General features: G+C 57.8%; 1 protein-coding gene across 3 annotated transcripts; it reads right to left on the bottom strand.

Annotated features, from left to right (window-relative positions):
- Nucleotides 1-1,090: 1,090 nt before the first annotated feature.
- FAM222A (family with sequence similarity 222 member A) lies at nt 1,091-33,691 on the bottom strand. Of its 3 annotated transcripts, none has more exons than XM_056326467.1 (3): nt 29,665-32,649; nt 16,100-16,230; nt 1,091-3,735 (listed from the first exon to the last, which is right to left on the bottom strand). In XM_056326467.1, exons 2-3 carry the CDS (start codon nt 16,179-16,181, stop codon nt 2,522-2,524), a joined length of 1,296 nt encoding a protein of 431 aa, XP_056182442.1. In that variant the 5' UTR covers nt 16,182-16,230; nt 29,665-32,649; the 3' UTR covers nt 1,091-2,521. The 3 variants fall into 3 exon arrangements, with proteins under 3 accessions (XP_056182442.1, XP_056182440.1, XP_056182441.1); XM_056326466.1 differs by lacking the exon at nt 29,665-32,649 and adding an exon at nt 33,268-33,691 and having other exon boundaries at nt 1,092-3,735; XM_056326465.1 differs by lacking the exon at nt 29,665-32,649 and having other exon boundaries at nt 16,100-19,435.
- Between the last annotated feature and the right edge of the window lie 27,257 nt (nt 33,692-60,948).

The raw sequence follows: 60,948 nt of genomic DNA, 5'->3' as shown, positions 1-60,948 counted from the left end.
TCCTGTCCCCATCCCTATCCCTGTCTTTATACCCATCCCCATCTCTGTCCCCATCCCCATCCCCATCCCCATCCCTATTCCTGTCCTTGTCCCCTTCCCCGTCCCTGTCCCCATCCCCATCCCCATCCCTGTTCCTGTCCTCATCCCCATCCCCATCCCTATTCCCATCCCCATCCCTATTCCTGTCCTCGTCCACTTCCCTGTCCCTGTCCCCATCCCCATCCTTGTTCCTGCCCTCGTCTCCATCCCCATCTCTGTCCCTGATCCTATCCCTGTTCCCACCCTTGTCCTCATCCCTGCTCCCGACCCCATCCCCATTCCTGTCCTTGTCCCCATCCCCATCATCCCCATCCGCATCCCTGTTCCTGTCCTCTTCCCCATCCCCATCCCCATCCCTGCCCCATCCCCATCCCCAGCAGGGCTGGGGGGAGCAGCTAAAGCAGCCCCCTGCCTGTGTCCTTGCAGCCTTGCTGGGGGTCACAAGCAGCCATGGGCAGGGGTGTGAGCGGGCAGCCAAGCCCCCACTGCCCTCAGCCCCCTCCCCGGCTGGGATAATGGCATGCCATATGTCACCACCGTGGGACACGGAGGCTGGGGAGCTATTTGGGATTTAATACTATTATCCTAATGCAACCGGCTCATTGTTTGGGTTGGGAAGCTGCTGCCAGTGCAGAGCAGGGTGGTGGTCTGGGTTAGGGGACAGCAGTTCCCCCCCACCCAAGCCAGAACAGGGCCACTGGAGAGCCCCCATCCTGCCCCAGCACCAGGAGCCCTCCTGCTGGGAGGAAACTTGGTGGCAAACTTGCCACCGGTAATGGATGGCAGGGGAGATGCCAGCACCGCACCGCTGGCGGCAGCAGGTCCTGGGATGGGACTGGTACCCAGCTCCCAGCGCCCATCACCCGGGCCTTGGGGTGAGCATCCTGTGGGTGCACGCGGGGCCGCAGCCCTAATCCCCAGGGATTTGGCCCACGTGCGCCCACCTTGCCTGGCCGCCCTTTGGGTGCGAGGCAGAGCCTGGCGCCTGGGCCGGATTAATGGCTCAGTGTCATTAGCAGGTTATTTATAGGTGCTCCTCCGTGCCCTAAAAATCTGCCAGACAAAGGTGGGGAGCTGGGGGGGGTTCCGGCTCTGGCGAAGGAGGGGAGCCACAGCGAAGCAAAGAGACTGCAGAGCACACGTCCAGCGATATCCTGGTTTTACTCTGGGAAAAACACCATCCGGACACAGGGCTTGCGGGTTTTGTGTGTGGTTTTTTTTTTTTTTTTTCCATTTGTTTTCTCTCATTTTTAAAACAATATAGTGCAGCCAGCACTTCTCACAGTAGAATATAATGGTCAATTTTAGTATAAAAAAAAAACATTCTCAGAGATTTGTAAATGCACTTAGTGCTTGAACAGGCCTTTCAGGGATACAGTACCTCTTTTCCGAGCACAATCACCTTGGGTTTCGTAGGGGTATTTTTCTTTTTTTTAACTTTTAAACATCAAAACACTTCGTATTTTGCGGTGCGGAGCCTTTTTTAAATGAATAAATCTATTAAACACATAATTACACATAGTGAATAACGGACCATAATGAGTATTTTGGAACTGGTTTTCTTTTCTTTTTTTAAAAAAAAAACAAAAAAAAAAGAAGAGAGAAAAAAGGAGGTATGTGAGTGCCCCTGGTACCACGGTCGCCTCTAACCCAGAACCAAGGTAGAACTGACAGTATGGGGGAAAATAAAAGAACCTGGAAGTGTGAGACCTGGGGGGGTTCCCGGGGGTGCTGTGGGGTGGGAGAGGGGCCGGGGGTCCCGATGGGTGCCCGGCACAGGGGCACCGAACCTCCCAGTTGAGTGGGAATAGGAGCTGGTGGCCAACGCGGGGCCGGGAGAGAGGAGGAGGAGGAGGAAGAGGGGCAGGAGGAGACTCTGTAGCAGCCAACACGCAGATGTACAGCCTAGTCAACTAAAAAAAAAAAAAAAAAAAAAAAAAAAATCTGTTCAAGTTTTCAAGTGTTTTTCTTAAATAGCCTCCAGACTGTCCCCAATTATTAGCTTTAATCAAAGCAGTGCAAGTTACGGACTTCAGCTACAGGTCAGGCACGAGCTCCCTGCGGCCGCCGCGCGCCGGCCGGCTGCCGGGCTGGGACCAATTGCCAGAGACGCTCCGGCCAGCCGCGGCACCGGGCTCTGCCCGCACGGGTCCGGCCAGGCACGCGGAGCCGAGCCTCCTCTCCCTGGATAGCAGCAACTCGTAGCAATTCCCTGTTCACATTCGTGGAGATAAAATGATTTCTGAGCTCTATAGACAAGCGGTCCTTCGTCCTCGGCTTCCAGTGGGTTGCGGGTGTATCCAGTCTGGGGACCCCGGTGAAATGCCAGTGTCCCGGGAGCCCTTTCGGCAGCAGACCCCGTGTCCCCCCTCCCCGTCCCCCCGCCCTTGCTGCCACGGTCCGGTACCCGCACGGTGCCGGAGGGGAGCACGGCTCGCGCCAAAGTCCTCGCCCTGGGTTTGGGAAAAGCAGCATCGGTTCCTTATCTGTAGACGGGCAAGCGGATGTGGGCGTGCTGGTGGTCCAAGAGCCTTGGCACAGACACGGTCTCGTAGCCCTTGCCCAGCATCTGCTCCTTGATGCAAGGCGGGTGGATGTCGTTGATGAGATACTCCAGGGACTGGAGGCTGCTGCTGAGGATGGAGGTATTGCAGAGCGTCTTGCTGGGCAGCCCCTCGGTGGGGGGCACCCCCAGCTCGCGGGGCCCGGCCCCCAGCTCCGGCGGGTTGTAACAGTCGCTGTTGGGGGTCACAAGGATGCTGTTCCAAGGGGGGGCGAAGTACTGCCCCACTGAGAAGTTGCCGTGCATGCAGTTCAAGGGGGACGAGCTCACCTTCTCGGCCGCGCCACCCAGGGCGTAGGGGCGCGAGGCGCCCGCACACGTCTCGGGGGACTTGCTGAGGGCCCCCCCGCCGCCACTGCCCCCGCTGTACATTCGCAGGTGCTGCTGCTGCTTCTGCTGCCAGACCAGGTAGTCCATGCCCTCGGGGTAGATGCCCGCCTTGGGTCCCAGGGCCACAGCTGGGTTGGAGCCCAGCGCCAGCTCAGCACCCTTGCGGCACTCTGGCAGGACGGCGCTGGCGTACGCGGTGGCACCAGCGAAGGCGCCGTGCTTGGCCGGGCTGGGGTTGGTGGCCACCACGGCCGGGCAGCCCGGCTGGGCGCCCTGCGCCTGGCACTGCTGATTGATCTGGTAGATGATACTCTGGATGGAGGGCAGGTTGGACGGCGGCAGGGCCAGGCTCCTGCCCGCCAGCGGCAGCACGGAGGCCGCCACCGTCACATTGGGGGGTACGGGGCCCTCCAGCTGCTTCTGGCCACCGTGGTAGCTCAGCTGCCCGGCACAGGAGGGACCTTGAGCTAAAGTGCTTGACGCGGGGTAGGGAGCGACACCGACCTGGGCGGGCGAGAGCTTAGTCCGCTTCCCCTCCGAGTTCTTCACCACGCTTTTACCGGAGGCTTTGACAATGGCCAGGAGGCCCTGGTAGCCGCCGGCGTGCAGGGGATAGGGGCTGTAGCGCTGCCCTGTGGTGTCGTAGCCATTGACCGTCCGGTTAAGGTGCTTGTGCTGGGGGACCCTGATGTTGGTGGGGAAGATCTTGATGGTCAGTGGGCTGTTGGCCACCTTCTGTGCGTAGGCGTCCAGCTCGGCGGGGCTGGGGTAGCGCGGGGAATGCATGGGTGCCACCGTCTCGCCTGTGGGAGCAAAGCATAGGGTGAAGCCAGTGCTGCTGGAGGAGGGGGACCCATTGCCACAGCAACCCATCACCCCAGCACCCATCGCTCCAGCATCCATTGCCCCAGCATTCATCTCCCCAGCATCCATCGCCCCCCCACCCCAGCTCCCACCTGCTCCCGGCAGAAAGCAGGTCATGGCACCAACCTGCCCCCTCCCGCTGCCAGAGTCACTTGTAAGTGGCCTAAAATAAACTCGGTGTGGAGAATGGAAATGTCACTTTACCCAACGGGGGAATCTTTCTCCAAGATTGGATTTAAACTACATTATACAAGCAATTTCATGGGTGCTTTGCGCTGCTACGAGAACCTCACCAAAAATGGAAAAGCATTGCATTTACCAGCCATAAATCAGCAGTTCCTATAATGAGCACAAAAATGTCACTTTTATGCAATTTTACAGATGAACAAAACTGGTGAAATTAACTGTGGTAACCTACTGGAGTCAGCAAAAGCCACTGCAGGAAAAAAAATTATATATGTATATATTTTTGTTCCTTTCAAACTCTTTCCTGAGCAAGTTTCTGTCATTCTGGTGTGAAAACTCATTTGTCGTACCCATTATACTTTCATTTGGAGTTTATCTTGAGTATCCAATGAGCCACCAACTGTGAAAATGATTAAATCTACAAAATCTATCTAATAGATGGAATAAATTAGGTGTTTAAAATCTCCACACACACAGAGGCACATGCATGCACACAGTGGCACAGGGGGGATGATGTTTGCTCTGGAGCCGGTCCCAAAACTCCCTGCCCTGCCGGGGGATGTCTGCAGCACCCCAGGAATGCCAGACCCAGTGCCTGCCCGGAGCCAGGTTTTGCAAGGGAGAGATGGTCAAATAGGGGGGGTTGGGGGCTGGCAGCCCCCCACCAAGGAGCCCCAGCCCTCCCAGGGACCCTTCCCCTGCTGCCAGCTGTCCCCCGTTGGGGACACTGGAGAGTACTTTGCTCTGGATGCCACTGGGACCAGTGATTCCTGATACCACTGTATGCTGGGTGGCAAAGTCACCACGGAAGAGTTGTGCCATCGGGTGCATTCAGCACATCTAAAGAAGTTGTTACATTGGTCTGCAAAGCCTGTCTCAGTCCTGCTCCTGGTGATGCTCTGGCACGGCGCCCGCGGCTGCCTGCACGCGTGGGGATGCCCTGACAAACTGTTCAACCCAGGATTCAGGGGGAGGTTGGGGCACTGGCAGCTGCAGGACTCCACGTCCCGCCCCCCCGGGCAGCAGTGTGGTGTTTGGGGAGATGCAGGAGGGAGGCTGTGGCCGCTCTCCATCCTCTGAGCGGTGCAGCAGTAATTTAACAGGCAGAACGGCAGAGCGTTCACCAGCCATTCCTCCCATTAAGCTAATGTTATGGGCTTTTTACAGGTGTCTTAAATAGACATTGTTATTAACGAGTATATTAAGCCAATTAAAACCAGGGCCTTTGAGTAGGATTTAATGTAGCTGCCGGGAGACAGGAGGCATGGCAGCAGCAGCTCCCTACGGCAGGACACGTGCAGGCGCGTGGTGCCCCTGGCTGTGCTGCCAGCCCCAGCAGGCACATCCCGGCCATCGACCATCCAACCTCCGTAAAGCTCCCGAGCCTGGGTGGCACCTGCGGAGCAGCCAGCGAGCTGCACGGGTGCACACTGGGTGCTGCTGGGCACAGGCACCCCCTGAGCCAGCGGGCACAGGGGGCTGCGAGTGGGACCCCTCCTGCCCGGCGGCATGGCACACCATCCAGCACCACGAGCCATGCACATCTGCATTCCCCTTCATGCCGGCACCGCTGTCCTTGGAGGTGGCAGCATCGTGAATACTCAATTAACATGACACTAATTAGCTGGTGACACTTGCAGAATCCCTAATGAGCCCATTCTACAGAAACACTCCTTCCTAAGCAAAAATATTACAGAAAAAAAAGGGGTCATTGCTGGAGGGAGGAAGGCGGCATTGCCCACGGGCACCGCGGCTCCCCAGCCTGAGTCACCAAAGCCCTGTCCCCAAGCACTGATGCTGAGGGTGGCACTTTTGGGATGACCCCGTGCACGGGCAGAGCCGCCTGCCCGGCTGGGCTGAGCTTGGCCAAGAGCATCCCACCCACCAGGCCTGGTGCCGACACGACACGTGCCCGGGGAGCGCCGTGGCCGACCACGAGCCAGCTGGGGGCAGGGGGGGGCAGGAGCTGCCTTTGTCACCTCTTTGCGCCAGCTGGGTTAGATGTGACAAGCCACCAGTTCCGTGTGTTGTCACATCTCAGGGTGACGCACCAAACCCCCGCCAGGAAAATTACAGAGCGACCGATCTGTATCCCGTCGGCTCCCGGCACGCTGGTGGCTGCGTGGCTCCGCCGCTCCCCCTCTCCGCAGTAATTACTGCTTTCTAACGGGCTGTAATTACTGCGAGATGCAAACTCTCCTGAACCGCCGCCGCCGTCACCCGTCAGGCGCAGGCAGCCCTGACACCAGTCCTTTGCTGCCAGGTTCGCCCCCCTCCTCTTAAACTTGAACTATCCAAGCTGTCGGGCCAGGGCTGGGGGAGATGTGCCACGGACACCCCAGCACACGGGTGGCTCAGCCGGGCTTGCCACCTCGAGCAGCCCCGGCTCTCATCACCCCTAAACCAAATCCAGCTGCCGGCAGCGTGACAGCCCAGGCACAGGCACCCATCAACAGCCGCTTCTCCCAGAAGATGATTCTCTGGCTCCCGGCTCCCTCCCTCACTGGCATTCCCACGGGATGCGGCCGGCACAGCCCCAGCTCTAAGCTCCCCCTCCCTCCCTGACCTGCTCTATTTTTCCAGCCTGCACTCAATAACAGCTAAATAATTGAATCTGCTCAGCAGCCAAAGATTTGGTTTGAATTTTATTGGAATTTTAAATTGTTTTGTTTCTTCAGTATTTTATTACTGTAAATGGAAAATGCATCGCCCGCAGTAATAATCCGATGGCTTTTTATATTACTCCGAGCTTCTGCTCAAAGCATTATTGGAAAGCCAGGCAGAAACGAGAAGCCATTAGAATGGCAGCACAGGCTTATAAGATTACGCCTCCAGCTAAACAACTTTTTACTTTAGCAAATTGGCCACCAAACCCGGTTCGAGACACAGATGTAAATCCCAGACCCCACTGCTGGCGTGATCCGGAATAAATATCTGTTTATGGGTTGGGGAGCTCCAGCCCTGCTGTGCTTGGAGCAGCCAGGTCTGTGCAAAATGTCTGATGGGGGTGGGGGCTGCTGGGCGAGGGGCAGGTGGGAAACAGAGGTGCCCTGAGAAACCTCCACAAAAGCCCCCCGTGGCATACACACCTGCTGCCAGCATCCCTTGCATCCCCCACATCCTTGCATCCCCTGCATCCCCACATCTGCCGCATCCCCACATCTGCTGCATCCCTACAGCCCCCGCATCTCCACATCCCCACATCTGCTGCATCCCCTGCATTCCTGCAACCCCCACATCCCCTGCATCCCTTAATTTCCCGCATCCGCCACATCCCTGCATCCGCTGCATCCCCCACATGCCCACATCCCCTGCATCCTCCGTACCCCTGCATCCCCGCATCCACTGCATTCCCCACACCTACTTCATCCCTGGCATCCCTCAGGACCCCTGTGCCGTGCCTGGCTGCAGCCACAGCCCACAAGGGCTGGGAAAGAAGGAAAAATGGGGAGAAAGGAGGGGAGGGAAGCTAACCGGAGCCATCCTTACAGCAGGAGAGATCAGGGCTAACTGGAGACCGCCGATCCGGGGCTTGTGGCCAGCACGAACCCACAACAGTCCCCAATTACCCTCAGCTCGGGCTCCTCTGGGACACAATGGGCGCCGGCAAAGCCCAGCTGCCGGGCCCCTAATTAACCCTGATTTTAACTGTACACTTTTAAAGGCACTAAAGCGGTTACAAAGTGGAGAACAAGGCAGGGTTAATAGCGCAGACCTAAATTGCAGGCCCGCGGGGCCTGGGCCCCATAGAAATAATAGACCTGTCTGGGCTGCTCAGCTGTCAGTCAGGCGAACAATTCGGCACCCGAGGAGCTCACAAGAGCGGCAGCATCGGGGCTCTGGCAATCAGTGTCTGCTCGGTTAAAGCAGTTGTGGGATCAAAGTGGAGCCAGGAAAGATCCTCAGCACCAGAAGCGATGCTCAGTGCTGGGATGGCCATCATCAGGAAGGATGCCTGATAATGGGAAGGATGCTTGACACTGGGAAGGGTGTTCTGGGCCACGAAGGATGCTCTGGACCAGGAAGGATGCTGGGCACCAGGAAGGACGCTTGGCACCTGGAAGGATATTCGTGACCAGGAAGGATGCTCGGTACTAGGAAAGATGCTGGGCACCAGGAAGGATGCTCATACCAGGAAAGATGTTTGGTACTAGGAAGGATGCTCAGTACTGGGAAGGATGCTGGGTACTAGGAAGGATGCTCAGTACCAGGAAGGATATTCATGACCAAGAAGGATGCTTAGTACTACAAAAGATGCTGGGCACCAGGAAGGATGCTCAGTACCAGCAAGGATATTCATGACCAGGAAGGATGTTCGGTACTAGGAAGGATGCTCATCACTGGGAAGGATGCTGGGCACCAGGAAGGATCCTCGGTATCAGGAAGGATATTCCTGACCAGAAAGGATGTTTGGTACTAGGAAGGACGCTCATCACTGGGAAGGATGCTGGGCACCAGGAAAGATCCTCGGTATCAGGAAGGATATTCCTGATCAGGAAGGATGCTTAGTACTAGGAAAGATGCTCAGTACTGGGAAGGATGCTTGGTAGCAGGAAGGATGCTCCAGACCAGGAAGGATGCTCAGCACCAGGAAGGATGCTGCTCCCACAGCCCAGCTGCCTGGGGTGTCCCCTGGCCTGGTGTTGTCAGCAGTGTCCCTGGCAGGGCCCCCTCTTCCTGGAGGCGGGTGAGCACATGCACTGGCAATTTATAGCTTTAATTTTCAGGCCAGACACTGCAGGAGACACTGTGCTCCCCGGGGCAGTTGCCCTGCTCTGGAAGGGGATGGCAAGCAGGACATTGGGGTGCCAGTGGTCAGGGAGTACAACCTGGGGATCAGTGCCAGCAGCACCACAACCCTGAGCAAGGTCTCAACTGGGACAAGCAGAGCGGGGATGTGGTGGCAACACGTAGCACCTCACTGGTTAACAGCCAGCATGAAAGACATGCCCTGCCTCCCTCCCTCCCTGCCCTCCATTCCTTTGCTTCTCTTGGAGATAAGATGGGACAAACCTTATTTTTACACATCGAAAGCACTAAAATATTTTGCAACAAATGAAAGAAGTAATCTCGGCAGTAAATCTTTATAGAGCTGCTGAAGGTGAAGCTGCGGCGAGAAGCTACCTGGTGCCTCGCTCTCCCGCCATCCAAAAGAAAAACGCTTTTTGCCCGCTTTTTGCCCCCTTTTCAGACCAGAGCAGAGCTGCTGCCGCTGGGGCTGCCACGCCACATTCCCGGGCAAACCGTGGGCACATCCCTGCTGCTCAGCCTCAGCCAGCTGTAGGGCACCCCAACCTCGGGGGTAACACCATCCCGGGGAGGGCGAGATGGCAAGAGCTGCCCAGTGGGACCAGCCTGGCGCTGGGGATCCGGCTGGGCTGTGCCGGGATCCCTGGAGCGGCAGGCTGCTTCCTGCTGCCAGTACAGCCAAGCCAACGCCAGCTCCTCCTGCCTGTGCTGCAGCGTGCCGGGCAGGGTGTCCTGCGCCTGGGCACGGGCACGGCTGGGCACCGCGGCTGGGCTCAGGTGTGCCCAGGGGGGTTGCCAGGGATGCTCGGCAGGCTGCAGTAGCCAGCACATTCACCCTGGGAAAGGCCATTTCCCGGGGGTCACCCTGCCCTGCCCCGAGCATCCTGCCCTCCCTCCTCATCCTCACCCTCCATCCCCATCCTGCCTTGCCCCTCTTAAAGGAAAGTGCTGGTGTTGCCAGCACTGAGCTCCCGTTCAGCTCCTGCTCTGCCTCCTCAAGCCTGTGGGGCAAAAGGGCAGCAATTAGGCAGGAGTTTTAATTTACGCAGGGGCAGGAGGGGCTGGGAAGGGGAGCGATGCTGAGCGCCGGGCAGAGGCAGGAGGAGACACCGGGGACCTGAGCAGCCGCTCAGTGATTTGCGTGCCAATGGCTCTTATTAAACAATAATAATGCCACAGCCTCCAAATGAATTAAACTCTGCAAGAGCTGAGCGCTTATCCCCTGGCTTTGGGACCAGGTTCCCTCTTCCCCTCGCAGCAAGGAGATCCCAGTGTCTTTGAAGCTTCAAGAAGTGTCAAAAATCCCCTTTTTCTCTGCCTGCAATACTGGGAGCAGATTTTGGAAGAGCTAAAGCCTAAATATTTGCAAAACACTTGGAGGAAACCTCAATATTTGGAAAACACTTGGAAGAAACCTCAATATTTAGAAAACATTTGGAAGAAAACAAACAAAATCTGGTATATTTCATGAATCAATGAAGTCCTTGAAGTATGGGTCCCAGCCCCAGGTGGCAAAGCTGGCTGGGCAGGAACCGGCTGCCCCGGTCCCCCAGGCAGCAGCTCCAGGCAGGACCCCCCTGCCCACCCCGTGGGGCCAGAGGGCAGCGCCTGCCTGCATGGCACAGCCGGGGCCAGGCAGCAGGGTGCTGCAGCCGGTGACACCCTGCTGAGAGCAGGAAAAACCTCAGGGGGTCCTAGGTGGAGCTGGGGGGGTCACTGGGGGATGCTGTCCCAAGCATCACCCAGACCCAGGGTGACCCATGGGCAGGCTCGGGGATGTGTGGCCCCCAGCCCTGGGGAGAGCAGTCACGGGTCCCACACATCCCCTGAGCTGGTTTTGGGGTGCAGGTGGGGAGAGGGGGGGGCTGGTGCTGCCCCCCCCGGCGCCACTCGCTCTGCGCCAGGCAGGTTGGGCTGCTGTCACATTGCACCGGCTTTCCCACCCTGTGAAGTGCGGTGGTTTCTATGGTGACGGTGTCCCCAGGATGGGTGGCGCAGAGGCCACGGCATCTCGGTGGATACAGCGGGGGACCCATGCACCAGCGCGGTCCCCAGCCCCCCATAAGCACAGCCCTGGCAGGGACAGTGCCCCCCATGACCAGCACCCTCAGCATCACCGCGGCTGCCCCCCAAAAGGTGGCTGCAGAGCCCCCCATTGCAGGACCAGTGGAGCCAGGACAAAAGCATCCTCCAGCAGAGCATCCCTGGCATGAGGACCCGACAGTCGAACGCGCCCCGGCTTCGGGGGCTTAAATTAAAACCAACTACAGAAATAATAGCGGGAGAAATCCATCTGAATAACCGTAGGTGGCAAACCCCGCGCGGCAGCCGCACAGGAGCCGTAATCTGCAAAGACAACAAAATTCATGACAAAGCACAAAGGGAAGCGCCGGGCTTCACCGTCCCCAGATATTCATCCGTTAACACGTTCCCTTTTTAGGCTGACATGTCATTTCAGACGGGCCTTTTTTCCTCCCCTTTCTTCTCCCCCTCAATGGCGCGCGGCTCTGCCGAGGCGGCTGCTGAATTGGATCACCTCAGGGCGAGCACTTTATTATCTGCAGTCAAAGCGTCACCACAAATACCCGTCTACACACACACGTGTCACTTCCCATTTGTCTCCTCCACGAGGTATTAGCGCCGTGCGCCGCCGTGTACCGTGCCACCGTGTCCACCAGTGCAGCAAAGGCAAACGGCGCCAGGCGGGAGGTGCGTGGGGAGGGCGGCATTGAGGCCAGGAGGATGCCATCGTGCCACCCCACTGCTGCCCCGATGCCACCCGGATGTCACCCCCATGCCAACCCCAATGCCACCTTGATACCATACCAATGTCATCCCAGCGCGACCCAAACATTGTCCCAATGCCATCCTGACACTAGCCCTGTGCCACTCCAATACTGCCCCCATGCCACCCTTATGACACCCAGATGCCACCCCAACACCATCACAATGCTGCCCCAATGCCACTTATATGCCACCCAACACTGCCCCAGCACAGTCATTACGCCACCCCAACGCCACCCTGAAGCCACCCCAATGCAATCCCCACGCCATCACGACGCCATCCTGAGCCTGTCCCAGTGCCATTCCAGTGCCACCCCAATGCGGCCCCAATGTCATCCCAGTGCCACCCCAACGGCACCCAATACTGCCCAAGCACAGCCCTGATGCCACCCCGATGTCACTCCACCACGCAACCGCTGAGGGGACCCCAGGACTGGGAGGGACCCCACCGCAGCCAGCAGCCCTGCAGATCACCCCAGCCCCTCTGCAAATTAGTATCTGAATCATTTTAAGGCACAGGCTTTGCACGCTGAGCGCCACTGCCAGCACCCATGGCAACCCGTCCCTGCTGAGGGGAGCAGGGTGGGCACCCCCGGCGCAGGCATCCCCAGGTCTGCAGCCCCGCCAGTGCCCGGGAAGCTGCTCCATGGCTGATGGACCGGTGCGGCTCTGGAAAGTTTGGAAACAAACCAAAACCCCCTCTTGTGCTGGGGCACGACCAGCGAAGACCACCCAAAGACCAGGGCTCTGAGCAGCCCCCCCGCCCATCCATCCCCACCATGCACATGACCGATGGAAAAGTGTTTTTGCAGCATTTCCTGGCAGGGAAAGTGCAAGTCAACAGCACATTTTGGGCATGGCAGTTAATTGAACTCCTTTTTATGGCACTTATATAAATACACAGACCCATCATTAACCGATCCCTTCCAGAAACTGAAAATGAAAGAATTAATCTTATTTCACTCATGTGTAACCCCTCATGAAATTAAAATGATATTTTATGGGTGTGTACAAAAGCAGCGCCTTGCTGCAGCTACTTTAATGAAAATGCCCTTGGAATAAGTAGAATTGGGTAACGAGAAGCCATTAAACAGGGCTTTATCCCATATGCAATTAAACAGTTTTATCACTGATGAGAGTCCCCATGGGTGAGCGGGGAGAGGTGTGGGTGACCCTGAAGCCAGATCTCTGGCACTCTGCTGCTCTCTAAGCCCCAGCCACCACCTCTCATTAGTGTTTTAATAACCCAGCCGGAGCCCTGGGAGGGCTGATGCCACCCCCCTAAGAGCCATTTCTTACAGCGTCCCCACGGGTCCGAGGTGCGAGGTCCCATGGGATGCCCGGCAGGAGGCCAGACGGATGCGCACGGTGAGAGGCGGCGGCTGATGCTTGCATGGTGAAAGCACAGAGGGAGCGCAGGGAGCCCCCCATAACACCCAGCTCCACACGGATCCCACCCTCTTACCAGAGCACGCATCCTGCACCTCCAGCTGCACACCCAGCCCCAGGCTGCCGGCAGAGCAGTGCCAGCTGAAGGAGGGCACACAGAAAGTAACATTTAATTAAATATAAGCCACTGCTACATTATTGCAGAGAGCAAGAGCAGCATAGAGTTTGGCCAAGCCGAGAGTGGTATTATTTGATTTATAATTTAAATAAAGCTCAGGATTCCTGTAATGCGCACAGAATAAAATCAAAAGGGACCAGGCTGCTGGAGTTAATTGGACGTGATATTTTCCTGAGGATGCTGCTTCTCCACAGGCTCCTGCTCCTCGGCTGGAGACGGGCAGACACAGGCAGGACTGGCAGGGCTCTGGGCACCCTCCTGCTGCCTCCTGCATCCTCCTCGAGGATGCAACGCTGTCATGCCAGGCTAGTGCTCGCGGTACAGCCCTGGGATTACTGGCAAGGGAAACTGGCTGCTGCCATGAGCTGCTGACAGCGAGCACCGCAGCAAAGTCACCTACAGCATTTTACAGGATGGATTTTGTGGGATGCACCGAGCCTGCTGGGATGCAGCTGCACCAGCATGTGGGGCACCAAGATGAGGGGGACAGTAATTAGCAGGAGAGCCAAGGGGTAGAACCAGGGGGCGAAGGCGCCGGGGCCGGCAGCTCCCAGCACGGGCAAGAAAATTAGTCAGCTCACCTTTTACGTGAAATTAATACAAAAATTAATCAGCGGCGTGGGCAGGATAATAGGATTTCACAGTGGTGCCGGGCCAGACAGCCAATGTGCCGAGAGCCAGACTCATTTAATATCGACAGAAACAATGCCAGAGGACAGAAATAAGACCCATAAAGATAATTACTGAGATACTCAGGAGCAAATTAAGTAATCAGAGGCACTTCTAAATTGTGCCTCATTTTAAGAGAACACTATCTTTGTCGATTACCTACACAGGCGTTTAGGAGGTGGCAGGAGGCTCGGCCCCGCGCATCAGCTCGCCGGCCCCTCTGCACCGTGCTTACCGCAGGTGCCATAAATAAAGAAGAGCAAATCGTATTCCAAACCAGATGCGTGGCCCTGGATGTCACCTGCAATTTAATTTGCACTAGCAGGAGGCAGAGAGGAACGAGACGTGCTGGATTTGCCCATAATGAGCGGAAACATACGGGCAGCTAAACTTTGATTAAGGTGACCTGGTTGGTGGCGGCTGGTGGCGAGCACGGGGGTCTGGCTGGGCAGCTCGGCCACCAGCACGCACCGCCCCAGGTGGGGGACAAGCCTCAGAGATCTCAGGCGAGCGTGGTCCTGCCTGGAGGGATGGGGTGCTCTCAGCCAAAACCCCTGGTACTCTGGTCCCCCGTACCTGCCGGGGTCTGGCTTGGGGTCAGACCTCTGCAAACTGCCCTCCTCCCACCGGCACAGCTCCGGGACCCTCTGGTACCCCAGGGCTGGGACCTCCCAGGGTGCAGGTGGCTGCATCCAAGAGCAGCTCTCCCCACTGATGGGTGCCTTGCCCTGTGGCAAAACCATGTACAGGGCTCCTGCTCCCTGAATCTCCTTATTTAGCATTGTCTGTGGTGGGGCAGGAAAGGCTGGGAAGCACCAACCCTGGGAAGCACCAGACCCTGGCAGGAGGATGCTCAGGGACCCCATCCCCAGGGTGCTGCTCCTCAGCATCCCCATGAGCAGAGTCTCAGGTTTCTGGCTCCGAGCCGCAACCGAGGAATGCTGCGGGGATGGGCAGACATATCCTGACCTCAGCATCACACCAGGCTTGACAGAGATGCCCAGTGCCAAACGCCTCCGGTCTCCAGAAACCCCTGCCAGGCTCAGCCTGCCCACGGGTCTCAGACCGTGTGGGCCTGGCTGAGCTAATTAACCCGTGGCAATGAGGCACACCGGGAGCCGGCCCCTGCTCCCCTCGCGCCAGCCCTGCGCCGCTGCACACTGCTCAGGCATGACGGATTAGGAATAATTTTACAAGAGCAACATCCGTTTTCCTTCCAGAGACTAATAAGAAGGAGACCCGAGCGGCACCGCGAGCTCCGATGCAGCACAAGCACACGGGGGTCCATGCATACCCCCACCAGCACCTTTGCAGACTCACCAAGACCCCGAGAGCTGACACCCTGATGGATGCTTGGGGGCAAAGATCTCAGGAAGCACCGATCCCACCTGCCCTTGCGATCGCAGATGCACACACAAGTGCTTCCCTGCCTGCAACACTGGGATGCACGGGCGCCCATCACCCTGCCTCTGGCTTGGGTGCCCTGCTCCCTGCAGCCGTGCCATGCTGGAGCTTGGGGAGCTTCAGCTGAAAAATAACCCTCCTGGCTGGCAGTGAGCATCGCTGGAGCAATGCCGGGGGTCCCCAGGGTGGCCAAGCATCACCCAAACCCCGTGCCTGGCTCCCTCGGCTGTGTCGGGGTGCCCAGGTAGAGGGAAAAAAACATCTCTGGGAAAATACAGATCATTAAACAAATGCCCGGGGGCTGTCACAGACTAACAAGCAGAGCTTTAGCAGCTGATTTGTCTTCAGTCGGCAATGTTTAAAAATCCAACTGAGACCAGCAGAAAAATATCCACTCCCCTCTTTAAAACACACATTCATCACTTGAGAATCTTAATGCGTCTTTCCCAGCCGGGGAGGTCAAACACGCCTGCCTAAAGCAGGCTCATTAAATATACATTTAATCACGGTTTGGATTGAGAGACAAAGGCTGGGAGAGACAGGTGCTTTACTGGAGTGACCTTTTGGATCCCATTTTAATGTAACTAGTTTACAGCTTATCTGAAAGGCCAGCTCCTGGGGAAGGCGAGCTGCTGCAAAACGGAGAAAGTAATTAGGGGGGGAAGGGCCGGGGAGGTTTGTGGGGCGCGGAGCAGGCGACAGCAGCATCCTCTGCCGCCACTGAGCTTCCCAGACAGCTCTGCAACATTTTCTGAAGTTCGACTTATCAACCAGAGCAACCCAATTTAATTTGCTTATCTTGTCTCCTTCCTCCCCCTCCCCTCCCTGCTTCTCCTGCTCTTTTTAATTATCGGTTAAATAAATGTCTTTTTCAATAAGGGAAGCAGCATCAAAGCAGGCACACCAACCCCCACCCACCAACCCCCCCGCCCCCGGGCACTTACACTTGCGCGGCTCCAGCGCCTTGTTGGGGCAGGCGAGGTGCTGGGCTGGGGGGTTCTGGGTCCTCTGCAGGCAGGCCAGCATGGTCTGGGTCTCCCGGCGGGCAGTGCCGCCCCCACCGCTGGCCCGTGTCCTGCCGAGAGAAGAGACACGCTGGTCAGGCAAGGAGACCTGCCCGCACCGCTGCCCACCACCCTTCTGCCCACCCAGCCGCTCTCCAGGCAGAGGTGCTGGAGGCAGGAGCTCCCGGCGCCGACCACGGGCACGCACGCTGCTCAGAGCTTTTTGCTCCTTTGGTGATAAATAAATAACTCTGAAAGCCTTAAATATGAATGGATATAAAATAAATATGAAGGTCTCCGTGGGTGATTTGCACTCCTTGCAAAGCTTTCCATCCTTCCCGCCAGGAATGGGGCAAAACCAGGGCATCCCCCCGGCACCGCGCTCCTGGCAGCGCCAGACCAGCCTGCTGGCATGCCAGCCAGCACCTCCCGGCACCGAGCAACCCTGCCGGCTCCGGCCAAGGCTGGGGAAAGATGGCGTTAAAATCCCGCTCAGGGTCCTGGGATCTGTCGCCAGCTCCCAGCTGGCATCAAAATCTGCTCAACAAAAGCTGGAGGGGTCAGGCCAAAGTCATCACCACCACCACTCTGCTAATTGTACATCCTTCATGAGCCACCGCGGAGGGCATGAATTATAACCAGTTGCTGCTGACACCCTCCCACTGCTCCGGCTGGCGCGTGGAGTGATATTGCTGCTTGGAGAGGGCAGGGAGACGTGGGCAGGAGCAGCAGAAAAGCAGGCAGCGGTGCCTGTCCTCCAGCATCGCAGCTTCTGAGCCATCGCTCTCCTGGCTGAACATCTACTGATGGCTGGGGGTCATGGCTGGGGGTCACGGCTGGGTGTCATGGCCGGGTACATCACTTCACCTGCTCCGTCATGGGGAAATCGTGCCCTCCTGCAGCTCTCCGTGATGTTTTCCACATGCCCTGGTGTTGGAGAGAGGTGCTGGGCTGGCAGGGAGCTGTGCGGTGGCTTTGGGCACACGTTGGCACAGCTGTGACCATCACCTGCCGGGCAGCGGAGCAGAGACAGATGCTCCCTGAGCTATGGCTGATGCTCTCCTTGCTCCACTGGTTTAAACATCGCCCAGAAACACACCTTCACAGCCACCACGGGTGCACAGCCAACGGTACCCATGCGCTGGCCGCTGGCTCTCACCCCATGCCCACCTCCACCGGGCACAGGGGTCCCAGGCTCTGGGCTCGTCCCCTGGCTGACAGCCGGTGGTGGCGGTGGGACCCACACGGGGTGTCCGTGCCATGGCTGCGCTCTGCCCGAGGGTCTCGCCCCGTCCCCCCCATGCTGCAAACTGGGGTAAGGGAGAGAGAGACTCATTTGCGAAAGGTGTGAGGAGCAGGAGGGGAGGAGGAAGTCATCTAATACCAAGCAGGTGTCTGGAGAACCCAGATTGTGCTGTTTTCTCCTAATAATGAAGTATTCATGAGTAAAAGCCTTTTTCACTACTTTCTTAAGACACTAATTTCACAACAAGCGCCTTGTTACCATGCAATTATTCCAATCGTGCATTTCTCCCAGATTCCATCTGTCCTCATGCTCTCTAAATGAAAGACAATCATGTAACCACCTTTCATTATTCACTATTTTACTTTCAGCAAAGGTACCCTGAAAGAAATTATTTCCTCTGAAAGGGACTTTTATTCAGTTTCAAAACCAATTTTCTCCTATTACTGTCTTAAAAAAAAAAAAAGAAGGGGGGCAGGGAGGTGTTTTTATTTCATGCATTACATACCCTTTGTTAACGCAGCTCGCAGTAAAAGCAGCCATATCCATTTTCTGGCTTCGATTTCTGGTAATTTTAAAATATGCCATTACAATCAGGCAGAAATTATACAGTTTGAAAAGAGAATGAAGTGCTTCTTATTCAGAGGCTGAGCGCACTTGACTGCCAGGGAGCTCGGCTCTCCCCGCCGGGACTCAGGGTGCGTTACGCAGCCCTGCTCCCCCTGCACCTTCGCTCCCCCCGCACGTGCCCACCGCTGCCTCCGCACCGGGGAGATGCTGTGCTGACCCCATCCCCACAGGGGGGACCCAGGTCGGGGCACCCATGGCCATGCAGGGGATGGCTGCGCTGGCTCCCACTCTACCTGAGCCTCAACTAGGCAGTGACCTCGGGGCTGGCATCCCGCCGGGTGTCACCATCTGGCCGATTAGCGGGCGGATGTCACCTCCTCCCCTGCGGCAAGGCCAACTCAGTGCTGGGATGCTGCCCCACGTCCCTGCTGGGCACGGGCTTTGTGGGTGGCTCGCGCTGCTGATGGATGCACATCAGGTCCTTGCTGATCCCCGGGGAAAGTGGGGCTGAGAGCAAGGAGAAAGCCCCCACAGGGCAGGATGCGGCCACCGGCAGGGCACCAAACACGAGTGCCAACAGGGGGCTGGGCAAGGATGCAGCCTGAGCCCCCGGGGAAGGGGGGATGCTGGTGGCCGCTCACAGGAGCTGTAGTCGCCTTTGGCCCTTAGGGCCTAGCCATGCAAGTCCCCGGGGGACATCCCCATGATGGCACAGGTGCTCTCCACACCAGTGCCCTCTGTGCCCTGCCACACAACCAGGCACAGCCCAGCACCCTCCCGGAGCCATCCTGACCTCAGCCATGCACAGCAGGAGCATCATCGGCATCAGCCGGCAGGGATGTGGGAGCCATATGCCAAACTAAATAAAGCCACCGGTTAATTCAGACCCCGGGTTTGCCCCCATCTCCCAGCATCATGCAGTGGAGACAATTTTTCCGACAGCTATGTTGCGCTTCAGCCCACCTCAGCCATGCTTCGTAACCACAAGGGCCCCGGCACCGCAATAACATCCCTCCATCCTGGCACCCTGCCAGGCACCCCCAGCGCACCCGAAGGCGAGAGGGTGGGCGCCGGCACAATGGGCATCTGTGCCGCGGTGGCATTTCGTTAATGCTGCTCAGAAAAGCCCCTGAATCAGCTGATGGGAATTGGGCGCTGGGCTGTCCGAACGCTTAGCGCCAGCTTAGTTAGCTCCATCTGCATTTGAACTAATTCCAATCAGCAGGATCCGATTTAGTTCAAGCTGCTCTGGCTCTTTCGTGGCAGGAAAGACAACACTCAGCAGTTTTGCTGAACCACCCCCCAGTTTATGTGGCCTCGATGGCCCCGCTGCCACCCGGCCAGCGGCACAGCCGGCACCGTGGCACATGGCAAGAGCATCCCGCTCTCGGGGATGCTAGGAGCAGGGTCCCTCAGGAACCCCAAGTCTGCATCCCACAGCACCACTCCCCAGCCCTGGCATCACCCCCCTCCATCCTTCCCCAGCCCCTCTCCAACCGCTCCTTCCTGGCCCCCACCCTGGGCCAGCTAATTTCGAAGCCCTATCTCTACATCACACTATTTATAAGCCCAAGGTCTTTGTGACTTTAATAATAATTAAAAAAAATAATAAAATACCCTCTCTGTCTAAAGCCCCAGTGACGGGAGGGTTTGGCACCTCCTCTGACATCAGCGGCTGATAAGTCGGGCTTATCTCCTCCGAGAGCCCCGTGAAGGTCCCTCTGGCGAGATAAGGCCAGCGCAGCTGTCGATAGAGGCTTTCGCAGGCGAGGATTTAGATAAAAGAATATGTGATGGGGGTGGGGGGGGGAAGGGAACATTTAAAGTCTCAGCCTGAACTGGGTCTGTGCTGCTGGCTGGACAGTGCGAGGGCAGAGGGGAGGGCAGGAGCAGCGCTCCAGCTGGGAAAAGTAAGGAACAAGGTCTCTGTCACCACCCAGGCTTGGGTGCAAGGTGAGCATCCTTCCCCGGGTGTTATCAGGGTGGCCTGGGGTGCAAGCCCAAAAAAAGGGAGTTTTCTAGGTTAGGAGATGAAGCGGGGCAGGAACACAGATGCTGCAAAGCTGTTTGAGTCATGCCGCCATGTCTCCCTCCGGGCTGTTAAAAGACAGTGCAGGGTTTGGCACAGGGAGAGGAGGTGACCGGGTCACCCCAGCTAGAAAAGGCACAAGAGGTTTCTGACAGCGCCGGCCGGGCGGTGTGGGAGCAAGGCTGAGGCTGGCAGCCACCCTCACAAGCTGGCAGCACTGATAAATGAAGCAAAAATGCTCACTGGTCGCTGGGGTGCCGAGTATCTGTGGTGCCAGGGCTACCTGTCGCGACCGGGGACACCCTGGTCCCTCATCCCTCCATGCTTGGATGGAGGAGAAACCCCCGGCTCCCCTTCCCCGCAGCCCTGGGGACATGGGTGCTACCTCCACAGCATCCCCAGCACGGCCACTGCCACCGCCCCACAGACACTGGCTTCCCATCAGACGGCATCCCTCCTGCACGGGTGAGGCGGTGCTGGAGGAGGAAGGCTTCCCTTCTGCACACCCCAAAGGTGATGTGGGTGCACACCCCACCAGGGATGCAGGTGCACACCCCAAAGGTGATGCGGGCGCACATCCCAAAGGCTTCCTCTCTGCACCTCGGGGATAGGTGCCCATCCCATCCCAGGGCAAGCGGGATTTTGGCTCGTGCTGCCGGCTGGCACCAAGGTGGTGCAGGCAGCTGCCGTGCCAGCTCATGCCCATCTCCCACCCAGCAGCAGATTTATGGTCCCCAGCTGAGGTGGTGGAGGGGACACGGCACTCGGCAAGCGACACCACAGCTCCGTCCTGCAACAGGCGAGCGCGGGAAAGGTCACCCCGCTGTAAATCACTGGGAGCACCAGATAAAATAAAGCAGAAAGTTGACGCCGCTGTGCCGAGGGCTGCAATAAAGCACGGCACGGTGCCGCTGGCCGCACCACGACCTTCCCCTCGCCTGGCCGCTGCTCCATCGCACCCGGCTAATCCGCTCCCCTCCATGCACTCCAGCCCCAGGCCTTTCAGGGGGCCCTGTTAATAATTAAATGTTAATCTAAAAAGCAATTTTAGCTGCAGTGCTGCAGATCTGGTTAGAGATTACATTAGCATGTAAGAGTCAAGGGTAATTTTCTCTAACCCCTCTTGTGATCTTTAAAACCCGCAGATCTTAAAGCAACACCAGCTCCTCTGATTAAAATTGGAAGCTGGGGTTTGCAACAGATAATGATGCTGGAAGTGATTATTTTGCTGCGGGGGAGTGGGGGCCTGTCTGTGGGAGTGACCCACACCGGCTGAGCAGCTGCTCCCGGCCCGTGCCCTGCGGAGATGCAGGGAAGGAGCCCAGGACACGGGCCACCACGTGGGATCTCTCGTCCTCCAGTTTCTCCACCTTGTCCCACCCTGCGAGATGGAGCTTGCAAGGGAGAACCCCAGGGAGGAGAGGGTGCACATCCCAAAGGCAACGTGGGTGCGCACCCCACCAGGGATGCAAGTGCACATCCCAAAGGCAATGTGGGTGCACATCCCAAAGGCAATGCAAGTGCCCAAGCCTCTCTTGAGGACACTGTGCATGGGGGCAGGACAGTCCCCTCCAGCACTAGGGACACCACAAGACACGCGGCGACAGGCAGGACCGGATACTGCCCATGCCCCCATCTCAGCCCCAGCTTGAGGGGCAGCTGCTGCCCCAACATGGTGAGCATCCCCATTTCCCACTTCCCTGGAGCCTGCCTTTGCTTATGGAGGAGACATTTTGCTGTCCCACTGCTAGAGGGACGGTGCGTTTTCAAGGCTGCTGTAACACCAAGATGGCACTGAGCTCACCAGCCGTGGCACACCGCCAAGGACGGAGCGGCACTGCCACGCCGGGACCTGGACAGAGCATCCCCTCACTGCTGGCACCTTAAGGCAGCAACCTTTCCACCCAGAGCCGAGGTTTCTCCTCCCACAACGGCTCCAAGAAGCAGCCCCTTAGGCTGTTCAAGAAAATCAACGTCAAAAAATACCCGAAAATACCCTTTTGTTAGCAAGCGGGGCCAGGGAGGCTGGGGCAAGGGCACAGCTGCCACAGCCCAGAGCAGAGGGGACAAGCAAATTGCCTCCCACCCGGTCCAAATGACCCAATGGAAGAAATAAGGTATCAGACGTGTCCATAAAGATGGAATTAAAAAAAACAATTTGAGTGCTGTTGAGCATTTGCAGACATCCTCGTGCAGGGCTCGGGCAGCCTGGTTAAATTTATGTGTCAGCTTTAAGGAGGCCTCTCATCAAATGAGCTATTTTGGGCAGAGATTAAAGATCTATTTTAGCTGCGAGCGGGAACAGCTCTCGAACAGGTTAATAATGATTCTGGAAACCCAAGTGTCTCCAGCACCCTGGGGCAGGGCAGCCGGAGCCCTGGGCAGCACTGGGGGTCCCTAAAGGTCCCTGAGCTGGGAGGGTGGGTGATGCCGGTGCAGCATCCCCCCTGACCCGCTGCCATCCTGCTGGGGAGGGAGAAACCCTCATGCTGCTGCTGCTGCTGGGCAAGGAGCGGCTGTGGCGCTGAGCAGGCGTGGGTAATTGGAAGTGGCAGACGCTGGCACGCTGCTGCTGAGAAGGTCATTACGTGGCACTGGGAACGAAATGCCAGGAGCCGGGGCGGGGGGAGCAGCCCTGTTAACAAAGGTCAGGGCCCCGCTCGGGTGCCTTTGGTGTTTTTGGCAGAGCCCAGCTCTGCCTGCATGCACCAGGGTCCTGGCAGGGCCGGTGCTCAGCGTGTGGGCAGGATCTGCCTATACGTGTGGATCCCCTCTAATCTGGTACCCTGCAGGAGCGTACCTGGTGGCAGGGACTGGGAGGCATGCTGCGCTGAGGGGGGGCGCTTTGCCCAGCCCCTCAAAGCACAACCTCTCATCCAACATGGTCACGCCATGTATCCATCCTGCAGATGGATGGAGGGGGAGAGGGGCCAGGGGGATGAACCCACTGTCCCCAGCAGTGAGAGCTGGATGCTCGGGATGCTCATGGGCTTTTGGTCCCAGCCCCAGCAGAGATGCAGGATCAAACCAGCAGAAAAGCCAAATGGTTCCAGGTAGGTCACCAGAACAGCAATTAAAACACCCCAGACCCCAATGAACCCAGAGCCCAGCCTGGAACGGGCATCCACCCCCTGGGTGCAGGCAGCACCCATGTCCCCAGCTGAGACCCAACAGACTCTGACACTGGGGAGACCAAAGCTTCCCAGCACCCACCACAGCTCCTTCTGCCCCATCCTGGGGGCTTGTCTGCCCTGCACCCTGACCGGGGGCTCCTGCGGTTATTCCGGCAGCACCGCGGTGCCCAGGCTGCCCAGGCACCCGTCCGGCTGCACTGTGCATGGCAGCCAGGCGCATGCCGCTCGGTAATTACAGCTCTGAGCGCCTGAGCTGTGAAAGAATCTGACGAAGGAATCCAGGGTAGATCGCGCTGCTGAAATTACTATAATCAAAGGCTTTCACAAAGGCTTCAAATGCAACCAATTACCCTGAAAGGCGAGGCAAGAAAGAAAACAAATTAACGTGTTTGCACAGAGCCTCCGCAGCAGCGCACACATCGCCCTGCGCCGCCCTCGACCCCGGCCGGCCACTGCTTTCCATCCCTGGTCCTGCTCCCCATCCCCAAGTACCAACTTCCCATCTCTGGGCAGCAATTCCCCATCCCCTGGGTACCCGCTCCCCATCCTCGGGTACCAATTCCCCATCCCCGCTGCTGCTCCCCATCCCCGCATCCTGCTCCATCGCCGCTGCCCCTGCTCGCCTCGGGGTGCAGCTGCACACAAAAGGGCTCTGTGCCCATCCCTTGCCCCGCGCCCGCCCGGCTGCTGCCCTGCTGGCAGACAAAAGCCCTGCCTGTGCCGGCGGCTGGGTCCGGCGCAGGCTCGGGGGCTTGCCAGGGTGGCCTGGGGAAACCTCCCTCCCTCCTCCCCCGGCGCTGGCTGGGGTTCCCGGGTGAGGGGAGGCGCAGGGTCCTCAAAGGCGCCCATTGAGCACAGCCCCGCATCGCCTGACAGATGGGGAAGCTATTCACAGCGGGGGCCCCCCCAGCCCCCCAGCCTTGCCTCCTTAGGTTACGCTTCGTCTGGGCTGCCAGCCTGGGTGAAAAGAGGGAGGAAAAGGAAAAAATAAAAAAAATAAACTTCATTCTTTTAATATTTAACGAGAGTCCATCACCCTAAGTCTATTTTGTAATACAAAGCTCTGGAGATTTAAACCCTTCTCACCCAGAGAGATGGAAATGAATGGTGCTCTTTAATGAGCTGGTTCAGCAGAAAAGATAGATTTCTAAGATTACTGTAGGAATTCTTATAATTGATGTGTACTTTTGTAACGAGGATTATACCACCATCCGGTCAAGTAATTCTGGCTCTTCCCCCCCCTGCTTCTCCTGAGCATGCCCTGCTTTTGGGGTTCCCTGAGGGAGAGGGACTGGGGGTGAAAGCAACACAGGGGGTGGGAGAAGAAGGAAAAGCCCAAGAAAAATGAAACAGGCTTTTCTTATTTAGCCTAACGCAGCCACCGAATGGGAAAATAAGGCATCTCTCCAGATTTATATATTTGTTTTACAAAGCCCTACTTTCCTGCACTGATCCGAGGCTGGATGAGCCGCTGAATGCAGAGTAATTAAAAGGAACAGAGAACAATACCCACGCCTGCCGAAGAACGCGGAGTTTCCCTCAGATGTTTATAGCAATTGTATGAAAATGTACAAGCCGGGATGGCAAGAGCTGACAGCCGCGCCGGAGCAGCCGTGATTGCGAGCTGGCTGCCTCCCCCGGCTGATTGGCATTAATTGTGCGCGTTTGCAAAGCAGAACGGAAAGTCTGACATTAGCTGCAAGCCAACATTTCTTTCTAATAGTCTTAATGATTACGACGAGAGTTGATGATCATTGTGGGGCGTTAATAGTCCGGAGAGCGGCTCTGTGGCTTCTCCTGGTGGGGATGAGAACTGGGCTGTCCCCATCCCTGTCCCCATCAGCCCTGTGCCTGCAAGGGGACATGCTCCCCAGGGTGGGCTGGGGGTGCGGCAGGATGGACTCCAGTGGTCCCACTGAGTGTCCCCAGGGACACACACACACACTGCCCATCAACCTGTAAAACTCTCTGGGAAGGACAGTGGAGGGGACAGCAACCCCCTGCCCTCTCCAGGGTGCGAGCAGCTCCCACCCCATCCCCTGGCTCTGCCCCACAGGAGAGGGGTGGCTGCGGCAGGGGTAGACACCAAGAGGAAGAACGGCCCCCATCCTGAGAGCCCTCTGGGGTGTACCCAGGGATGTCCCACGTTGGCTCTGCCCTGAGGGAAGCACTGGGCCACCCTGGTCCCACGGGTACCCCAAATGCAGCCAGGTCCCAGCAGCTCCCCCAGGCGCATCCTCACCAGGAGGGGCTGGGGGGGGGGCGGCATGGAGCAAGAGAGGGGAGAGCAGCTGCAAATAACCCACATAAACAGCAGAGCTTGTTTAAAAGCTGATGAATGAAACCTGAGTTTTCTAGACTTTTTACAAGGCTGTTTTCTGGATGTCCTTGAGCTTCACTGCGGCCCAGAGGCCCGTGGGAGGGTGGGTGGGCTGCAGAGACTGGCACAGGATGCTCTGACCACAGCTGAGCCAGAGCCAGATGTGCACAAAACCCCTCCGCAGCCCTGACCTACCCAGGTTTACACAGGAGGAAAAATCAATGGCCATCGATCTGCAATATAAAGAGAGAACGCGGCGCTGGCAGGCGGCAGGCAGCTGGCATCTGACCGGCGCTGTGCGGAGGACACAGCTGGGGGTCACCTCGCTGGGGACCGGTGTGCCCACCGGGGAACACGGCTCGGGGCATGGCCAGGCTGCCGGCAGCACCGACGGTCACCCCGTGTGCACCAGGCCCCTCTGGGCAGCTCTGCCAGTCCACGTGCCGTAAACCCTCGCCGCAGCAGATAGGGCACATCCACGGTGTGTGGGCGGCCCTTGCCCGTGTCCTCACCGGGACACAGCCAGCACCAGCCCGGCTTCCCCCTGGCTCCCCTGAGGCCACTGCTGGGACAGGCAGACAGCTTCAGCCCAGCTCCAGCCTGTTTCAGCTTTGCATTTATTTTTTTTTTATCCTCTGTTTGCCAAGGTATCACTCAGCTTTGGGCTTTCTGAGCTCACTAGTAATTGTTCCCAGATGAAAAGAAATAAAGACTTGGTCCCTCTCCTCCTTCCCCCCTTTTCCAAAAAAAAAAAAAAAAAATAGTCCGTAAAGAAGAGCTATAAAAATGGCTTGTTATCTCACCTAGTGAAGCTCAGACTGTATGTTATTGCTAATTGGGTATAACATCCTTGTCTTGTTCTGCTCTCTGAAGCTAAATCAAGAAAGCACCATTGCTGCGAACTAATTATATCTCTGGACTGCAGACTCCAGCTTGTCTTCCCCTTTATTGAGTTAAAAAATGGTCACTAACCTTAATCTCTCATATTCCCAAGCATCAGAGCTGCTGAAAAACCACCACTTCCACCTGCATCCCAGTCTATGCTGAGAAAGATGGAGCACGTGGCTGGGCAAAGGCTTTGTGCTGCTCCGGGACCCAGCCCCACGTGTCAGCCCGGAGGTGCTCACCCCTGCAGCACCCCACGGCGCCGGCGTGCACTGGGACCACCACAGATGCTGCCTGGATCCCTGCACCATCGAGCCTTTATCATATGCAGCTCAGATGCTTTCCGTGCCACACAAGCAGCCACTGCTGCTTCTCTACCTCTCCTTACCGGGAAGTTTAAGCTCCTTTCATTACAATGTTTTTAAAATCTGAACCCTGGGCAGCATTCCCTCGGCCCAAGCTTGGCAGATGTGAGCACCTGGGTCACATGCGCCCAAACCACGGGGAGTGGATGCTGCTCCAGCTCATCCACATCAGCTCCCAGTCCCAGCCCAGGATGGAGCCCGACAGTCCTGTACATGCTGGTGCTCACCCACAGGTCCCCCAGAGGAGCAAGGACACCGCGGCCACCCTGCTGCACCACCACAGGTGGCTACAGCCAAAGCGCTCCGGTTACCGGTGAGGTGCAGCTGCATGCTACGGCACTGCTGCCATGGCACAGACCCCAGCAGCACCAGGTCACCGTCAAAAGAGAGCGGATAGCCAGACCCCCAAAAGCAGTGGGTGCTTTGGCACCACAGCCATGTGGGACAGCCCCACCCTGGTGCCTCCCTGGCACCACAGCCATGTGGGACAGCCCCATCCCGGTGCCTCACTCAGCACCGGCTGTGTGGGATGGGAGATATAAGCAGAAATGCAAAGCGGTGGGTCAGAAACCAAAGGGTGATGCCACCAAGCTCAACACTGAGCCCAGCTCCCTCCCCCTGCCCAGGAGGACCAGTGCAGATGGTGTTACTTTCCAAAGGGAAAGCCAAGCTCCGGTTCTCCTTGCGAGCCAAGAGCATCCCTTAAAAAATTGATACTTCCCTGACTATTAATTAACCTGAACCACTTAAAACCGCCTTCAATTTGTCAGGTTTAACTGCCAGCTCTTCTCAGTAAATCAAGCGTCGCGTGCAGACGGAGGCTGCGCGTGCAAAGGGAGCAGGCAGCGAGCGGAGCGCGCAGGGCACCCTGCACCATGCTCGCCATCCCATCCCCTGAGAGCACTGACGACGATATTCCTACCCCAAAATTAGCCAGGACGCAATATTAAACATGACGGCTGGGCAGGCAGGCAGGAGCAGGCAGGTGAGGAGCACCCCACACTGCTGCACTCCCGTCTCCCCCCATGGCACCCCCGTCATGTAACCAAGGCCAAATTTGAAAGCAATATGAATATTCATCTCTGGCGGTGCAATCTCCCCACTGCAGGGTATTAAGGCTTTATTACTGTGTGTTACCAGTGATACTAAGCCAGCCCTTGCTCTAGCCTGGAGCACGGCAGAGATGACCTACGAGAGGCAGATGGCGAAAGCCTTGGAGAGCATCGGACCCTGGGATGCGCCTCCCCTCATCGGGGCAAGGAGGGGGCTGCACACCCTGGTCCCATGCAGGGGGATGGGGACACGGCCGAGAGCTAGGTCCCCCCACTATAACCCCATCCTCACGCAGGGCTAGCCCCTCCAAAATGCCTCCCCACGTCAGGGCTGTCCCCTGGCCCCCGCACCGTACGGCTAGCCGTTTTGGGTTAAAACGCTGATGTATTCTCTCTTTAGCGAAAGGAGTCCCAGGGGCTATAAAAATTCCCAGCAGGCTCCTGTCAGTCTCAGGTCATTAACTTTCTTTCATTGGGAGTTTGTTTACAGCCAGCCATAAATAGCGGCGCCCGTGCTGCTCACCAGCCGGGACACCCGTGCAGGAGGGCACAGCACCCCAGGGCGCGGGGTCCGGCGCTTGCCCCCACCGTATTGACTTTTCTCACATCCTGCATTTCTCACCGGCCTGGCACCCCAGCCGGCACGCCACGGCATGGCTGCCACGGTGCCATTTGCCACAAAACCACCTCAGCCCTGCAAATCGATGGGGTCACCTTGCACGCAGCCGGAGGGAGCCGGGGCACGTGCTTGGGTGCGCCTGTGGCTCACTTGTGGTCTTTCCTGGAGGAGGAGGAGGAGGAGGAGGAAGGTAGCCAGTCTGAGTTGCTCGTGTGGGCAACCAGCCCCCAGGACCTGCCCTACACCTTCACCCAGCCCAGCACCCGCTGCAGGGGGTGTCCAGCCCCTGCGCCCATCACAGGCACTGACCTCGCGTCAGGACCTCTGTGTGTTTGAGAGATGTCCCTGTGCACGGAGCCCCGGCAGGGACCCCAACACCCCTCATCTCACCGCAACCTCCACCTCAGAACCTCTGCCCTTCCCTGGCAGCCCCTAGGGTGCTGCAATGATCTACCGGCATGGAGGTGGAAAGCAGGAGAGCCAAGCGCATTGCCAGCACGGCATCACGCTCTAGCCGGGCTGCTTTCCACATCAGGGCTCCTCCATGCCCGAGCACACCCGGGATGATCTCGGAGCACCCACATCCCACCACCTGCCCGAGAGATGCACCCACGGCACTGCTGAAGCTCCCACACCGGGAGCACAGCCCAAACCCCACCAACGCCGCAGCAGTCTCCGTGTGCCTACCGGTTGGGAGCCTGCCGGGTGCAGGTGCCCAGGGCTGGCAGTGGCACTGCAGGTGATCAGGAGCTTTATTTGCCGTGAGCACACGCGGCAGCTCTGCCACGGCCGTGCGAACCCACCAGCTGCAGCTCGAATAAAGACACAGGATCACAGGGCTCCCGAGAACCGTGACTCGGCAGGGCTCAGCCGGAGCACCGGACGCTAGTTTAATATTTACCCCCCGGCCCCAGCCCAGCAAAGCAGCTGGCACTCCCTGCTTTGGGGGCGCTGAGCAGGGAACCTCAGAGCCCAGGCTCCCCGCTGCTGGCACATCCAGCTCCCCATGCTGCCCGGCTCAGCTCCATCAGCCCTACGCTGGCACGGATGCCCAGTGTGGGGTGTTGGTGGCATGCCCCCCCCCCTATGCCTCACCCCAGGCTGAGGAGAGCTCCTGGGGGTAAACAGCCACAGCAGCACAGCAGGGTCTGGCTCGCAGCAGCCAGCAGCCCACCTCTCATTTCATTTCACGGGATGGCTACAAGAACAGCCGATGCACGGGCCGAGAGCACAGTCCAGCAGCACCCCAGGCTGCGCAGTGGGCTAAGAGATTAAACCCCAAACTCACCCACGGTGACTTCTGCTCTTCCGGGACCCATCCCTGGGAGAGCAGGGACTCGCCAAAAATCACAGCCTCATCACTCACGGTCCCCCACGTCTATGGAAATATCTATATTTTAATCCATATACTGGCACAACCTGTAATCAGAGCAACACAAATAGCCCCTGCTTCCCATGTAAATTAAAAACACCCATTAGGCAGATTTCAAAAGATGTCAGTAGGCTTATAATTATACACGACATCCTTCCGAGATAAAAGCGATTACCGAGGATGCAAATCACTTAGCAACCAATCAGTGCCCCCAGAGTGCAAAGCACTGACCAGCCATCCATTTTCGCCTCGTCCTTTTATTCCCTGCATCGAGCAAATACAAACACAGATAAAGAGAGGCACAATAGCTCTTGACACGCAAATAGGTTAACATAATAAAGCCAGCTTTAGCCGGCTCACTCGAGGGAGAAAAGCAATTCTCAGGCAAGCAGGAGGTAATAAAACAGGGCTTTTGTGTTCCTGGCTCCCATTCTCACCCCTGCGCCAGCTTTGCTGCATTAGCTGATAGGCATCGTGGTTTGATTGAATTACCTTTCATGAATATTAGCTTTTTGAGGAATGCGCAGGCAGCAGAGAAAGAAGAAATGTCTTATTTTTGCATGCATGCGCCCGCTGCAGACGGACATGCGGCGGCACAGATGCCGGCGGGGCTGGGAGCGGGGTCCCGGCAGGTGCAGCCCCCGGCCCACCCCGCCAGCTGCAGCATCCCTGCGGGCAGCACCAGCCGGGCTGGGGGGTCACCACACACGGACTCCCCTCACCCGAGGATCACGCACCACCAGCAAAGGACCTTACCCTGCCCGGAGAGGATATCCTGCTCTGTCCCCAAAAGGAGCCGTGGGGTCACCAAGGCTCCCACCACCCATCCCGTCGCTCTGGCACCCGCCAGGCTCAGGGGTGGCACCCACATCCCTGCCCTTGGTACCCCGACAGCAGGAGGACAGCAGGGTGGGTTGGCTCCCACCAAATATTTACGAGGCTGTGGCTCCCCGTGGCGGGTCAGGATGCGGCTGGAGAGGGATGCGGGGCTGCCCAGCTTCGCCGCAGATTTTCCCACACAAGTTCAGGCCACGCAGGAAACCTGCTTCAGGCAAAAATTAACTCTGCTGCCTGGCAGGGATGCAAACGCCTAGCACTAACCCCGCACGCCCGGCAGGAGCAGCTCAGGGATGGCGGCGGGCACAGAACGCCGTGCTTGGCAAGGACCACCACCACGGGGTCATGGGACCTGGGAGACCCTCAGCCCTGGGCGATGGAGCCCTTCCCCGGGTAGGGCAACATCCTACAATCAAAAGCACCAGGAGGGAAGGGGCTCCTCCACAGCCTGCTCAAGGGATGGGCGCGTGTTTCAGGCTCAGATAAGACTCATAACCACAGAGGGGCTATAAAAATGAGATGATGGCCTCCCTGGAGGGGCTCTGTCCCCCTGGGCACGGCATGGCAGCAGCTACCCCATCTCCTCCCACCACGGGCTTCTCTGCTCCAGACTGGGGATGAATATTCACACCCAGATATTTTAATTTTTAACGATACAGCCAGCTGAAACGGGGCTAACCTCGCATCCAGCACTGCTCTGGCACACAGACTGTGCCCCACCAGTACCGGCCCACTCAGCCAGCAGGAAAGCCGTTCTTAAAGCCAGGAAAACAAGCCAGGCTCCCGCTGCCAGGGAACAGCTTTCTCTTCCCCTGCTCTACACACAAGGTCAGAAGAAGGCACCACAGCGAGAGCTCCCCTTCTCCTTCCACTATGGCTTTGAAGCAGCCTAACCCAACAGCACATGACTCACACCATGGCTTGCCCCGGCACCTGAAAATCCACTCCTGAAAGTTTTACAGATCCGCAATAAGAAAAATCCCTCCCGAGGACACCAGGTGCCCTCTGCCAGGGATGTTTCCTACCTCACATCCCTGCACCGGAGCCCACGTGTGAAGGTTTTGCTGGCTGCGGTCCTGCCAGTGCACAGTCCACCTGGACCACCAACCACCGGCATGTGCCCAGACAGTGAAACCGCACTGCAGGGGCATGGGAAGGTACAAAACTGCCAAATGCCACAAAATCATCTCGAGCAAGATGAGGGACACTGCTTATTGAGAGAGGGGTCGCGTGGCTCTGCCCCCCACACCCGCAGAGCCCATGGCCTCACACCCTGAGCACTCTGCCTTCCAGGCAAGCACGTCGCCCACCCAGGCCAGCTGCCTGCAGCCTCCGAACAAGAGCATTACAAGCAGGAGGATGCACATATATACATATACACACACACACACATCTCAAAAAACTCCCTTACAGAGACATCTCGGCCCCGACAACCAGAGCCAGGCAACCTACTGCTGGCTGCCTTATGCCAAGCAAATTCATCCCTCGGAAAGCACCCAGCATGGCTGGAAAACTTTGCCACTGCCTCTCCTTCAGAAATAAAGCCACAGGGCCAGAGCTGTGCCATGGTTTCAAGCAGGCTCAGCGGTGCCCTGCAGCCAGCCCTGCCGAGCCGCCGGCAGCTCTCTGCGCCCAGGCCCTGCCTCTCCAGCCATGAAATTCCCACGATGTGATGGCTCTCCCCAGAGCCAGATTTGGGTGCTGGGGCTGAGCCACCCCCGCCAGCACCGGGAACACCTTGCTTTCTGTTGGGGACTGAGCCAGAGAGGCGGCACAGCCCACTCGTTCCCAGCAGGAGCTGGTCGCAGCCTTGGAGGATGCCCAGCCATGCTGCCCGTGAGCTCTCGGGGACCACGATGCCTTGTCCCTGTGGATCACATTCCCAGAGCTGATGGTCCAGAAGATGCTCCAGGGATGCTTCCCTTGTGCAGCAGGGCTTGTTTCGGGAGATGCCTTCGGCCCGCAGACATCTCTGCGGGGCTGAGCCACCCGGCCCGGCGACAGCAGCCGGGGAGATGGGCTTTTCAATAAAACATCGCAGGGTGGCTCCTTTTCCTCTCCGCTCCTTTGTGACCGGCGGTATCCACACCAGTGAGGGCCCATCCACACCAGTGAGGGTCCATGGTGGGGCTCTGCCACCACCCGCTCCGGTGGCCCTGTGGGGTCAGGCGCATCCACGCCGCCTCCCTGCCCGAGCCGGCTCCGGATGGAGGAGAAAAAACCTTTTTTTTTGTTTTCATTTCTTCCCTCTTTTTCCAGGCGAAAAGGGGCAGCCGGGGTCGGCGGAGAAAGCAGCAGCTGACGGACGGCTCACGCTGGAAGTGTCTCAGCTCTCCTCGTGGAGGCACCCGTGGATATTTTATTTCCATTGAGTCAGGCGACCCAAAAAAGCCATAAAAAAAAAAACAACACCCAAGAAAGAAAAAAAAAAAAAGTTGCTCCCGTTCCTCTCCGGTAGCGACGGGCGAGCCGGTCCCCAGCCGGCGGCGGTGGCTCCGCGCCCGCCGTGTCCTCCCCGCGGCTGCGCGGCCGGGGGAGCCGGGCACCGCGCTGCGGCGGCGCCGCCTCCTGCTGCGCTCCGGGAACCGGAGCCCCCCGGTCCCCCCGCGCCCCCCCCGCCCCTCCCCACGCCGGTAACCCCCCCCGCCCCCCCGGTGCCCGCCGCCGCCGGCCCCCCGTTACCGTCAGAGCTGGATCCGGGCCGGCTCCGGCCGCTGCGGTGCGGGGTGCGCCGGGCCGCCCCCCCCGGGCCGCGCAGCAGCAGCGGCGGCGCCCGCCCGGCCCCGCGCCCCGCCGGCGGCCCGCCCCGCCCCGTGCGCGGCCAGCGTGCGGCGGCTCCCGGCGCTCTGCCCCCGGGGCGGGGGATAAGAAAAAAAAATATCCGGGAGGAAAAAAAAAATTTTTTTAAATAAATTAAAATAAAATAACCCCCGCGCGGATAGGCTCAGGCGGCGCGGGGACCCCCGGGGGCATCACACCGCGGGCCCTCCGGTTCCTTTGTGCGGCGGCGGCGGGGGCCCGCCGGCGCGGGGCGGGCAGGCCGGTGGCGGGGCGGTGGCGGCGGTGGCGGGGCGCGGCCCCTCGGCGCTGCCTCCCGCCCGGTGCGCGGCTGCGGCGACACTGAGCGCCCCGCGCGGGGCCCGGCGGCCGCCCGCGGCTCGGCCCCGCCCCCGGCGCGTTACCATGGCGACGCCGCCGCGCGTCCTGCGGGGAGGGGCGGGGCCAGCCCGGCACACGCTCCCCTTTCGCGGGAAAATCCGAACCGGCCGGCGGCAGGCGCCCGGCGCGGGACTGCGGCTCCCGGCGTGCCCCGCGCGTAGCCGCCGCGCCACGGCCCCGCTTGGCGCCGCGGGTCCTCATGGGAGTTGTAGTCCCGCCACCGCGGGAGGGGGGCTCTGCGGGGATCCCCCTCCCCCCGCCGGGGGTCTCGACGGCACGGAGACGGGCCGCGGTCCCCCCCCGCCCCGAGGTGCCGCAGCTCCGGCAAAGAGGGGATGGGACCTTGGCTGGAGCTAATTCCAGCCAGACAGCGCTCCCCGGGGTGGCCACCATGGCGGTGGTGGTAGCCACGGCTGAGCCCCCCAGGGCTTGCACAGTCACGGCACGAGTCCTCGAGTCCTTTATTCCATCCCCAACCCCAGCGGTCCCCGCCGTAGGCCGTCAGGGCATGAGCGGCTGCCGGCAGGGCTCGGAGAAGCAGCCCGTTCACTCTTGTCCATAATGATGCCAAGGAGCCCCCTGGGGCTCCCCCCACCCAGCACCCCCGAAACAGCCCAGCCTGTGCCCCCAGGGTTCCCCACTGCCCAGCACCCCCAAAACAGCCCAGTGTGTGTCCCCAGGGCTCCCCACCCCCAGCACCCCAGAGCAGCCCAGCCTGTGCCCCGGCACTTGCTGCCTTCCCGCCACTCCCCTCCCTGGTTCCCGCCTTGCAGCACTGAGCTTTGGGGAGTTTTGGGGCCATTTGGCTCCTTCTCGGGACCTTTCCAGCTCCCCCATCCAGGGAGGCACCGGCAGTGCCTGGCATGTGCTGGAGGGGAGCTGAAACCCAGGAGCTGCGCCAGCATCCTCGGGATGGCTGACCCTGTGAAGATGCTCCAGTCACCACTTCTGATCCAGCAAACGCTGAAGGTTAAGAAATTAAAATAATAGCTAGATATGCTTTCAGGAGAGCGATTCCTCTGTGTAATTATAATACGTATTATCCTCCCTATGAAAATACATTATATTGAATAAATTCCCTCTTTGAGCAGGGCTATTCATACTATTCATTTGTTTCAGTTCAAACAGTTTTAGCTCATATATCTGGCAGGTTCTTGTGCAGCTTTGTACGTTCTCTGCAGCTTATTTATCTGCTTTCCAAGTTGCAATATAGGCCAGCGATAAGAATAAAACCATTACAGATTTGTGAACAGCACTTAGATTTTTCAAAGATAATTTAATCAAAGCTATTAGTAAGTCAGGAAGAAAGATTGCTTTTTATTCGGAACAAAAAAAAAAAAAAGAAAAGCAGCTCTCGTTCTTCTTAGAAAATGTTTTAACCACCTGAAGTCACTCACAAGGACTTGAAAGGGTGACGGCATTTTTTGCTGGGGAAGAGATCCTTCTTGAAATAGTGAACTTCAAAAGGTGGGTGTTTCGGCACTGCCTTCAAGAAGATACTATTAAGCACTTCTGACCTCCCCATTTACATTCCTTTTTTTTTTTTTTTTTTTTAAAAGACTTTACAGAGGAGAAACACTTTTGTGATTCAGGGAACCCGTGAATACTTTGCCGGAACATAAATTTCACCCAGTGATGTTGGGAACACAAGGAGAGCCTTAATCTGCTAATGAATGAGCTCTGCAAAGTGAGACCGGGCTCTGCTTCCACATCCAGAGGGATTGAATTGCAAAAAGGAAGCGGGCAGCCCCTCGCTGCTGGAGGAGAGATTTTTAAAAGTCCTTCTGCTTTAGCACAAATAAATAATGCATCGCCCGGATTTGGGGTGGCAGTGGGCGCATCCTTCCCCTGCGGCACCGGGGAGCCCACCCAAAGTTGTCCATGCCAGCTGCTCACCATGGCGCTCGGGAATTGGAGAGATGTGGGATCCTAACGGCAGGTCTTTAAGATGACGGTGTCCCTTTAATTTAATATCATTATTTTTGACCGGCGCTAGCAATCCGGAGCGCTGAGCATTTTCATCTCTCATCCTGACAAAGGCACGCTGTAATTCTTTGACCAAAATGTCAGTCTGCTCTGGAAATGACTGGCCCTCAGAATGAGAAAGATTTCCAGGGGATTAAAACCGGGCCATTACTCTCAGCTTTAAATGCATTCAAGGCTCTGAAAACCGTATCTGCTTTCGTTCCTTTTGTACGAAAAGTTATTGACTTATCAAGGTTAAAATACATTCAGTATGGCCCAATAAAACAGGGATATCTCCGCATTCGTGCTGTCATTTGCAGGTCCGTTTTCATGGCAACAGGGCTCTTTTCTGCACATTAAACGGTTCAGTTGTGCAAAGTTCAGACATTACATAAACAGAGAGGTAACAACAAAAAAAAATCAATGAGCTCATAGGCATGGAAAAAGGAGATAGCATTGATCGGGGCCGGCATCAATATTTGGGATCGCTGCCTCCTGCCCCGCTTGCAGCCCTCCTGTGTAGGCAACAGGGACACAAAGAGATGCTGAAGGACACGGCGGGGGGACGGTGTCTTCACTGCCATCCCCCCCCCCCGCCCCACCTCCTGCCCATCATTAATCTCACCAGGGCACAGCGAGGGTGGCAGGGGATGCCCACTCACCAGGCTGAGGGTTTACTGGTGCCAACAAAGATGTCATTGCGCAGGCGAGCACTTCCCATGGCTGGTTCCTTGGCTAATGAACCCAGTCCCCCTTCTACGGCACATCCCGGGAGGTTTTTCCCGGCTCCCAGACATTTCCAAATGCAGCACCCCAAGGGGCACCGCCAGGATAGGGGTCTGGAGAGATGGCACCTTGCAGGCAAGGACTGGGAACGTGGGGGACACGAAGACATGGAGCACCTTCGCGGTGGTGCCAGCACCGTGCCACGGTGACTCCAGCAGCCCCAGGCTGCAGGCACAGAGGAGCAAGGCGCTGGCAGTCGCGGTGGGGTGCGGGGTGTTTGGGCGAGTGACTTTGATGCTGATGGGAGATGTCAAGCTTTTTGCTTCCCAGTCAAGGGGGTGAGAGAGATTCCGGCGTTAAAATGCTCGTTAGAGGAGAGACACCAACATCTGTTGGGAAAGCAAATGGAGAGCCGGGAGAGGAGTGAGACGGCCATGGGCAGCCAGGCGTGAAGCGGGAGGAGGAAGGCGGAGGAGGAGGAAGGCAGGCAGGAGTGGGGGTCTCTCGAAGCTGCTGCTGTGGCACAGAGGATCTGCTGCCCTTCACCCTGCGTACAGTGCATGGGCTTGCTCCTGCATTCCAAATCTCCCTGGAGTGAGAGTGAAATTTACCCACTGGGAAGCCCGAGGCGAGAAGCTGGTCCCATATGGCCCCTTGCAAGGGTCCCAGGGGCCAGAAACAGCCTGAGAGCCAGGGCCAGCCTGGGAGAGCCAGAGCTGAGGGGCACGGAGGGCAGGCGGCTGGTCCAGGCAAGGAGCCGTGTCCCAGGAGCATCCTCCTCGCTGTCCCCCTGGGTGACACTGCTGTGGGCGGTGGCGGAGGTGAAGAGCTGGGCAGTATTTGGGGGCAGCTGCCTCGGGTGCTGCAGGGGTCGGGAAGGCAGAAGCGCCTGTGCTCCGTGGTTGCTCCCCCCCACCCCCCAGTTTATTTATAGATTCAGCAAGTTATTCAACTGAAACAAATCTCTGTTTCAGTCAGGTCCTGGAGCCAGCAGCAGCCTGCATTATCTCCCAGGCAGCCATACATTAGGCAGCACGTTTTCTATGGGGGCATCAGTAGCCCAGCACGAACAACCCAGCTTTTGCAGGCTGCAAGGAGGAAGGGGCAGGGTGACAGTCCCCAGGGCACAGGCAGCGACATGAGAGCCATCCTAAGAGCAAGCCGGGACAGACCCGTCTGTGGCAGGGGGGATCACCCTGCAAGGCTCAGGGTGGGCTGGCTGGGGCGTGGGGGTCTGGGGTGAACTCTGCCCCTCCAGCACAGCCCCCTTGACAGCAACGCTGGGAGCAAGTGCTCGCTGTCAGCCGCAGTCTATTTTTGTTCCCTGCTTAAAAATATCCCTGTCTGGGTCACTGGCACATGATGGATCATCGCTCCTGTGACTTCCCCCAGGGTCTTCCCAGCTCCGAGATGAGGAGCGGAGTCAGGCTTCCCACAAGAGCCACCCGCACCCTTCCCACCCCAGAAAAGCACCGAGGGGACATCACAGCACCCATGCTCTGGGGGTGTGAGAAACACCCCCGTGCTCCCGGACCCAGGGCATGATGGAGGAACAGCCCCAGCCGTGCCCCGGCATGGCCCTGCACCAGCTCTGCATCCCAGCAGTGGCCAGGGAGCATCCCGGGGTCACCACGTCCTCGCTCTCTGCTGTCCCCGCACTCAGTCCCCTGCCAGTGATGGAGTGGATCCATGCCTTTTTCTTTTCTTCTCATTTGTATCTTCTGAAAAATTCAACCTTGCTCAAAAGCTGGGGTGAAAGCCCTTGTAAGCAGGGACGGGAGCGCAAAGAAGAGCAGATTCCAGCCTGCGGTGCATTTTCTAGCCCTATTAGTCACAAGCCTCTGATGCCACAAGAGATACGGGGCTGACTGACAGGTGATTTGGCTTTATCTCACCTGGGAACGTTTCATATCCGGCACAGGGCCATTCCGCAGCCTTTTTGTGCGGGAGCGCTCAGCAGCATCGCTGGGTGGAGGGGCAGCTGAGGGGGGTCCGGGGTCCCCCCACTCCTCCAGCTGCCGAGGGGACTGCGGTGGGCAGCACCCTGGCATCACAGAGCTGCAAAGGCACCACTCCCAGGGAGGGGTCAGCAGTCACAGCCACCTCCAGCTGGGTACTGTCCCCCTCTCCCGTGGGCATCACCTCTACCTTGATGGTCCCCAGGGCACCTTTCAGCCTCCAGAGCCCCACGGGGTGCCTCCTCCTTTGGCAGGGGGTCAGAGCTCCACTGTGGGGGATTCACCGGATCCTTGGCTGAAACCTTTGGGCTTTGTGAGTGACCAGATCCTGGAAACAGGAGGTGATCAAGGCTGGGAATGATGCTGCTTCTGGGTTTGCTCCTGCCCCATCCCTTGTGTACGGTGTTATGTACCTTTCTCCTGCACGGATTTTTGTTGAATTTCCCTTCCGTTGCTCTACAGCTAGTTTCCCTCTCCCCCAAATGACTTGATTACGATGTTTAATTGTATTCAAGGAGCGGTGCTGGCGTGTGCTGTCAGCCTGGATTACAGGGTGGTCTCTGCTGAGGGGGGCAGCCCTGGGGGAGCTTGTGGCTGTGGGCAGCTGGGCTGGAAGCTGGGCTCCCGGAGCGGTATCAGAGAAAACTGGAGGTTCCCAGGAGATCTTCACCTTTAACTTATTTCCTTCTTTCCCCGCCAAATCTGCTGACATTTGGAAAAGGGGAATCATTGCAATTTGCTTGTTTCAGCAAGTTCCCCTTCTCCCCTGTGCTGCTTCTGGCTCCACACGGCTCTGCCGGGCTGTCAGCGGCCCCGGCACGGTGGAGGGCACTGGCATAGGGGAAGAGGAAGGTGAACAATGCCTGGGCCCACTGTGGTGGGGTGGGCTGGTACCCATGGCTGTGAGCAATGCCCAGTGGCCCCAAGTGATGCCACACGGTGGGACCAGGGCCCCAGTGCACCCCATCAGCAGCAGTGCTGTTGGGAGAGCCCGCACAGCCCCTCAGCCTTTCAGCCAGGGAAGCACCTGATTCAATCCTCCTGACAGTCAAGAATTTAAAATGATTTATTAAAAATGTATAAAGCCCAGTGGTTGGTGTCGCTGCTCTGATAAGAGCAGCCCGTGGCAGGCGTGCTCAGCTCGGGTTTATGTTTCCCTCACTCAAACGGCTCCCACTGTGGCACCCACAGTGGGGGGGCAAGGATGCCCCCACTCTGCATATTAATTTTTGGCAGACTGCCGCAGGCAAACACATTGAGGCTTCAGGAGGCATTACAGCTGAGCCGCGACCTCCGGGAAGGCAGCATCGTGTGGCAGCCGGGCGAGCACCGTGGCAGCAAAGCGATGGGCAGCAGCCCCCTGCCCACACCTCTGCCTGTCCCCCCTCAAGCCAGCCTGGCCGTGACATCCTCTGCTCCAACCACCCCATCTGCCCCCCAGCAGGGTTATGGCCCCTTCTTCCCATGGGAGTGGGGGGTCCCTTCCCGAGGAGTGGAGCCCAATGACCCGCAGCGCCCAGGGAAGATTAATGGAGACGTATGGAGTGTACGAGCGGCTCGGTCCCCACATGATGTATTCCAGCCCATGGCCATAAATCCGGTTACGGTGGTTCAGCTACAGAGCCAGGACAGGAGGAGGCAGAGACACCGGCTGCCTCGGCATGGCAGGGGTCAGCGGGGGCAGGCACAGGAGCCACGCAGGGCTGGGATTGATCCGTAGCCCTGCCAGCTCCCTGGGTTTTCCCAGTGATGTTTGTTAGGAGGCTCTGGCTCCCAGGAGGATTTATTAGGGTAAAGTTGGAAACAAAGAGAAAAGAGTGAGAACCTGCCTCTGCTGGCTGGGAACCCTTAAGGGAGGGATGGGGGGGGGGGGGGGCGCGCTATGGCCATGCTGAGGGGGCGTCCCCAGCCCCACAACCACCTTCCCAGCCCACTGGTCCCTGCCTGCTTACCCAAAGATGCTCCGGTTTGGACCATCAGAGTTTTGCCCCTGCTTTCGTGCTGGCTTGCTGAGTGCCAGGGACAATGTGACAAGGATGCCAAGGGTACCTCTGAGCTGCAGCACCGAGACATTTGTCCCGTCCCTGTGGGATGCTGCCTGGCCCTGCTTGGGATGTTGGCAGGATGATGCAAGCATGAGGCTGCAAGAGCCCTGGGGAGGCATGGCGATAATGATTGAAATCAATATTTTTGCAGGAGAGAAATAAAAAGCCTCATCACGGCTATTGGCCAGAACATTGCAGAGGGAAAAAGAAATAAGACATCTTGGCCGGTGGTGCCACCCACCCATGCCATCCCGGCCTTGGGCTCTGCTTCCTTTCCTGTCGCTGCTACCTGGCACCGAAACCTGCCCACATCCTCAGCAGGGTGTTCCCAGGCCTATTGCCTTCAAGGCAGGTAATGGATATAAACCAGAATTTTTCTCCTGTTTTTTTTCAAAAGCTGCTTTCTCCGCAGCACCTTGGTTTTCTCTGACAGCCCAGCCAGCAACATCGGGTGTCCCCAGCCCCCCTTGGGCTGGGATTGCCCTTGAGGGACCATCCTCACCAGCTGAGCAGGGCTGAGAAGGAGGAAGCCAAGACTCGGTGACGGAGCCAGCGCATCCATCACCACTGGCACTGCTCTGCCTTTGTGTGCTGCTGAGACCGTGCAAATCAGGCACTGTGCGCCCCTGAGCCGGGCTCCACTTAGAGCTGGCCCTGAAATCCCTCCTGGAAAAGGCATAGCCCTCCTGGGCAAGAGCCTTGCTGTTCCAGGATAACTTGCCATCAGTTTGCCAGAGCCAAGGGCCTGGCGGGAGTCCTGGCTGGGGGCTGCCAAGCCTGGTGGATTGGCAGGACCACCCCACCTCCGGTAGCACCCTGCTTCTGGAATCCCACTCCCAGGACTGTGCTCCCAGCATCCTGCTGCCAGGACCCTGCTCCCAGCATCCCACTCCCAGCATTCTGCTTGCCACAGCCCTGTCACGCCACCACCCCTTGCCACTTTATGAGGCCAATTATCGCTCTGAAACTAGCACGATGCCCAGGTGTATGGTCCCAATTAGTCCTTGCTTAAAAACAATTTAAATGCCATTATAAGTTTTCTGTTTCGGAGCAAGTTACCATCAGCTGCCGCTGCCTGGGGATGGCTGCCTTCCCCACTGGGCACCAGGCAGGGTGGCTCAGGCCTGGGTGATGAAGGTGCTGCTGGAGCCCGTAGCTGCCTTTGCTTGGGGGAAACTTCTCCTGAACCCCACATCCTCACTGCAGGGTAGCTTCCCACCCCTGAGCCCCCATGGTGGCACCGGCCATGGTGGGTATGATGGTGCTGAGCACCAGGGTGGTGTCCTGCCTTGGACTGTCCCCATCCCCATCCCTGGGGCAGCAGGTCTCACAGGGTGAAGGAGCCAGAGCTGGTGCCGGGCACTGGGGTGCAGGGAGGACGCTGGGGGCACATGGGGACACCCTCAGTGGGCTGGTACCAGGATGGGGTGTGGGATGGCTTGGCTCCCTCTGCATGCCATGGCAGTGGGAACAGGGAGGAGGGGGCAATGCCGGTTGATGCTGGGCATCACTGGTAGCTGACAGTTAGGGGAGCTGGTGGTGTCATGGTGTTGCACATCGCTGAGCTTTCCGAGTGCTGGCAGGTGTCCTCCCCACCGTGGGGCTTTGATCCACACGCTGAAAGAGCAAAGGCAGCCGCCTTTGTGCCCTGGGAGGCTTTGAAGTCTCCCAAAACGGAGTGGGGGGCACTGGGGGGGCAGCTGGCCCTTCCCTGCCAGCCCAGCCCCCCTGCAGCCCCACTTTCTCTCCCTTTTTATTCCCTTGTTCCCAATTAGGAGCCACCTCCGGCTCATGCAATAAAACCTGCAAACTTTCCTGGAGAGCCCCAGCTGGGGCGCCAGGGGCTGTGCTGGGGACCGTACTGCTTAGGACCCCCCGGGGGTCCCAGCATGCTCCCCGACCCCCCCCCCCATGGCCACACTTACCCACTACCCCCTGCATAGGACCCCCAATTTGGGGTTGTTGCCTGCTCCAGGGACCCCTCTCCTGGTGACAGCAGGCAGATCCCTGCCCAGGTGGGTGACAGTAATTAGCTCTGTCCTTAATTCTCAGTCCATTTTATCTTTTCCCTTCCAATGGCAGGAGAAAAGAGAAGCTCTTTTCCACCACCCACCCCCCACCCCCCACCCTTCCCTTTTTGGTGGTCTTGCTCAGACCCGGGAGGGTGAGCAGAGCCCAGCGGGTACGTGTGAGCCCGTGTTTTTTTTGTGAGAAAAATGCACATTGATCATTTCTGGGAATCAGACTGTGTTTTTTTTACTCTGAAGCATCCATTATACACAGCTGCTTAATTGACGAGCGCTGCCTAGTCACCTCAGATGCCGGAGTAAAACAGCCTAAAAGCTCCAGCGCAGAGGAAGTCCGCGCTTTATAAATTGATTCAGTGGGAGAGAGAGGGAGCGAGCAAAAAAAAAGCATTAATTACAGATGCTTCTGTGGGCACTGTTTTATGGCAGTGAGACCAGGATGTGGGCAATTCTCCTAAATGTGCTGATTAGACAGCACTTCATGTCTCGGAGCACATTAAATGGGCTCTGTAAAGCTATTAAAGATGCAGCGCCATAAAGAATTGACGAGAGTGAGCGGCAGCAGTGCAGCCCCGGGCTCCTGCCCAGCTCCTGGCTGCCGAGCTCGGCAGCAACAAGTCACCGACAAGTCACCAGTGAGGCCGGTGAGTACCGGAGCCAGGGTGAGCCAAGGTGGTGGGCACCGATGCTCCTCCCTGGATTTCCATCCCTGCTGACACCACCTGAGCTCCCTCTCTGGACCCTGCTAGGATCAAGGGGCTGGGGGCTGCCTGCGTCCCCCATGTGGTTCTGTGGTTCCCATCAGGTCCCATCCCTGCTCTGAATTCTTCAGCTCCCCACTCCAGGCAGCTCCTCTCCCCCAAAAGACACCTGGGGCCAGGGTGGTCCCTCTGCCAGCATGGCCAGAAGGGCAGGCACCCCAGACCCATGGTGGAAGGACTCAGGCAGAGCTGCAAGGAGGCAGGAGCTGGTGCTGCTCCACCATCACCCGGGCACTGGGGAGACTGGACTGCCTTTCCCCAGGCTGCTTCTGCCTGCTGTGGAGCTGGGCGGGCAAGGGCAGGTTTGGAGAGGTTTGCTGCCAGCCCGGGGGATGTCACACAGGGGACAGGAGAGGTGTAGGGACATCGTGCTGCATCCCAGCCACTGCGTGTTCCAAGGCCCTCTCTGACTGTCCCCATCCCTGCAGGAACAGTCCCCACTCATCCCAGTCTCAGGTGCTGGGACTGAGCCTGGCTGCACCACCCTGGCTCCCTCAGGGTCTCTCCTGGTGTGAGCCAGTAGCACTGGAGCATCGTGGCAGTGCTGGCTATCAGCAGCCCTTGGAGCATCCCTGGAGCATCCCTTCAGCCAGGCTCCTTCCCCCCTTGCCCGGCGTGCCCATGGTTGGAGGACAACAGCCCTTGAGCCCAAGTGGGATAAAACCACGGAACTTTGGGTGCTGCTCTGGCTTCACCCACAGTCTCTGGCCACCCCACTGCAGGCAGGAGCCAGCAAGGAAGGATCCATCTGTCCATGCAGCTCCGGGATCCGCATCCAGCAGGCCAGCATGGCCCCCCTGCTCGGTGGGCGCGGGGCTGGCCGGGCGTGTGATGTTAACACAGCCCCGCCGCGCAATCGCACCGGCAAATCAATTTGTCAGGACACAGCTCACCAATTAGCGTTTGCTGGGAGTATTACTCATTTGCGCACTGCAGGTTTCAGGGAATTAATCAGGGGCTCGCCGGGTAGCCAGGACAGCCAGGGTGGGAAGGGTGATGCCAGCACCCGGCACAGCCTGGCATTGCCGACAGTGCGAGCTGTGCCGGGGGTGCCAGGTGCTCTCCCTACACCCAGGGGGAATTTGGCCCATTGGAGGGGCCCTCAGAGGACACCCCAATATAACAGCAATCCTGTCCCCTGGAGCTGCACATGCCCACCAGCACCACACCAGGGCCAGATCCTAGCTGCCTTGAGGTGCTGGGAGAGCGGTGGGATGTGGAGCGGAAAGAAGTGAGCCTAAGGCAAAGCAACACTTCCCACGTCATCTTGGGGAGGTGACGCTGGACGGTGTCACCCACCCTGCACCCAGTTTGGGGAGTGGGCATGACCCCAGCCCTGCTGCAGACCTGGCAGCACCGGGGCAGGCAGGTACCAGTTCTGGTGCCAGGGGCTTTCGGCAGCACATGGGCTGTCCCGGGCACGAACATGAGCCGAGCCACACACATGTGAGCAGACAGGACAAGAATTCACAATCAAGGCTATAAAATAAAAAAGTGCTGAGCCATGCTGCTCGCTGCTGCAGGGGGATGCCAGCAGCCCTGTGGGATCCCCTGGCTCCCAGCTCTCCAGCATGGGGATGTGGGCACCCACTGGTCCTGGGACAGGCACCTCTGTGCCAGGGTGATGCTGGAGCCAGGCGGGGAGCCCCCAGCCCTGTCCCGGCCCCTGCCCCAGCCGGGGTTCCCCAGGCTGCCCGTGCGCGGTGTGAGCAGCGTGCCCCAGCCCAGCCGGCCCTCTGACGGATAATCGATTTCCCTGAGCCAGGGAGAGACACGCTGTCCAAACGCATCAAGCTTTAAATGCCAACTTTCTTAATACGATTTTACAATCTCCTATAATTGAGTCGCAGCAAAACTTCCCCCTTCCCCAGCACGGTGGGGGACAGGTTCAGCCCTGCCCAGCCTCCCCTCATGGGTGCATCCCTCCCTGCTGACCATGCTGTGCTCTCCATGGGGGTTGACACCCCTCTGGGATGAGCCATCACCTCAGGGTGCCCTGGGGTGTCAGTAGCCACCCTCTGCCAGCACACAGCCCCCAGGACAGATGCACACCTGCCCTGAAACAGCCACCCCCATGCGCAGTCACCCAATTCCATCTCCCTGGGGTCCGTGCAGCCAGGTGAGCACCCCCCTGCCTTCCCCATGGGGGCTGGCCTGGATCAGCCCCCAGGAATTATAAATGAAGCCCAGCGGGGAGCAGTGCCACGTCAGGGCAGCGTACCTGGGGGGGATTGTGCCCCTCCGTGGGGCTCTATGACCTCTCCTAGGGGCCAGTGGAACAGTGCAGAGCCCGTCACCAGCTGACAGTGCTGAGACCCCAACACCTTTTGTGGGGGACCAAGAGTCCTGGCAGTCCCCCGACACCATGCAAACCCCAGGCTGGGGCTGGGGGCTGCAGGGGGCCCAGCAGGGCCATGGGGCTGGGGCTATGCCATAGGGAGCCCCAGCACTGCTCAAGGTTAAAGCCAGCAATTAAGGGCTGGGATTTGCATGCAGCAAATGACTCCAGCTAATTACAGGTTTAAAAGGGAAAATAATCGGAGAGAGGATTGTTTGCAAAATTGGGGCACTGCGGAGGAGCGGGTGCTCTGCTCTGCTCTGCTCTGGAGGTTGTCAGCCTTAACCTGGCCAGCCGAGCCACCCCTACTGCACATCTGGGGGCAGCACATCTGGAGATAGCACATCTGGGTGGCCTTGGCAGGAGCCAGCAATGTCTCAATGGCCCCAGGCACTGGACTAGCAGGTCAGGTAGCCCTGAGGGGCAGAGGATGAACCCCCAGCCCTGGGGGGGGGGCACTCCTTGGAGGGTCCTGGGTGCCCCCCAGCTCTGGGACAGGCACCCTGGGCATGTTGGAAGAGTGGGAAACCCAGCTATGGGGTGATCTCTGACTCACCCACCAACCCACACCCCTGCCCCCCACCCAAAAAAAAAAAAAGGCACAAATGCCAGGGTGCTGAATTGATTCATTTAATTTTCCCTTCTCATTTGATCAAGAGCAGGGTGACATTTGGCAAAAGTTGCTGATGAGGGATTGAATGATTAATTGTCATGACAACCATTCCTGGTTAATGACAGGGATGAGATTGTGCCGGCATAAAAGACGGAGAGTGGCCTTGAGTGCCTCGGTGCTAAATTACCAGGCATGTCACTGTTTGTGCTTTTGGTAAAACGTGGCCATGCGTTTCTAATGAGAGGTTAACTGTGTCCCCAAAGTAATTACAACTGATTGAAGAGGTAGTTAGTAATTAGAGGATTAACTGTAATGAGTCTCACCTGCAGTGGTTGCCATAGTTACAGTATTTTAGATGATCGGAGTTAAAATAGGATGGAGGATGTAGTGCCAGGAGAGGTGGCTCTGCCCCCTGGGGTGCATCGGTGTGCCATGGGGTCCTCGGGGGGTGTTTGGGTGGGCGGGGTGCCCCCTGCCCCCACCACCCCACAGCACAGGGTGCCCCATGGCCTGATGCGCTGCAGCCCCATGCACTGGGCAATGGCCTGTGCATGGACCCTGTCCCCCCAAAGCCCTGGGATGCCCTGAGCAGAGCATCACTCACCAGCCCGCGGCACCTTGTGCCGTGCTGTGCCATACCCAGGCATGGCACAGCCCCGCAGCAAGGCTGAGCAGCAGGTGGGAGCCCCGGGGCTAGCTCTGCCAGCAGGCAATTTCTGAGGGCAGGAAAGTCATCAAAAAAGCTTAAATCTCCAAATTCCTGACAGGCCAGGCTCATGCTATCTGGGAGCCAGGAAGAGGGGCTATGGATGGGAATAGGGATATTCCACAGCACTGCCAGCGGTGGCATCCACCAGGGTTGGTCCCATGACCCTGGATGCACTGAGGGGCTGCCTCAACTGCCCAAATTGAAGCTGTTTCAATCCTACTTATTCCCCTACATCCACTGATGACAATTTACAGGACCATGTAAAACCTCCAAGTACAGTATCTTTAATTATTCCATCCATAAATGATAAGTACCATTCATTTCAGGGCTCTCATTATGAATTTATACCCCTGTTTAATGTGCTCACTAACATCAGACATCCCACAGCTCACAGAGAAATATTGAACAATCCTTTCTGGAAGAGCCGAGCAGATACCGCCGGAGCTATTTTGGACTTGGGAAGAGAGATGGGCAAAGCGGGGGGTATTGGTTTTTGAAATGAAGAGAAAAACCCCCTCCTTGGGGGGGCAGAGGGGCTCTTGGCTGGGATCCGGGGGTGGGCAGCTCCTGGGGTTCAAAGCTTTTTGTTCCGATGCTTTCCAGGTGAAATTCTGCCACTTTTTTTTCTGAACATGCTGATGGTTGAAAACGAACTTCATTTTTAGATAAGTACAAAAATAGAGCTTCATATTTGTGTGTGTATACACACACGCATCTATGGGAAAGCTTTTGCAAAGGCTTAACTTAAAAAAGGAAATCCCCAATGTCTGCATTTCAGAGCAAACACAATGAGTTGGTTTGACCCCAAACAATTTTTTTTTCCTGGATTTTTTTCCTGTGCAAATGTCCACATGCCCCAGTGTCAGAGCAGCCCCTTCCCAGTTCTCCTTTGGGCACTAAAACACACACACACACACACACACACACATTGCTTGCTTCCCCTGCAGGGTGGCATGACCTGGGCCAGCTCAGTGGGCATGGCCGTGGCAGTGGCAGTGGTGGTGGCATGGCCACAAGCACCGAGCAGGGGCAGGCATCACGCTCTTGGTGCTGCCAGATGGCCTTTGCATCTCTAGCTTAGCAGGCTGTGCATGACTCCCTCCCGCATGGAAAGCTGGGACTGCTAATCCAATTTGGGAAATTTTATATTTTTCTGCTCCCAGCAGCTTGCTGGGGCTCCCACTACTGTGCAGTGCAGTGCTGGTGCTGTGCAGTGCAGTGCTGGTGCTGTGCCATGCAGTGCCAAGGTCGTGCTGGAGCATCCCCAGCTGCCAGGACCCTCTCCACACGCAGGTTCCGTGGCTGTGCCAAGGCTGTACTGGGGCTGTGCTGGAGCATCCTCAGCTGCCAGGACCCTCTCCATGTGCAGGCTCCACGACTGTGCTGGGGCTGTGCTGGGGCTGCGCTGGAGCATCCCCAGCTGCCAGGACCCTCTCCATGCGCAGGCTCCATGACTGTGCTGGGGCTGTGCTGGGGCTGCGCTGGAGCATCCCCAGCTGCCAGGACCCTCTCCATGCGCAGGCTCCGTGGCTGTGCCATGCAGTGCCAAGGCTGTGCCAAGGCTGTGCTGGAGCATCCCCAGCTGCCAGGACCCTCTCCATGGCAGGCTCTGTGGCTGTGGATCCTACAGCTGAACCCCCTCTTTTGTCACCTCTCCTGGGCTCAGCTGTTGGCCGGGGCATGCGGCCGGGCTGGCTTTGCCTGCAACTCCTGTGTAATTAAAAAGGCTTAGGGAGTGCGTGCAGCCACCGGGGACAGGCCAGGCTCCAGCGTGGTAAAAGTCATGGAGATTAGGGAGATTAAAAAGAAAGTTAATCATGGATGGGCAGGAGGGGTGAGAGCAGGGATCAGTCTCCAAATTTCAGGGGAGCAGCGGGGATGGGGATGGGGATGGGGACAAGGTAACCCAGGTGCATTTGCCCAGCTCAGACTTATTGCAGGCAGCATTTCTTTCCCACTCCAAACCTGGGGTTTATCCAACCTCCAGGGCACAATTCAGGGGACAGCACCCTGCCCCTCTTGCACCCTGATGCCCCACCATGCTGTGAGACATCAGGTGTCCATGCCAGCATCCTCATCCCCATCTCCATCCTGGCACTGCTGCAGTGCGGGGCTGAGGACAGTGCTGAAGCCCCCGGTGTGCCACCAAGTCCCTGGCACACGTCTTGAGCATGCCAAGGCTCAGCCGCCACCGCCGCGCTCCTGCCAGCCAAGCGGCTGTGCCGCACCGGAGGCGTCACGGCAGATTTTCCTCTCGGCACGTTGAGTCTGTTTTTGTGGGTAAAACAGCAACACAGCGGGAAAAATCCGGCAGGCGGGCAGCCCCTCGCCTTGGCAGGCGGGATGGCTGCCCGCCAGTAGCGTTTTAATGCCATTACACCACAGATACAAGCTCTTAAGCATTAAAGATGGCTTTTATGGATCATAAAATCTATTATTACCGCTCGCCACAGTCACTGGAGCAGCAATTGGCAGTGCAGTGGGGTGTGGGTGCTGCGAGGACTGTCCCCTCCTGCCCTGTCCCACCGGTGGATGCGATGCCAAGTCTTACGGGTGGGACCGCAGTGATGGGGGTAAGAAGGGAGCATCATCCAGCCTCCCAAAACTCACCTCCATCAGCTGAACTGGTGTTTTCCAGCCATCAGCGATAGGTCCCCATCACCCCGCCTGGGCACAGCCCCTATCCAGCACCCTGGGGACACCACTGGGTGCTGGGAGGGGGCAGCATTCCCTGACCCCTCTGGGGCAGGGTCTTGTCCCCAAGTTTTCGGCAAGGACATGTCTTTCTGGAGATTTTCAAAGCCATCTGAAAGCTGCTGGTGAGCCTGAAGGGGAAACATGTCGCGTTTACTGCAAATTGAGCAAAACCCCCCGCTCAAACGTAAAATAATTAATGGGAATATTTGTGCAAAAGTGTTAGGTTTTTCTGCAAATCTTAAATTTAGGGGCAGATATTACCTGCCAGGGCTCCTTTAAAGAGGAATTAATAGTAGCTGTTGTAATTGCCTACGAGGAGTAGCCTTCTGTGAGAGATAAGCTTATAATAAGCTGTCATTGCTGGATGGCTTTAGAGTATTAACAGGTAAGTTAATAAACATGTATAATTGGGTGTCCCCTCGCCAGGGACACCTTGGTGCTGCTGGTCTCTGTGGTGAGTGGCTCTGTCGGGTTGGCTGGGTGAGCAGGATGGCACCTTGTACCCAGCACCCAGGACCCTGCACCCAGCACCCAGGACACTGTACCCAGCACCCAGCAGCCTGTACCTTGCACCCAGCACCCAGGACCCTGCACCCAGCACCCAGTGTGCCCACTCCACACCAAGCCTGTTAATTACCGTGCGGCTCAGGCTGTGCGAGGTACCCCTTTGGCTAAGAGGATGCTAAAATCCTAAAAAAAATATAAAAAATGTGCCGAATTTCCCTGTTCTGCCAGCTAACGGAGCACAAAGCTGGCTCCCGCGCTGCCTGGGCTGCCATGAAGGTTAGAGAGTGAATTATTGATGGTGTTTGAAAGCAGCGCGCGCTGGGCAGCCGCCAGTGCACTTTGGCTGGGCTGTGGGTGGCTGTCACCTCACCGCAGGTTGTTAACCCTTGGGGATGGGAGGGTGAGAGCCTCGGTGGGACCAAGCCAAGGCAGAAAGCCCCTGCAAGCAGCACACAGCCGTGGTGGGGGGTCAGCAGTCGCTCCTGGCTCTGCCCCGGCTCCTGTCCCGTCCTGCATCCCCAGCACAGGCTGCTCGCTGGATCTGGTGCTCACTGAGCGCAATGCTCCCGGAGATGATGCTTGCTGGATGGGTTGCTTTCCAGTCTTGGTTCTCACCTTGGTGGGTGTGATGCTGGTCAGATGCGATGCAGCGTGCCTGGCTCAGCTCTCCTCCATGGCTCAGCTCCCACCTCTGCCCCCAGCTCCCCTACCTGAGCATCCAGCACAGCTGAGGGTCTCAATTATTTTAGCAACAGTTCTCATTGAAATTAAAAATATAATTCATGAAAACCCTTCTGCTTGTGTTGGGCTTTGTAAACCCTCTGTGCTTCCTCCCCCTCCTTTTTAATAAAATCTAAACTGTGAAGCTAAACTACTTGACAGAGTTCTTTAAATATGTGCAAATATATATTTGCACTCATTTTTTTTTCCCGGAGGCTCTTCCATTAGGTAGTATTTGTTGCCAACATTAATTTCATTAGATTTTCATGGCATTTTAATAGGAGTCCCAGTGTTTTTTTGCATATATTAGCATGCACAAGGAAGCGAAGATCGACAAATTATAGTAAAGTAAAAATCCGTTTTAGAGGCAGTAAAGGGAACTTCTCGGGAGCCGCCTGTGAAGGTGGTGAGAAGGGGGAGAGTCACGCTCCCTGGCCATGCCCCATCCCTCTGTAGTATTTCGGGGCTCGTATCCCAGCTGGGCACCACGCGCTTTGCCATCGGCAACCGAACATCGGCTCCGTAACCTGACAGCCACTTAATGAAGATATTTTCAACCTGATTGTCAGACGTGCACACGGAGCCTGATTACAGCCAGAGACCCGAGTGGAAGAGCTCACAAATTAAATATGTGTTGATTATGCAAACTTGATCTCGTGTTTATTTCTCATAAATAAAGCATGAGCCGAGGTTCAGCTCTCCCGTGCACGCTTCCGAGGGCGAAATTTATTGTATGCAAATTGGGCACGGGGCTGGGAGGAGAAGTAATCAACTGTTTATCAGATGGCATATACGATCAGCTTGGAAATAATAACCAGGGTAAGAGTTTTACATAGATTATGACGGAGATTATACGGTCATCACCTTAAATTTATGGTCCTGAGGACAGGTGGACACGTGTGGCGGATGCCACCTTCCCCGCGATGCTGGGCGAGCGCAGGATCCGACATGCCCTCAGGCATCGTGTCCCAGCAGCGAGCCCAGGATCTGCAGCAGATTTAGGTGTATTTTATTGTCCATAGGGGTATTTTAGTGTGCATAGGGGTATTTTAGTGTTCATAGAGATATTTTACTGTGCATAGGGGCATTTTATCATGCATAGGTGCATTTTGCTGTGTGCAGGGGTACTTCACTTGGTGCTGTACCATTCCCAAGGATCAGGGAGGAGGGCTGGGAGCTGGGCTCTGGTGCATCCTGTACCACCCGGTCCCTGTGGACTCCATGCAGAATGAAAAATGGCATTTAAAGTTTTCAGAAAAACCCGATCTGGCAGCCTGTGTGGTCCTGCCCGGCGGTGCCACTTCTGGGAAGGTTTGGGAAGGAACCTGTGATGATGATAAATGCATACAGGGTGATTTTTTTTTTTCTCCCCACATCATTTTATAGGAAATACATGTTGGAAATGAAATTGAAATGAAAATGAATAAATATTTCATAGAATACAATTACCGTGGCTCAGGACCAAGACAACTGCAGCAGATCCTGCTGCACACAGTGCGCTAGCAATTCAGCAGCAACGAATTGCTCTCTCGGCTTTTAATCTGCTTTTTTGCTAACACGAATGATCTCCCCAGCCCCCAGTGGGGATGTGCCCATGGTGAGAGCTGTGGCAAGGGCTGGATGTGGACATCACTCATCACCCTGGGAGCACCCTGGGTGCTGCCAGGCCGGGATGGCAGCACTGCAGGCAGACTGGCTTCACCACCAGATTAAAAAAAAATAATAATTCAAGTTAAATCCAATTCTTTGCCATAAAAGTGAGAAAGGGGGGAGGAAAACAGCAGGGGACCGGTGAGGAAGAACTCAGATTCAATAAAAGGTGACTTGCTGTCCGCCCTTTCCCTGCTGCTGCTGCTGTGGCTCCATGGGATGGTGACAAACATCCCTGCTGGGGCCAGAGGCTCCATGCTGGGGCTCTGGGACATGGCAGTTTTCAGCCACTGCTGGTCAATGGAGAAGAGAAAGGGCTTTTTCCAGAGCGCAGTGGGGAGCGAAGGATTTATAGGAAGCAATTTGGTGGCAAGGTTCTATTTTGTTTGTTTGCTTTCTTGGCCAGGGTGGGGTGAGGCTGTGAGAGCAGCCTGGGTCTGGGGAGGGTGCGATCGCCAGCATCCTGAGGGGCCCTTTTGGGACCTTCACAGACCTTCAGCTCAGCTGGGGTGACACGAGCCAGTGTCACCTATGGGTGCCCTAACCAGGGCTGGCCAGCATCCCATGGCTCCCAAAGCAGTATCCTCATCCCTCTTCCCTGGAGCCCAGGAGGGACACTCTGAGCTGTCTCCCGGACTGGACACCTTGCTCGCACATCTTCCCCATCGCCAGCCTTCAAACAGAGGGGGAACCACGGAGTCCCCCCTCCATTCCCCGGCAGGCTCCCCGAGCCAGGCCCTCCCCGTGTTCCTCGTCAGGGGTGTGCTGGGACGGATGTGGTGAGCAGACGTGGGGATCAGACGCTGCCTTTGATGCTCACGGCAGGCAGCGGCGCGGCAGCACTTTGCCTGATGGCGGGAGGCAAGTGGGAGCGTGGGGCCGGCGGCAGCGCTTTGAACAGGCATTACAGGGAAAACTCAACAAAATGGCACAGCCGCGGCAGCTCGGCAGCGTCATGTTTTCCCAAAGCAGGAATAAAACAGACGCGCAGACAGTACTTTGCAAACAATTTAATTTGCCTGATGCTTTGATATAGATGAGGATACGGCGAGGCAGGCGTGGAGAGAGATGAAAAGCTCCGCTGGATGCGGGGGGTGTCTGCACGGTGTGCAACGTGCCGGTGCATGGTGTGAGATGTGCCAGTGCACAGCGTGCGATGTGCTTGCTGGTGTATGGTGTGCGATATGCTGGTGCACAATGTGCGATGTGCTGGTGTACAGGGTGCAATGTGCTGGTGCATAGTGTGTGATGGTCCAGTGCGCAGCATGCAATGGGCTGGTGTATGGTGTGTGATGTGCTGGTGCAGAGAGTGCAATGTGCTGGTGCACGGTGTGTGATGGGCCAGGGCACAGAGTGCAATGTGCTGGTGCACATTGTGTGACATGCTGGTGTGCGATATGTGATGTGCCAGTGCACGGTGTGTGATGTGCTGGTGCATGGTGTGTGGTGTGCTGGTGCACAGAGTGCAATGTGCTGGTGTATGGTGTGTGATATGCTGGTGCACGGTGTGTGACGGGCCAGTGCGCAGCATGTGGTGGGCTGGTGTATGGTGTGTGATGTGCTGGTGCACAGAGTGCAATGTGCTGGTGCACGGTGTGTGATGTGCTGGTGCATGATGTGTGACATGCCGGTGCACAACATGCAGCATGAGATGGGCGACTGCCCATCTCCATCTGACACCAGAGTGACGCCAGCATGTCCCCAAGCTCTTGCAGGACCAGGGCTGAGCCCAGCTTCACCGTGGGAGGCAACGAGCATCATGTGCTGGTGCTGGTGACCCTGCTCTGGTGCTGCTTGGGGACACCCTCTGTGTCACCCAGCCCTGCCCAAGACCCACGCTGGGCTGGGGCTGTGGGAAACCTCCTCCCCCAGCAGCCAGGGAGCTAAAGAGACAGGGCTGGGAGAGCGTGAGGAGCGCGGCTGTCAGATATGGGGCACGCTGAAATATTAATGGAACTAACATTTCAATTACCTTTTATCTGTACAGGCTCAGGCTGCGGCGAGGGGGCTGGGGCGGCCCCCCCCGTGTGCTGTCACCCAGACATTCATGCTGTGCTGGTTCTTTTTATTGGTTTTCATCACTTTTGACATTGCCAACAATGAACCTTGAAGTAAATTTTCAGTAGTGACTGTGTCAGTGGAAAACTGTCTCCCCGTCATTTTTCTAAATTAGGCAATGATTCGAGTCCTTGGGGTGGGAGCGGGAAGAGAAGTGATGGGGCTGAGGAGGAGGAGGGGGATGGCCATGGGGAGCCTCTTCCTGACCTCCCCGAGCCCAAGCCCCAGGACCCTCTCCCCAGTGGGATAAGGGGCTACTACCTCCCTGCAGCCCCCCCTCGGCTCCCTCATGATGCTGCAAAACCTGCCCTGAGCAGCACCCAGATGTGCCGCAGCACCAGATGTGCCCTGAGTAGCAACCAAATGTCCCCCAGTACCAGATGTGCCCCAGAGGTGGGGCCGGCAGCAGAGCCATGGTCCAGCCACCCACCCCGGCCCTGGTCCCCACATAGCATCTTGGAACCCCCTCCCCGCCATGCTGGCAGACGCCAGTGATCCATCACCCCCGTTAAGGTGGCAGTGCCACCCGTCACTGGGTGCGCGGCTGCTCCCCAAGCCAGGGCTGCCTCTTGGCTCTCGGCATTTTCTTGGGTGCCTGGTCCACTCTAGCTGTGGTGGCTGCTCTGCGATGCTGGGAGGGGGGCTGGCCCCTGGGGACACCGTGGGGACACACAGCCTGCCACCGGGTCTGGCCACCGGACACGCTGGGGGTACCTGCCTGCTCCCCCAGCATCTCTTACCCCCCATCTGGCTCATGATGCTCTCAGACCCTCTCCTGGGTGGTTGCTGGTCCTGGGAGCCCCCCAGCCTTCGCAGTCAAGGTCCCCCCTCTCCAGCCACACCAGTCCCCATCGAGTGCAGCATCGTGACACTGGGATCAGCCTTCCAGCCTGGCAGAGCCACTCTGGTTTCTGCGCGTGGTGCCGGCACGTGGGCACACCTCTGCTGAACCACGGCCCCTCCTCGCCCCAGGGGGAGACTAAGCAGAACTTTAATTTTAATGTTCATTGAGCATGTAAAGGGGAAAAAAAAAATCAATTTAATAACCTCTCTTCACAAACAGTGCCTGGAGGCTGCTCAGCAAACGCGGCTTTGAGAACTTCAGAAAGTCTTTTTGTGCTGTTATTTATCGCGGGGGATTAAATGGAGCCGTAAGCGGGAGCAGCACTGCTGTCACCACGGCTGAGCCGGCTGCGCTCCAGCCCCACGCTGCCGGCATGAGGCACCCGAGCCGAAGCCCAGCAGGGGCAGAAGGACACGGAGGGGTGCAAGGGCAAGTACGTATAGTCAGGAAAAACTCACTCCGAAGAGATGCTGCTCCTGCGCCACCCGGTCCCTGAAAGCATCTTCAGGGGGGGAGCTGGGGGTGTGGTGGGGACCAGTGGATCTGGCAGGAGCCACCAGCTTTGTAGACACCCAGGGGAGAATTTATTGTTGAGCTCCCTGGGGTTTTAGCGGTCGTGGTGTGGTGGGTGTCGTGGCAGTGGGATGGATGCCACGATGCTGTAGTGGGTGCCGTGGTGGCACGATGGGCGCCAAGGCAGTGTGACGGGTGCCATGGTGGTGTGATGGGCGCTGTGGCAATGTGATGGGTGCCGTGGTGGTATGATGGGTGCTCTGGCAATGTGGTGGGTGCATGGCGATGTGATGAGTGCTGTGGGATGCTGTGATGGTGTGATGAGAGCTGTGATGGGTTCCCCTCCTCCTTGGTGTCAGCAAGGTGTGCTGCCGGGTTTTATCAAAAAGAAAAAAAAGAAAAAAGAAGCCCCCCCCCCCCCCCCCCCCCCCCAATCCCTCAAACCTCCATACCAAGGAATCCTTAGTGAAGGAGCAGGGGCTGCCAGCAGCATGGCTGCGGGCCCTGGCGGTGTGGCTGGGAGGTATGGTGGAGCCCCATGCCAGGGCTAGAGCAGACAGCTGGGGACCCTCCCAGTGGCAGCCAGGACCCCGTGGGGATGGGAACCCTCCACCAATGCAGCTCTGCCAAGGAGCCCCATGGCAGGATGAGTGGTACCACAGTGGGACCAGGGCTGCCAGGAGGGGGTGGGGTGGGCAACTGGCACAGCCTTGAGCCCCTGTCTTCCACCCTGGCGAGTGCCTGAGCAAAGCAATCACTTCCTCTGGATCTGATTTGGGATGATAATGATTTTGCATTTAAATAATTCCCCCCTCTCAGTGCTGGCTCTGCTGAGTCGGGTGGAAACGTTGCATCTTATTTCTGGCTCTGGTGCTGCCTCCCTCTCCTGCTCATTAACGCCGCTTTCAGCACCCCCGGCACCGGCACCCTCCTGCCCCAAGTGCATTGTAACAACTGTTTGCGATCAGCTTTTGATTGCAACCCTTTTTATCTTTACATTTCAATATCATTACACATCCTAGCGTTATTAAAATGACATCAATTATTCAATTTCTGCTGCTGGGAGGGTGAAGGGAAGGCGTCGCCATGGCTGAGCAGCACCCACCCGGCCTCCTCGGCAGGATTTACAGTTCCCATGGGATCTGAGCCCCGTTAACCCACGCTTTTGGCCTCTATGGAACCAGTGAATTGCTCCAGTACTGCCCTCAAGTTCATTTCCAGAGACAATTTGCAGTGGGAATGATTTGAATAAACTTTCTCTTGACTTTAACAGCAATTTTTCCAGCCCAGCACCTGGCAGCCGCCCTGTTTTGTTGCTCCGACAGCGGGAGCGAGCAAAGCCCTGGGCTCCATCCTTCCCAGGCCAGCATCCAGCCCCGGCACAGGGCGATGCTGGGTGTGCTCCAGAGCTTCCCCATCACTTCCAGGGGGAAACCCCACTCCCACCTCTGTCATCCCAAGGGTCTCCACCCCACGGTGCCGCCAGGAAAGGGGCTGTGGTGGATGCCACCGCCAGCCCCCCCCTCCCTGCGCTGCCCCCTCCCGCCCCCATTCCTGCCTGGCAGTTCAGCGCGGGTGACACGCAGATGGATGGTCCCTGTCATCGCCCCCGTCCTGCCCCGAGGAGGTGTCACTGTGATTTATGGCACTATCTATGGCGGGCCGCTGTGTGTGCCGGGGGCTGGCAGCCACGCTGTGCTGCAGGGTGCCCAGGGGACACTGCCAACCCAGGGACCCCGCTGGGCACTGCTTGTCCCTGGGGTCAAGTCTGGGGGCACTGTCCCTGTGGGTGCTGCGGGGACGGTGGGTGCTGGTGGCTCTTCCCGTGGGGTGGTGGATACTGGGGCCGAGATCCTGCTTGAGGTGGGGTAAATAAATCATATTTTTGGGGGAGCTAAATAAGGGAGATCATCCCTCCTCACCACTGAGCCTGCAGAGACCAGGCACTGGCTTCTCTGCTGGCTGCTATAGGGCTGAGCCCAGAACAGCCTTCCCTAGGGAAACAGACAGTCCCTGTCCTCTGTGCAGCCCCTCCATCTCACCAGCCTTTTCCACTCTCAGGGCTGAGATTCCTGGTGGAATTGAGAAGAAATAGGTGGGAATGCCACAAGGAGCTCACCCAAAGGACACACAGAGGCTGAAACATCCCCTGGATGCTCCAGCCCACGGCCAATCTCAGGCACCTCACCTGCTGCTCCTCCACATGCCCCCCATTTTATTTTATTTTTGTGACTGAAGCCGGGGGCAGGTTTGGCCGAGATCTCCGATATTGGTTCTTTCCCACTGGGAGAACATTTTGTATAAAATTCAAGAGAAATGGCTGCAGCTGGCGCTGCCAGCCGCACACCCAGGGCTACTTAGAAATTGCCTCAGTTAAATGAAATTGAAATAAGATCAGGGACGTGTTTCACATGCAAAAGGTGAGCAGCGGCATGTGGGTTCCCACCGGCCCCTTTCCACCACCCAGCTGGGGGGCAATGCTGGGGTCCTGGGGACCCCAACCCCACTCCCCGTGCCTGCTGGCTGTTGCCCCTGCATTGCCACCTCCCCCACAAAGTGGGGGCCCAGATTTCTTTGCTTTCAGTGATTTTTGCCAGGCACAAGTATGATTAATACATCAAAAGGCTGTTTTGCTTTGCTTAACAATATTATATGCTTAACCGCTTCATTAATTGAATCATGGCAGTGTTTGTTTGTTCAGGTTGGATTCATTGTACAAGTCTATTTTATTTTGACTACTTTTGTGTTTTATTAGTATCTTTTAATTCTGGCTCTGCCTTGCAGCAGGGCTAGGGAGGGAAAGCAGCTGCTGATGGACACAAAGTAGCTTTTTAGCTATGAAATCCTGGCTTCCGGGTTTGCTTTGGCACCTGAGGATGGGACTGGCCCAGCATGGCAGGGATGGGACCGCCAGCGCAGGCAGTGCCTGCTGGCACACTGCCCCTACCTGCACCGGCCTCCGCACGTGGTGCCATCCCTCCCTGTCCTGCAATTGCCAGGTGAGTGCTCTGGTCTCAGGTGCCCTCAGTGTCCCCAAGCATCCCGCTGCCCTGGGCATCCCCAAGCATCCCACTGCCCTGGGCATCTCTGAGCATCCCACTGCCCTGGGCACCCCTGAGCATCCCGCTGCCCTGGCCATCCCCAAGCATCCCACTGCCCTGGCCATCCCCAAGCATCCCACTGCCCTGGGCACTCCTGAGCATCCCACTGCCCTGGGCGTCTCCAAGCATCCCACTGCCCTGGGTGTCCCCAAGCAACCCACTGCCCTGGGTGTCCTCGAGCATCCCACTGCCCTGGGTGTGCCCGAGCATTCCACTGCCCTGGGCATCTCTGAGCATCCCACTGCCCTGGGTGTCCCCAGTCCCACTGCCGAGGGAGCTCGTGGCAGCCCCAGGTCAGGAAGATCAAGCGACTCATTTCAGCTCCTGCACCAGCTGCCAACATCCTTCTTGCCTTCACAGGTGGCAGATCCCACTCCAGGGCTGGGAGCAGGGCCAGCACGTGGTCATCCACTGGGGACATGCTGGTCAGGGTCCCCTAGAAGGGCATGGGTGGGCTGTGGGGACCACAGGGATGACTTGGGGAATGTGGGTGCCCTGTAACTCCAGTTCACTTCCCAGTGTCTCAGTCCATCTGCAGCCCTTCCATCACAGGCTGGAAACCAAGAAACTCAACCAGACTGGGCAAATGGTCCTGGGGGTCCTCCCCAGAGCACCCACTGATGTTTCCCTGCCATGGGCGCTGCAGCAGGGCCTCTGAGACCCCCCTCAAGCTCCCTCCCGCCTCCGGGCTTGCTCTCCCCCTCCTCTCCCAAGGCTCCCCTTTGCATGGCTGAGTTCCTGTGCTGAACTGCACAAAATCAGATTAAGGGCAGCAGACAAAGCTCCGTGCAGGAATAAACATGATGTGAGTGGGTCGGGGCTGCCAGAAAGTGGGAAGAGCCCCAGGAGCAGAGTGGCCGCAGCAGGAGCAGAGGCGGCTCAGCCCCACGACCCCTCACAGGTCCCCATCCCACACTGGGCAGAGTGGGGACACAGGGATAAATGCACAGAAGATGAAGGTAGAGCCTTTCCGAGTGGCTAAGTCGTTTCTGGGCCCTCCTGCCAGCCGGAGAAGATGAAGTGATCTTGTAAGAGTGATGGAGACAGGGACACAACCCTCCGTGCAAACATGCCCTGGCTGAGCCCCGAGGAGGGCAGCTGGGGACACAGCACGGGGACAGTGACCCCAGGGCAGGGCACAGTGAGCAGGATCACGTCCTCACACGCCGCAGCAAAGCGCTGCAGGCTTGGCCAAGGCGCTGCTTGGTTGGATGCTTTATCGTTCTCGTTGCAATGGGTCCCGTTACATCCCTGCTCTGGTTTTCCTCCCGCCGCCGGCATCTCAGCCGGGCTGTGGCTGGGGACAGGCTGGGACCAGGCGCCTGGCCAGGCTGGGCGATGCTGGGAAGTGGAGGGACCCCCAGCCCCGGCCCCGGGAGGAGTCGACGGGATCGCTGGAGAATCCAGACAGCAAATAATCTGGCTATGAAAAGAGCTGCTGATGCCTCATTAGCAACTTTGAAAAGCATCCGGTGTAAAAAAAACGCTCTGCCCTTGTATTTGGTGTTTTCTGCTCATTCCTCCTCTTGTCCTTGATTAATAAGGACATTTGCATGTCAATTGGCTCCTGGCTCCTCCAGAGCTGGAGCTCTGGTCTGTCCCCACCTGAAGCTCCCCCAGTCTGCACCCACTGCCCTGACAGGCCTGGGTGCCAGCGCCGTGGCCCGGCATGGCCCGGCATGGCCCGGCATTGTCCAGCATGGCACACGGAGCTGGGACCCATACCTGCCCTGTGCTCTGCCGTAACTGGCTTCAGCCACCAGCATCCGCAGGGATGGGCCGTGGGGCAAGGAGAGGGGGCAGAGCCATGGGGCTGGCACATGGGGCAGGGTCATGGGGCAGGGACACGGGGGTGGGCTCCGGGGCAGGGACGTGGGAGCGCAGCACAGGGCTGGGATATATGGCAGGAACATGCAGCTGGGGCACAGGGTTGGGGCATGGCACTGGGACCCATGACAAGGACAGGGAGCTG

The sequence above is a fragment of the Falco biarmicus genome, chromosome 1 (genome assembly GCF_023638135.1).
Source record: "Falco biarmicus isolate bFalBia1 chromosome 1, bFalBia1.pri, whole genome shotgun sequence".
In the NCBI taxonomy this organism is placed as follows: domain Eukaryota; kingdom Metazoa; phylum Chordata; class Aves; order Falconiformes; family Falconidae; genus Falco; species Falco biarmicus.
This window is presented reverse-complemented; position numbering and strand designations above follow the sequence as displayed.

Excerpts from the sequence above, each read along its gene's own strand:
- FAM222A (XM_056326465.1), bottom strand. The coding sequence starts at position 16,526 with ATGCCCTGGTTTTGCCCCATTCCTGGCGGGAAGGATGGAAAGCTTTGC. Across the intron at positions 3,736-16,099 it reads GGCGCTGGAGCCGCGCAAGT|GCGAGACGGTGGCACCCATG; the intron begins GTAAGTGCCCGG and ends TTGCTCCCACAG.